The sequence below is a fragment of the Pungitius pungitius genome, chromosome 11 (genome assembly GCF_949316345.1).
Source record: "Pungitius pungitius chromosome 11, fPunPun2.1, whole genome shotgun sequence".
Classification (NCBI taxonomy): Eukaryota; Metazoa; Chordata; class Actinopteri; order Perciformes; family Gasterosteidae; genus Pungitius; species Pungitius pungitius.
In genome coordinates this window covers 3,016,291-3,077,238 of record NC_084910.1, presented here as the reverse complement: position 1 = coordinate 3,077,238, position 60,948 = coordinate 3,016,291, and the positions used below count along the sequence as shown (strand labels likewise).

Sequence of the window (60,948 nt, the reverse complement as noted above, 5' to 3'; positions counted from 1 at the left end):
TTATCCAAGAATGAATAATAAAACAAGAATCAGGGACTTGGGTCCAATGGTATATCATTTTTAAATAGTCTTTGGGGCGTATCGTCTTTGTTGAAAAGACAGGGAGTGTGTGTTTTTCTGCTTTAACCCACAAAGCAATCTATTACAGGCTTTATTTCAGTGACACTTTCCTGGATGCCATAGTCAAACCCAACACTGGCTGCCTGAGCGCTGCAAGGAGGTCCATGAGGAAGGATGGCTCTCCAGATTCACAAAGCCATCTATGATTCGATCCCTTTTGTTTGCGTTGACGTCATCCAAAGTTGTCAAACTAGCGTGGAAAAAAAAGTCATCACGGTCGACATTCTCCCACCTCTTCACACACACTTTTTTTTGGAAGTCCCTAACAGCATCAACAACTTTTCGCTGATGAGACAATAGCAGATAGTTCCATTTAATGCGGGAGAAACCATTCATTCGCGGAAAGGGGGCGTCAGGAAGGTAACCAAACACGAACTGAAGCACCCAAACTGGATTTGTATAACGCCGATTGCGATGATAAAAAAAATCAACAACAATAGAGATCGTGACCAATCTATGCACGAAGCAGATCGGCGATGCGCGCGTTGTCTCGGTAAACAACCAATGCCCCCCCCCCGCGGGACAGAATGGACTCGACCTACTCAATCATGCACTTCAGCACACACTGCAAAGAGCATGCGTTCACCTTTAGGATTGCCTGTGCTTCTTGAAGTCACCCTGGATTACTCTTTTGGATGAAGCAGGTACGCACATCTATCGTTTCGTCCTTTTTTACTCGCATGCTCAGTGCGGCGGAGCACGTCGTGTGCTCTGAATGGGAAGTAGGTGCAAGGCGATTGTCGGATCTTGATTTATAAATAGGTTACAAGCAGGCGAAGGGTGTAGTGGTGTTGATAAAAAAAAAAAAAGAACGAAAGAAAGAAAACGTCGTTGACCTCCTGTCGGTGATCATCGCAAAGCACCAGAGCCAAAAGTGTTGAAAATATATATGTATATTTCTTCTACTTTTCCCGTATGCTACGCGGCTGGATACCATTTGCAGCAGTTTATAGTAACACTTGCAACATACGTGAGTCGTCATACTCAATGTCAGGATTTCAAAAGCTGTCGAAAGTCAGTTATTGTTTATTGGATGAATGAGGATTGTTGGGGCCGGGCTCACCGTCCTCCGTCAACATCCCTGGGCTTCAGCAAACTTTCCACCAGCTTCCCCGCACACACTCATCTCTTCCTTGAGTCAATTTTTCTTTTTTGGACAACACACACAATCACCGCAGCATCGGGAGGACAGATTATTTGTGGCAACAAAAAAAAAAAAAAAAAAAGTGCGAGCAGAATTACGGAAGAGAAAGAAGAAAAAAAAAAACACAGCTCAGCGGAGCACATCCAGAAGATGGATGGACGGTGTCTTTTCTTTTCTTTTCTTTTTTTTTAAGAGAGTTTTATTCACTCAGTGTGACTGACACACAGGGTGGAGGTGGACGTAAGGGGAGGGGGGCTCGGGGGGGTTGTATCCTTATTAGGAAGTGGTGTCCTACATAGGCTAATATGCGTGGCTCTGAGCCAGAGCTGCCGCTGAGCAAGGCACAGGTGCCGGGATCCGAAACCGCTGGAAGATCTTTGGTGTGTCGCATGTTTCAGTTATTTGTTCGAGACCTCACAACTCATCTGCATGCGGGGCGCGCGTGATTGTGTGTGTGTTTGAGGTGGGCTGAAACAAGAGGAGGAAGGGAGGGGGGGGAATGGGGGGGGTCAGGTCTTTAGTGTTTGTGGTAGAGGGGGGGGGGGGGGGGGCTGGGGGTTGTTGCATGTACCCCCCCCCCCCCCCCACAACCACCATGTGATGATGCACCTAAAGGATGTGGGCCTGCCGTTGTGGTAAAGGGACACAATGGGATTAAACCGTGGCTCCGTGGGGGGGGAGGGGGGGGGGGGGGGACGTGGTGTCAGTGCAAAACAATCCCAACTAATGACGTTTCCTCTCCAACTCCGCGGGCGGACCAGTACGTGCAGGTGACGGAACCATCGCGAGTCTTTGTGGGCATAAGAAAGCACGCGACCCGATAACAGATGGCGCTATTTATGTTTGCGCACGAATAACCGACTGAGCATGCATGTTGGTGGAGCCGCTATTGTTCAGCGTCACCATTCTCTCTATGCTCCTGTCGGGACACTTTAAAACTAAACACACACACACACACACACACACTGATAGGAAGCGCCGGAGGGACACGTGAAAAACAAAGACGCTGAGTTGTGTGACCTCTGCGGGGTGACAGTGACACAGGGGCTACAACGCGGGGACAAACTTTTTTTTCAGCTTCTCCTGTTCTTTTTGTTGTTGTTGTTGTCTCGCCCTGGTTTTGGTCCCTGGTGTTTTCACACACGGGGCTCCTTCCCCAGCCGCGGGGCGTTCACGTACTCCCGGAAGCTTCACCATTTCCAATAGTGAAGCGTACGGTTTGATCAGAAATGACTCTCATCCTGTGAGATGGGCAGGGGAAGCAAACTGTGATCCTACCTATTGCGCTTCCTCAAAGACGAGTGCATTGTGGGAAATGGAGTGCGCATGTTAAGTCGGGTTTCCCTTTAAACATTTCGTCCCGTATATCAAATATGTATCTCTATAAAGTTGATCATCAAATAAGTGTTTTTTCTAGAATTGTTTTATTCGTCGATTAGTCTCTCAAATGGCAGAAACGACAGCGTGACGAAATAATTATTTAATTATTCATTTTCGTCTGATCACCAAGTTAATTAACCACATACTGTTCTATTGTTTACAACTCTGTTATCAGCATCGTTAGGCCTACCGCGTATGACACATTCATATCAGATATGACTATTTGAAAAAAACGGTGTGTTTACGCACCGGAGACTCGAACCGATGAGCTAACTCACCACAAAAGTCCCATTCTGAATTCCTACGTTTGCCAGTAGGCAGATTTCTGAGTCACGACGTTTCCGACAACACCTGAAGGCAACCGCGGTGAAACGACAAGCAAGAGAGACATAGAAAAACAGCGAGGGGAGAGAGAGAGAGAGAGGGAGAGAGAGAGAGGAACCTGCGTCGCTCTCTGAACACAAGGAGCTAGGAATGTGCAGAGATAATAATAATTACACCCGATCTTTGCAGAGGTGAACCTCGGGTCGCCGTTGTCAGTTGCTGCTCTGGATGATCTCCTCTTATCTCTTCCGGATCTGGACTCTTTTTATTTGCTTTTTTTTTTGGAGAGCTTCACCCCCCCCCCCCCTCCCTCCCTGTTTTTGGAGTTGTAAGTGTTTGAGCACAGCGGTGTTTTAACTGGTAAGGAAGTGGCTGCATATGATAATCCTTGTTTGATATGTTGCTGGTGCTTTCGTCGCGCGCGTCTCCGTGGTCCCCCTAACCCCGCTCACCCCCCCCGGAGTGGACAGAGGACTGATTAAGAACCGAGCCGAAGACATGTGCTGAAGCGGAGATAAGGGTCTTTTTGAGGAATGTCTGACTGATAACAGAGTTGGAACCTTGAAAAATAAAGGGTCACAGTAATCATAGGATCCACTTAGAGGTGTGCGTGTGTGTGTGTGTGTGTGTGTGGGGGGGGTGGGGCACCATTAACATGCAGCCGTGCGGAAAGGGATCGTATGAGGATAATATAGGTGGAATAACACTGTTATAAAGTAGCACAAGAGCGCTATAAACTTAGCACAGCGGCCACCCATTTAATATCAGGAGCCCCAAAACCCATTAATGTCATAATAGCAACACTACATGATTGTCATACTGACCCTTCCTGCTCCGTGTGTGTGAGGGGGGGGGGGGGGGGGGGGGGGGGCATCCTGGAGTGTTAGAGGAGATAAAAGCAAACTTTGCATGGCAGCAAGAAGGGGGTGGGGGGCTGTGACAAGATTTTTGTTAGCACTTCCTCTAAAGTTTTACAGGAATATCATCTTTGACAAACTCGCAGTGTGTGTGTGCGGGATCATCAGACTGGGAGCTTTCTGTTCACTACAGGCCCCCCCCCTCACACTCCCCTCCCCCCATCGAGATTGTCTTTCTGTTGTGTGCTGTTGGTTTTTCTCTCCAGTTGTGCAAAGTTTTTTTTTTTTTTCTTCCCCCTCTGTGTAAGGTCCCATACAGAAAGAGAGATAGAAAGAGAGAGGGGGGGGGGGGGAGAAAGAGGGGGGAGAAAGAGACGTTGTTTGGCAGACCAGGATAACATTGTCTCCTCCATGTCAGGTTTCGGACGTTACATTAGACGTGTCTGCTGCGGCATGAGGCCCAACGGTACAGCACGACACTCGCACTTCCTCAAATCGACTGTCGGCTATAGTCGACCCTTGAGAGTGCCACCTGTCTCCCGTTGGAAGGGGGGGGGGGGGGGGACACATTCAAGCTGTGGCGCTTTGACAGAAAAAAGCTGAATGAAATGAGGGTTTTGTTTTTTTTCCCGGGGGGCTACATTTTCGGGTGGGTGGAGGCAGAGCCGGCACACTGTCGGGTCTGAGATCACTTGTTGAGCGGTGCCAGGCGGGGTGGGGGGGGCGGGCAAAAGGGGAACATGGCCTATGTTTAAAACGTGTCGCGTTGTGGAAGCCTCTGTTGACTCATTCCGATGCGATCCGCCTTCGACGTTGGGTTTGATCTTATTCCCGCAGCTGCAAAAATGGGATTTACAGAAAGTGTAACATTTGATTTTCGCAGATGTCCCATATTCCCAAACGGATCCCCCCCCCCACCCCCCCCCCCCCCCCCCCGAGAGATCACGCATGACTCTGGTGAAGCTTTTCTGTCTTTCTGCTCTCCCTCCACCCTTCTGTCTCTTTTCATACGTTGAATAAGTGCTGTATACATGTGGCTTTTGTCAATAGGGCTGTTTGTCTTCTGTAAGCAGCTCGTGGGCTCACTTCTCCATCGCAGGGCTTATCGTGATCAAACTTTCAACTCTACCAGGACTGTTTATCTCCTCTGGAGACCTTGCTTTTTCTTCTTCTTCTTCTTTTTTTTTTTGTGTGTTTGTTGCAGAGTTCACCCACCCCCTGCCCTCCCCCCTCCCCCCTCTCCCCTCGCTGTATCTGTTGGAGTGAAATCAGCAATTTGTTTTTAGATTTTTTTTTATCCTCTTTTTTTAAATTTTTTTGAATGTAGAAAGTGTTTTATTGGTGTGGTGAGAAACAATGAGCACAAGGCAGGGCTTTGTGGTGGCACAAATGCATTTTTAACCCATGCGAATGAATGGCGCCTCACATTCCACAGCAGCAGGCCCTTTGCTGAATGGCGGCACTAGCTCGGCTGTTTTCATTACTCATTACTGCCTTTTGCCTTTTCGCCACGGAAAGAGTCATTTACCTTCACCAACGGAGAGGAAGGGGGGGGGGGGGGGGTCAACCCTAAATGCATTTTAGGGGGTATCAGTGAGCTTTTTTTGCTTATTGATACGTTTAAGTAAATCCATAAAATTACAGGTTTTTTCCCCACTGTTTTTCACTCTCATTGTGTTGTTATTTTCAGCCAAACCTAAAAAAAAACCCGAAAGAAACTATCAAGTAAAGAGTATTATTTAACGTAATAAAATACTGTGTTTGCATGAATTAAGTTAAATATTTAACACAATAAATTAAGTAAATAACCAGATATTTCCCTCATGACGGGCTGTGGACCACAACAAAGCTATAAGGGAGAGTAAATATTGTAAAGGAGCACTGTGATGAGCACATTTGTCAAATCAACTCCACTAATTGATGTTTCTGCTGCCCCTAAGTGGCCAAAAGATCACTTGATGTATCCTCTGGCCAAATGGTCTTTGAACTGGCCTTAATTGATGCAGCATGTTTTTGAAACCTGGTTTGCATTAGTTCTTCCTATCAGGTGCATCTCCTGCTTAGCGTCTCAGAACTGTCCCCGGGGGGAAATGTCAGCGCCTTATTTGCGTCAAAATCCTGTGTTTTATGTATGCTTAGCGTGGACCAAGGTCTCTGTGGGTGGCTTCCTGCACCTTGTGGAAAGTTCCAGAGCGAGCTGGTGGGTTTGTGAATACTTTAATACTTTTGTCATAGATTTAATCCATTCGGTCCTTTTCAGGGCTTAATCGCCGCCCTGCTTTGGCTTGACTACTTCAGCTCTGTTGAAACCGCTTGTGTTCATTTCTCGTAGCTTTGACCTAGAATGAATAAGAAAAAGGGAAAAAAAACAGAAAACTGAGGTCTCATGCGTCCTGTTCTCTCTGTTTGTTCTCTTCCAGTCTTCCACATTATTAGATCCCGTCTACATGAAAGCGAAGCTGCATCTTCCCTCGCTGCCTTAAATAACTTTCTGTGGCACATTGAGGCTGGAATATATACGGAGAGAGAGGCAGCAAACAACGGCGTCTTGAAGCGGGCCGTTTGTTTTGTCGAGGTAGATGTGAAACAAGACAACGACAAAAAAAACAAAAAAAATACCGCGAGGTCTGGTGTCTGCTCTGCGGTGACGGCATTGATTCCCCCGCTGCATGCTGGGGGGGTTTCCACTCCGAAAGGGCAATCTCTCTGTGTTAGCCTAGAAACACCAAGCTCCTAAGTTAAATTATAAATGAGCCCTCCATGGGAAACATATTGCTTACTGCTTTGTATAATCAGAAGGGATTTACATTTCCTCCTCGTGGCTGCCGTCCCTTCGGTATGCGCAGGCGTCCAATCGGAACCACTCAAACGTTCCTGGTTGCCAATTTCTTTGAAATTCTGCTCACAGACGGGCAAGTAATCCCCTTGTTTTTTTTTCTTCGTCACGCCCCCACCTGCCGCCTCCCCCCCCCCCCAGAAAGGATCAATCGTGTCGCCTTGTCCAGGTAGTGGACTAAAGTAGACCTAACGAAAATGATGTAGTAATCAGAGGATTTACGACAAGGAGAGAGGGGTCAGCTGGTGCGGGTTGGAAAAGGGGGGGGGAGGGGGGGCAGGGATTAAGGCCCAGGGCCCCTTTAGACCTCACCCAGCGCAGGGCTTCAACTGTTGCGAATAGTGATGATTTCCCCCCAAGCTGCAGAGAGTTGATATTCATCATCTGACTGTTTCATTATAAGAAACATAACGGCAATCGTGCAAATTGAGGCAAATTTGCTAAAATTCCAAAGTCAACTGTTATAGGGTGACTAATGAAATGATGTCAATGTCTTCTTTAACACAGGCTCTTTCATTAACGTGACACCAGTTAGAACGCCAATCAGGTGCGGCCATTTTGTTCAACGTGCGTTGCACAAGGCTCATTGATGTAAATATCACGGCCCCATTTGCACTCGTGGTCACCGTTGTTAAACACCGACAGCTCAGAGCAGAGCGGCACAGCGTCGTTTAAATGGGCCCTGAATAGAGACTAAGAGAGAGGAAAAAAAAGTGTGCACCTGTTCTTTCTTTAATTGCGATGATTGGCATGAAAGAGTTCGTTTCGAAATCTTTGATGTCGGTCAGTGCCCCGAAATCGCGGCCCGTCGCAAGCGCCGCGCCTGAATGTTTCAGTAATGAAAGACGATGATCACGTTGGCTGCGAATGGACCTGAGAGCTGCAACAAACACTTCCTCCTCTGATTTAACTGTTGTGTTGTAGCCCCCCCGTCTGAAGTTGTTTCCGAACGGTTTGATCATGGCGCACTCGGTGTACTTTGCGCGGTGAAGCCGCATGGGCGGCAAGTTTCAGTGAATCCTAATTTCATCACACGCGCAAACGCTGGAACGACCAATGGAATCAGAGGTGAACCGCGCGGATGATCGCAGTCGGATGCATCGACCACGTTCGTCAGTTGAACTGCGTTCTGCATCAACAGGCGGCCCTGCAGGCCTGCAGCAGCTTCAGAGCCCCGTGTCACTGCAAATGGATCCCATCAGTTCAATCGATGTTTTTCCCTTGTTTTTTTTTTCTTCTTTTGAACAAAAAGCAAGAATCTCACGGCAGCTTCGGACGCGAGCACTGGCTCCAGCACTGGCACTCGTGTTGATTTTTCCATCTCACACATTATTGATGATCCAATGAAATAACAATCACAAGCACACGGCGCTGAGCTGAACGCGGGCGGATTCATTAGCGGCGCTTATCGGGCCGGGTTTTGAGGCTGACGCGCCTTCACCTTTTTTTCTTTCCTCGCATTCTTTCTACCTCATGTGTGTAATCTATTTATCCTTCTGTGAGGCCGCGGCCTTCTTAATGGCCCTCTTCACATGGGATGGGCCACTCAATGACACAAAAAAAAGCTATGTATGTGTGTTTTGTTGGTGTGGCGGAGGGAGGGAGGGAGGGAGGGGGGGGGGGCATGGCACCCAAACTTAATCCAAACTCACAGCAGCCCAGAGGGCATTAAGGGTTGGTGGGGGTTGGGTGAACTGTTTCCCAAATAGAAAGGCTCCTTTTCTAGCATTGAAACCTTGCAGTTCCAGTTATTAAACACACTCTAAATGGGAATGAAAAAGTCTACACCAAATTGAAGGGGTCCCAAATGATTTCGAACGTTCTTTTTTTTTCCCCTGAAAAGAAAAGGATGCAGATGGAGTCATGCTACGTTCAAGCGGTTGGATGCTCAGGGAGTCTGTAGACACAGTAAGGCGTGTCACTTCAGGAACAGGATAATGCCGCGTTTCATTGAAACACGATTTCTGGCGAGTAGGAAGCAGGAATAGAGCAGCATTGAGCATTAGCAACTTCAGTTGGAAACTAAACAAAGAAAAAACAGGCACACACACACACACACACACACACACATGCAATGAGATGTCCAACCGCCCTCATGAAAGCGCCGTTGTTACTTCATGAAACTACTTTTAAAAACAACACGCATTGCATTACTTTGTCTCTCTCAATTGGTCCCACATCCCCATCCATCGTCGGCATCATTAGTCTGCAGCAGCTCGTGGAGTCAGACCAAGCGGTGGAGAGTGGATGTAGTCCGTGCATATTGAAGGCCGGTGATGTTGCATGTCTGACCAACTTAGGGAAACAAGCTGGAAAAGTCTCCGGGCTACTGCAGCTAATCATTGGGCCCAAAGAGGAAGTGATCGTTAGGCGCTGATGTCAGCCTAACCTTGCCGCGGTGCGCTTTAGTGAGCGTGTGTGTGTGTGTGTGCGTGTGTGTGGGCTATGTATAGGAGCACAGGGCAAGTGCGCATTAAAGTTTGGCCTTTTACTTTCCTCATCATTACAGAGAAAGAGAGAAAGTATTTCTACAAATTTGTATGCCCAAAGAACAATGAATAGAGGCGAGGACTTTTATAAAGGAGCAGGAGAGCCGTACAAAGCTGTCACTGACGTGCCTGCATGCCACCATTGTTATGTGGGGGGGGAAGAGAGGGAGGGCGGACCCGCTTGTATGGAAATATACTTTGACTACTGCCAGCAACGGTTGGTCGTCTCAAAAATAAGCCGTGAGAGTCAATAATGGCAACAAGTGACTTTGTCTGTGCAATGCAAAAGAGATGATCGGCGTAAATATGCGATAGTAAATACTTTTTATACTTAATTTGCTAATACCAGAGTGATGAAAACAAGCGTTAGGAAACAGGGTATAGGGAGGGACAGTTGAGCGCCAGTAGGGGTCAAGGAGGCTTAAGGGTCACCAAGGAGAGAGGTAAGGAGGAGGAGGCAGGTCGCCCAGGGGCTAATGAGCTCACCCCAAATCCACGTATGGATCAGACACTCGGTTCCACTCCACGCACGCAGGCGAGATGAGGTTTGCATCTATCATCTATTCGGAGGGTTTCTATTCAGAGAGGAGATGAAGTACAAGGCTACGCTCCTTTTTATTCCTCTTTCGTATTTATGCATTTAGCTTCTTTTTTTTTTTTTCTTCACAAAAAAACGCCTGTTTACAGACTTAAATGGCACAGGCACCGCCCTCTCAATCGCTTACTTAAGTGTAGTTATGACTACTAATATACATTACATTACACTCAAGGCGGTGGTTGTAGCCCGAGATTTGTTAATGTTGGAAAAACAGATTGTACAGTTCATTTGGGCTTTTTACCAGATGGAGGGATGTATCAAAAACATTGAAGTTGAGAGTACTAGTGCCTGGATATTTCTTTTAAACAACGACTGAAAAAAAAAGAAGCTTTTTTTTCTGCCCTGAGTCTACTTCTTAGTCATAACAAAGGGGTTTTGTGTCCGATGGCATTGTAGTTTCAGTCAGTGACATCAGACCGGTAAATCTCTGTCGCTACTGGCAGATAGCAGAGCTTTAGGAAGCCCGTTGTCTCATCGTACATCGTACATTTCATTCGTTTTTGCATTATTTAGGCCAACCATATGTTTTGGGCTGTTTATCTGGGCCTGGCTCCATTTATTTGATTTGGGATTTTTTCGTTTAGTGTTGTAAAAAAAGGTGATTTTATGCCAGATGATTACAGGCCTTGTCGTTCCTTGTACCTCGTCGAGATTCATGCTCCCGCATTGTGTGTTTCTGTTCGTTACCCTTCCTCAGCTCCCAGCTGCCTCTCTATCCATCCTATTGCTTGGGGCCTTGCAGTCAACTACACAGGGAAGAAGAGACCAAAGACAGGGAGCTTTTTAGTAACCCCCCCTCCCCCTCCTCCCCACCACCACAACACACATAGCCCCCATGCCTCATGTCCACCAGCACCAGCAGCACCTTTTTCCATTGGCTCTTGATGTTTTGTAAAGAATCCCACAGCGCACTCGCACCCACCCTTCAGCCCCCCCCCCCCCCCCCCCTGGCTTCAGTGCCCTGCTCCCACATTGTATCCAGATGTGAGGAGGGTAGTTGAGGGGAGGAAGGTAGGGGCCCATGGTGCACCCCCCCCCCCCCCCTCCCTCACCCCCCCCACACACCTCCCTTACACACCTCCACCTCCAGAAACCATCCAAGCTAAACACTGAGCAAAATTGATTTTGTTGATGTTTTTTTTTTTTTTAAATCCACGTGGTTTGCAGCACTGTGGCCCACCGCGTCGCCCTAATTCTATATTTTAGGGGTGAACAAAAAAAAACTGGTGCCGTTGAGGACAACGGGCTGCGATCATCTAATCCCTGGCCGTATAACTCTATTTAAAGAGCACAGCCGCTAATCCCATCAGATTATAGTTGACCAACTCCACAAAATCGCCCCAATTAACAATGGTCACAAATGGTCACAAAAGCCTGCCTTCTCTGAAAGACAAACCCCAACCCATTTATGGAGTCTTCATTTAATAGTGGCTCTCAAACAAGGAGGCGGCTGGGGCTTGCAGCCCAAACATGGCGGTGACTCCTCATGAAGTGAAAGAGCTGACAACAGGAACAACAAATCTGCATTTCTATGCCAGGAAACATTTGCACTAACTCATACTGAGACCGTCTCAATCTGAAATGCATGTTACCACCCAACTTTAAATGCTTTGTGGTCATTTCAGGTCGTAGCTGGCTGCAGGATATATTCTCACACCACTTCATTTTGAATTCTTATTGATTTTCAGGACTAGGTTTGAGCCTGGAGTCCCACAAGCAGCTGCTATGCTTAGGGTTAAAAACCTGGACAGCAGGCTCCACAGGCACCATTGTCCCAGATAGATCTGAGGCACAGGTTTGTGTGATATACTTGTATGTATTAGAATTTTTGAACGGCTGGTTCCGGCTGCAGAGAATGTTCCAAATTTCTAAAAACCTTTTGAGGAATAGCAAATAATCATTACGCAAATCCCCTGAAACAGCGTTTTTGTTTTTTAACACACAATCAAATTTAAACTTATATAATAGTGATTAATACCAATTACGTCATTAGATCCCTTTAACAATGCTGGTGTGGATTACATCTCCAATAATTGTGTAATCAATCAATCTTCATTATGCCGAACATGTCAGACACACAACTGTCCATGTGATCAATTCTCATCTTGTGTTAACCATTACAGTGACATCTTGCGTATACTCTATGACACAAGCTGAGCTCACGATTGCTGTATTTACAGTGAGACTCATTCTGATGCTTTCATGTGATAATCTCTACTTAAAAAAACATGTTGGATGTAATTGATTACAGTCTGGGTTTCTCTGTTCTTTCTCTGTCAGCTAGACGCTACTATTTCATTTGCTCATCTTGGATTCATTCAAATACCTGCAGGTTAATCAGATGACTCTCTCACTCTCTCTTTGTGTCTTTGTGTGTGTGTGTGTGTGTGTGTGCGTGTGCGCTTAGGAGTGAGTTGTCTCCATTTTTAGTAACCGTCGCTGCGGGGCCCGGGCACGTCGTGTTGTGTAAAGCCGCTCCACTGGTGCGATGTGGAGAGAGTGACGCTGTGCGTAATGCTCCGTCGCTTACTTGTTGTGAAACAGGACGTTTAAAAAAAAAAACACACACACACACCTGCAGGCTGGTTGTTCGGTGGGTCGGTGGGTCGGTCAGTCGTTTTTTTGGAGCTGGTTGACTCAATGGCTGTTTTTGCGCTGCCTGGCTGATGCAGGTAACTCCCGCTGGAAGCGCCTGATCTCTCCGGAGGGGGGTGGGGGGGGAAGCTGTTGATGCAACATTTGCTTTCTTCTGTATTACCCTCCGTTGCTCCGCTGAATTAATAGCTCCTCATTAACTGGAAATCCTGATATTCTGTGGTGCTTTGCACAATTTTCAAAATGGAAAGATGTTCCCGCCACAGATATCAGGCCTTTTGGTTATAGCATCACTGCCAATACGACACCATCGCTGCTACTACTTCTAGTAGCCTATATTTCCAAAGTGAGCCCGATTTATTAATGCATAGACACAAATAGTCCACTCATTGGAGTGTACAATCTGTATTCAAATGCAGTCAGCTGGTGCCTCCGCGCTGACGAGTGTGACGAGGCTCACAGCTGCCAACCTGCACACGTCAGTTATCCCTGGGAGACCATTAGAAACGGATTACTGTGATCTGATAGTAAACTACAACAGAGCAACAATGCATCGACTATACTGTAGTGTCTTTGGGAACTAAAATACCCCATTGGCGTAATGTAGCCCATTAGCAGACAGGTTGTCAGCCTGACATTCATGTCGATGTAGCAGCTGCATGCTTCCAGATGTCGACCTGGTAAATCCACTACCTTCTGAACACGGTAACTGGTGCAGACTGGGTTTTGCTGGCGTGTTTATTGCAAACAGGCGGCTTGAGGAATGCTGCCTGAGTACCGACGCGACGCTGTGATCTGCTTTCCTTAGGCCCACCTGCAGTCACAAGTGATTTCCTCCTTATTCTGCTACAACAATACAGATATATCACATGATTATGTAATCATGTGATATATCTGTATTGTTGTTGTTCTTGAAGTATGTCATTCATGTTGGTGTGTTTGCTGTTTGTCAGCACGGCTGCCGAGGTCAGTTTTGGCAGCTGCTTTCATGAAGATGCCATTTTTGGTAAAGCCTCAAAAGATATATGGGGGGGATTTCTTTTTTTTTACTACTACTTTAGTTTTACAGCAATATATTTCTTACTGAAACATCTGTAAAAACAGTCAGTAAAATATTCTTAAGAACTCATCGTTTCCCACACACATCCCACCTCAACACAAACAGGCAGACACACTGCTGCACAGCCCAGTGTGAGTTGATTTGGGGGTTGAGGGGGTTTTAGTGTAACTAAACCAGCAGATAGTCTCTGCAGAACTGGATTGGATGAATGTTAAGAGAGTGGATCCCGGCCAATTTCCTGTGCTGTGGTCTGCGCTGCAAAGAATATCTGTCATAACAGGGCGTGTAGTCTGCTGCTGAGTGATTCAATCACGCTTCCTTGGAAAAAGTGAGAAAACACCAGATGAAGCAAGTGACCAGAAATACACATTTGTTTTCTGTTCTCATCAGACGGTGGTGATTAATCGCCCCCCCCCCCCCCCCCCTTCCTTCAAATGAAGTTCTGTATGATGGGCGTCTACTACAGTGTGCGGCCCCTCTCTCTCTCTCTCTCTCTCTCCTCCTGTCCGTCTCCCGCCGTCTCTCAGTCAGCCCGTGTTATCCCAATCTATCTCCCGCCGGGACTTTACATCCCTGTTTACCACTTATCTCCCCCCCCCCCCCCCCCGTGCTGCCCTCCCTCTCATTATTTCCTCTGTCTCTCCTCCTCTCCATTGACATGCTCTCTCTCGTCAGACGCTCCCTTGTTTTCCCTCAGTATTACTTTAGAGCTTTGTTGTCCACCGGGCGGGTTAACAAGACGGCACAATTTCATCAATGTGAATCAGGCCCGATAAGACGTGACCCAGATGGGATCCGTGGCTCTTTTTTGTACAGCCATCCATCACGGCGACGTAGCCGCATGGGCTCTCTATCACCGTAATGGCTGTCAGCCTGCGTATGAAAGAAATGTGTCATGTAGCTCCGGCGCGCTCCCTGGAAAAACTCGGTGTCCCGTGTAAAAGACTAACGACGTTTGTTAGTCTCATCTTAGAAGCCCCAGTTCCTGTGTGGCGCTTTCGTTCTTTTTTCATTATTATTATTTTTGGCACTGAAAATCCCGGGCAGATTTTTCAGCACACACACAAAGGCATACACACACACACACACACACACACACAAAAGACAGTCCACTACGAGCTAAATATTCCCTCGCAGACTTATGAATGGCCAATAATGAGTTTGGGTGACCTTTTTGAACTTTTTTCAATGAGGTCACCTATTGAAATTTGATTTATTTCCAATTCTCTGGCTTTGGTTTGCCTAAAATTCCCATGGGCACTCAAAGCATGTCCATAGGGCACAATAGTGGATTTAAAGGCACCACTATGACAGTGCATAACTATAGGTCATCGTTTATCTCTCTATTTTAGTGGACGAGAAAGATACCACTTTCATGTCTAAAGATTAAATGTCAAGGCATCCAAGCTACCCAGCAACCTGTTAGCTTAGTTTACCATAAAAACCTAAATGTTGGGGGGGGGGGGGGCGAGGGGGCAGCAAGCTTAGCTCCATCCGAAGGTAACAAGATCCACTTGATTAACTAGTTGTGTTTGGCTCCGTCTGACTGGTCTGCGAGCTCCAGTTCTACCCGTGACCTTCCTCTGGTCTCTCTGTAGGTGAGGGAATTATTTTCAGCTACAAAGAGTTGCAGCAATGTGCTGGTAATTGAAGTTCTTGTTATAGATGCACGTTTTGGAAAGCCTTTCAACCTTCTCATTGAATGAGGAATTCACAAAGTTGCATAACATGGCAAAGCGATATTATCACAAATAAATAATGGCATTATCTATTGCTTTACAAATAACAACCGTTTCCCTGTGTTTCTAAAAAAGCTATAAATGCTCTTTTATTTTCCGTGCTATCACCCACATTCACACATATCTACACGCGCAGAGGCTTCAATACAATGTACTCTGCACAATAACACGTTTTCCAGGGGATTCAATTGGATTTTACCCACATGTTTGTTTGGAGTTGGGTTGAGCTTCTCCATAGTATGTATGTCTTTTCTGTTGTTGCTGTGTGTGTGTGTGTGTGTTAGTGTGTGTGTATCTGTACTCAAGAGCAGTGTGCGAACCACCTTGCAACAACAACTGCTTGTTGGAGCCCACACATTCTCTCTGTTGTAGAGCCATCAGGAGATTTCTGTGGAAACCCTCCCATCCTGCCTGCCAGTGGGTCTGTGTGTGTGTGTGTGTGTGTGTGTGTGTGTACGTGCGTAGGTGTGTATGTTTGTGTGTGCCAGATCTGTTGCCCTGTTATGTTCTCCCATCTCAACTCTTAAGGGATGCGATCTTCAGATTTTGCCTCACGGTAAAGACAGACTTTTTTGAAAGCAAAACCACAAAAACAAGTAACCATGTAAATGAGAAGTGAAAGAGAAGGAGTTCATGCAGGAATAACACAGCCATCGTGGAAGAACACCTCAGCGCGGACCTTTTCCTTTAGAATCGTGCATGAATGCTCGATATAAGCATCAAGGAACCTGATTACAGACACCAGAATCCTTTTATTTTGACCTGACAGCTAACATGTTAAATACTATGCTGTAGAGGCAAACTGTGAAAGAAAGTGTTCATATCGGAGAGTGTGACCGTCAGGAAGGCTACACCCCTGGCCATCTTTTAGGTCAGCTAATTACACTTCAGAGAGCCATTCAGGTTCGGGTTGCAGAGGAAGAGGAGGTGTACGGCAGGGAGAGGTTGGAGAAGAGTGGACAGTCGGGGCGTGGAGTGAAAAGAAGCGGAGGGCTTTCAATTTGGATTTCAATCGAATACTATTACCACAAGTGCCTCTTTGGCAGCCATCACACCAACAAGTTGCAGCAGCGCTTGTATCGCCTCTGTGTGCCATCTTTCTCTGGACCTGTACTATTCATTCGACGCCATTTCCCTGTATTTGATGTCAATGTATGAGAAGTGAAGCCCAAAAGCGGAGGTGCGACGGCTGAGCAGGGGGCGACGCTTGGGTTGGCCAAAATGAATCAGATTAGTGTAGGATAGATGAATCCTACTTCCTACTTTATTCATTATGTGAGTAGAGGTCGTGAACGTGAATTCTTGGTGTTGATCGCTGGATTCTACTCAGCATGATGGGATTTATTTAGTCCAAAAAAAACAACGAGTAGGCTTTAGGGCGGGACTACCACCCGCTTTGTTTGGCCTGGGGTCAGTCTTATTTATGAGTATTTTCAGTTGATTGAAGTATATTTTTAACATTTAACACTTATTCCGTGTTGAGATATAATTAGCTCCTTCCGATTGTGTAACTTCTGGTTGCAAAAAACGGGGCCAAAATGCTCCCATAAGCCATTGGGCAACATCGTGGTGACTACATCCTCTTCTTCTTCTACTATCTGCGGTCTCAAAACAGAAACCTGTGAAACGTCTTATCCTTAAACAAGCACACTTTTTTAACCTTTTTAAATGATTTCTTTCAAAATGAATGTTTGTGTGCTAAATGACGAGCGCTGACAGAAAACATCCACTCACGTACTTTCAGATTACCATTATGCGTCATATAATGATAGTTGAGTCTGCAATTGCACAGTGACAGCCGATCTCAATGTGTGTGTGTGTGTGTGTGTGTGTGTGAGGAATGCTGCTGTGGTGCAGTAGGAGAAATGGGTTGGGGGGGGGGGGCTCTATAGACAGGAGCACTCAGGGGTTAACGAGCGGTGTGAGAAAAACAGGCAGAGTTTGAGAAGAAGAGGGGGAGGGAAGCATACATACGCACACACACACACGCGCGCGCACACACACACACACACACACACATAGTCCCAGAGGAGGCTGAAGATGGTCGTGGCCCTCGAGAGCAGGCAGCTCTTGTCAGCCTTAAACAGAGCTGAATGAGAGCCAGCAAGTATCACTCAGTTTCGGTGCTACTTTAACATTTTAGGCAAGAAAATACACAATAGTATTAATCCCACGGCGCAAAAGTAGGAGACAGAGACACTTTGCTCCCTGCATACCGAGACAGGTGCAAACCAATCCTATTGGACACAAACCAGTGTAAACAGGCTGCTATTTCTGCCAAATGTCCATCCTTCACGGCAGAGTGTTTTACTAGAGTGTAATATACTCGGTGGTGTACTCTGCACGGCTGGGAACCGGCCCCTTCATTCATCTCTCTGGCATGGACCGGTCACCAAAATGTAACATGACAGTATGGACCCAAACACCTGCCACTTCCTACACACACCCACACACACACACACACACACACACACACACACTTACACATGCATACACTGGGACCCAGTGGACTCCTTTCTGTCCAAAAGGCCCTTCTCACGCAAATAGAGTAGACAGGCAGGATCCCTTGTCAGCCTATTTATCAGACGGGGTGGGGTGGGGGGGGGGTTGAGAAAGGACAGACAGCGTGGACCCCGTCTATTGTTCTGACTGGGTTTAAGGGAATGGATGTGTGTGTGTGTGGGGGGGGGGGGGGGGGGGGGTGGAACCAGGGATAGGATGGGAACTGGAGAGCCCAACAATGCAACCCAAACCCCCCACTGCTCTTCCTGCTTATGATCGTGACCCGCTCTGACAGACCAGGGACGGACGCAGACTAGAGGGAAAACTAGACCAAAACTAGAACATAAGTCGGTCCAGACGGCGCGCAAAAAGGTTGCAGAGCAAAACCGACAATCATATTAGACCGCAATCCGTAATCCGGCTCAATAATGAGTCAATTTAGGCGGACAGAGATGACTCGAAAGAGGACCAAGGAGCCCGGCTAGCCCGAAATCAGTCAAAACGAGAGTGAAAGCTGCAGTCAGAGAAGAGAGAGAAAAGGGACGGATTCGTGTTAGTTGATAAACTGCCAGTCCAGTCCAAATAGACCCAAGTCTGGCAGCATCGAGTACTAAAATGTATTAGAGAGATAGAATAGAAAGTTTTAGATAAACGGGACGTAACTGAATCCACAATCCACAGCAGAATCAGAACGTTGTCAACCACTGAGTTTCCAAAAAAGCAACTTTTGTGCTCCACAGCTGACGCCTGGTCATCCTAATAATATCCTAAAGCCACTGCGCGTGTTTTACACACAGCCTGTAGGTGTGTGTGTGTGTGTGTGTGTGTGTGTGTGTGGGCAATGCTTTACCCCTCTCTCACTTCATGGTAGAGCTCTTTGTCTGCCGATTTAGAGAAGGGTGTGAGGTGGAGAGGACTCTGTTCATAATGGATTATAGATTGGTCTGAGAATACACTGGCTCTGCACTGTGTGTGTGTGTGTGTGTTAAAGACTCCATACCATCCCCTCTGTCCCACTCTGAGCACTGAATGTCTCAACTTTATGAGCACACCCAACTGAGGATAGCAAGGTTTTTTTGTAAAGTGCTCCCTACATGTTATGCTCGGTGAGCAGTGTGTGTGTGTGTGTGTGTGTGTGTGTGTGTGTGCAGCCGTTCAGCTCTCAAAGGTGCCTGTATGAAGCAGTGTTAAAAGCCCACAGTGTGCACATATAGACTTTCAAACCATGTGTGTGGACAACATTAAAAGCCCCCTCTGTTGAGCTTCTTGAATCTTCAGTTCCCCTGCATCTATTTGTGTGTGTGTGTGCGCGCGCTTGTGTGTTTGTGCCTTTAAACAAGAGGTCCACTCTTTATCCCCCCCCCCCCCCCCCTCGTGTATTTTTACTCAATCTAATGCTCTTCTCTGTGCCGCTGTGTGGGAGGGAAGCGGAGCCCATCACAGCAGAAGGATGTCAACCACACGAGGACAACGCTCATCGTCACCGAGGCGGTGACAGGGAGTCAGTGTGTCATCAGAGCCCATCTCCACACCCTTGGGTGCAGGAGATTTGGGCCGTGGCCGCCTCTGAGATGATTGCTATGGTGAAGGTGCTTCCTGGCCTGGATGACAGTGTGGGTTCTGTAATTGAGGAGCAAAACAATGAAGGCATGGCACCCTCTGATAGGGCCGTGTATGTATTTCGCTTCAAATAGTAGACTTCTCTAGTGTGGTTTTGTTACCAAATGTTAACAACACCTTTTTTTCTTATTAGTGCACCAAATGTCCTCTGCAAGCCAGATGTGTGGCCTCCAGAGGGAGCAGAGGAGCAGATTTCAATAAAGAATGTCGCTGAAAAAGACAACACACCACTTGTTTTAGAACTATTTAGGACTATTTTACTCCTAAACTTGTTGAAAGGTATCAAGTTGTTTCCTGGAGAGCGTCGTAAAAGACCAACTTAATCTTCTGCGTGTGTGTGTGTGTGTGTGTGTGTGTGTGTGAGATAGAAGTATTGACAGTAGTTTTGAAGGAGATAATCTTGCCGCTTTGACACGCTCATTGTGTGAAAAGAGCTGTAAGCAAGTTCTCTTCCTGGCCAGCATGCACAGTTTGACAGTTTGTTTAAAGACTCCACTCCAGATGTGAACCTCAAGAACCGAAATAGCCAGGCTGCTGTGAAAAGGATGTGTGCGAGTGGGAAAATAACAGCGGATTTCGTCCTCTTGATGGACCTCGGCGGTTCAGCGTTCAGAAAGTTGAACAGCAGAGGTTGAGCGTGCAAGGGAGGAGGGGAAAAAAAAAAAGAACAGTTTGTTTTTTGTTCGCCCCGGGCAGTCATTATCAGCTGAGTGTGGGCCTCCACTCACTCCCTGGGACTCCTGGTGGGGCCGCCATTAATGGCACCATCTGATACCGGAGCAAAAAACGTTCCCATTGAGGCCTTGGACTGCTCTGAGGTGTTTGACGGTGATCATTTCCCTGCATGTTTTCATCAGAATGCAGCACTTAACCTAAGGAAATAAACACTGCAGCCACACCCCTCTCTCGTCTTACTAATCTGTTTGTGTGTGTGTGTGTGTGTGTGAGAGGTTAATTAGCTAAAAGATGTCAATGGCACTCCCGATTCACAAAGTGGACTCTCCTTGCGAGATTCAGGGAGACACTTTAATCACTTACTGTACCGTATTGGCCTGTAAGAAAGCTTCGATGCCTCTCTTCTGTTTTCTGATGACTCCGATGATTGCCAATATGTCCGTCTCTCTCCTGGACAGTTTCTCCCTCCATAAGCCAATTTGTCATTTCTTTCTCCCTTTTGTCCTGTATCACGAGGAGCCTGCATTGTTTCCCTTCTGGGGGCTAATCCCATTACGTTTCAATTTGCACATGCAACTGTCTGGTGGATGACAGGCTTACTGTTGAATACTCTCAATCCTCCCGCGGCCCTGCTGACCCCCAATCAGCTAGGCCATTTAAAAGGAAATAAGATTATTATCCTCTGTCTTTAGCAGAGCAGGGCAGCAAGAAAGCATGAATGAGCAACATTGGGATGTGGAGACAGAGGGAGGGAACAGATGGAGGGAAACACCAGTGGATTGATGGGGTGGGACAGCTGTGTTACGTATATTGCTGATTTATGGCCGTCATCATCCGATTGTCCATCATGCCGCGTGTTGGATGTAATTCCCTTGAGCTCTGTTGTTCCTCTTTTAATCGCCACGTCAAGTTCATCCTTTATCTTTAATCTCTCAAATGACGGCTAAGCTCAGACATTTGCTTGTTCAGATTTGACGTTTTTTTCTGCTTCATTAACAGCTTGCGACAAAGGCACCCGAACCATCCCTAGCAAATCCCTACACTTGTGCATTTCTAATGAATGTGAACTGTATAGTACACTAGCAATCAAGACTGCACACTGTTGTGCTATTTCACGTGATTGCACAAGGGACGCAGATCACAATGACAGCCATGTTACATATCCTGGTTGCAATACAAATTTTAATACTTGTAAAAGAAGAATAAAATAATTCTGCTACATGCCAGCTGCTCTGTGAGGCTGGAGCAGTGCTTTGAGCTCAATATTAAAGCCAGCATGTCAACATGCTCACGATTAAAATTTCTAGCATTGCTCACCACTCTCACCATTTTTGTTTACCATGCTAACCTTTTTCTACACAATGCAGCTGAGGTTAATGTATTATTCCCATCGAAAAAACAGGATTGGACAAATTGAGACTTTCAATGCATCTTAATGAGTAGTCAGAAGATCACCAAGGTGATTATAGTCAAATACTCATAACAAACGGGAAATTATTGAGACATTTCACACAGATGTAAACAAGGTAGTGCTGCTGGAGGAGGAGTCCATTATTCATCCTGAGACCTATAAATGTCCTGCCAAAATGTTATGGCGATCCATCAAGTAGATGTAGAGTACAAACTTTGGACCGGTGGTGACACGATAGGAAAAGTCAGGGGATCCCCAAAGTCATCTGGATTCATCCCCATGAGGGCATGAATGCATGAATGTATGTAGAAGAGTTTATGGCAAATCCATCAAGTGGTTTAGTCCTGTCCAAAGGGGTCCGACGCACTGCCACGCTGACGGCTTTCCTAGATGCAAGGTTACGGCAGCCGGAGCTGTGCTTCTGGCGGAAACACTACTGTACTCGCCAGCGCTGCAGGAGAAAGCACGCTGAACCATCGGGGGGGGGGGGGGGGGGGTGCAGTGATTTCAATAGCTTAAACCCGTCTAGATACACCGGTGGCTCATTGTGAGAGTTTAAAGACATATGATTGTTCCCGTGGTAACTTCTCTATTCCACCACCTTATCCTCTTATGATTATGATCAATTATCCACTTCTAATTAGAGCCTGGCAGTAACTCAGCTTATGGGTCCTGGCACTTTATATAAAAGCATGTAATAATGGCTTCAGTCACGTTTCATATGGTCCACCATTCAGGCTCTGGTGTCTGCTGAAATGAATACTCCAGGAAGAAATGAATACAACATTGTAGTCAATAATACTTAAACAGAAAATGTGGTGTTATGAGCTGTAGAAGAGAAATACATCTGATTACCCATGGGTGCTTCTTGGGAATCTGCAGCAAGAAATATTACTATCGATGCAAATTATTCCACCCACCGAAGGAAATTAGTTTAAAGTTGTCAACGGCGTTGACTTTCTTCTCTCACGGACTTCTGTCTTTCTGTTTGGCTCTCTACCTGACCCTGTTCAACTCTCGGTTGAGAAATAGAGCAAAGCAAACTGTCTGAAGAGCCACTTCCTGTTGTGTACTTAAGATCCCTGTCATGTGATAATGTCAGTTGAGGCGTGTGTGCGAGACCAGCATGCGGAGGGAATATGGTGCCACTGCTGATCTTGCTGACGTGAACACAGCACAACACCCGCCCCCCCCCACCCACTCCTCCACCCCCACCCACGCACGCTGAATGTGTAAAGTGTCGACTCAGCCAGTGTGGCGTCGGAGCCCCCCCGAGCCCTGCACGACACGTGCACAACCCAGGACACACACATATGCACGTGCGTGGTGGTGGTGCACAGTGTCAGCCATACATACATACCCCCAGTGTACACATGTACATGTTCATTTAATTTTAAAAGGTTTTAATTGAAACCCCGTTACAATAGATGAGTTGATTATCAAATACAACTTTGTGTATGAGGTGTATCTGAAAACATTTGTAAATATTTAGCTGCTTTTGTTAATCCAAATGAAAAGAGAACATACTTTTGAATTGTTGCTTTACTCACATGTTCATCGTCTCCTTTCTTCCCCCCCCTCCCCCCTCCCCACTCTTTCTTTCTTGTCTCTTTCTCAGGTGAAGGACATGGAGTATGTGCAGTCAGCGTTATAAAAAGCCCACCGTCACATCACCTGGACGGTGCTAGTGTGCTTCAAACTGAAGAGAGACAGAAATAATATGAAGAACAGAAGTTTGGTGGAAAAAGTAACCCTGATGAAAAACACCCTGTGAAACTCAACTAACTAACTGATGACAAACGGGAATTGAGTGAAAACCCTCATTTTGGACAAAAACTTGACTCATTTAGCAAAAAACAGATTTGACTTATTTGACCTCTTATGACTAAATACGTTACACAGCGCCATATATTCCCTTCCTTGGTGCCAATGATTTATTGACAGTGCCAGATGAAGATGGATACCCAGTAACTGGAGAGTGCTTAATGAGCTGCTGTGTAAGCAGCTTGATCGCTGGGTGATTGAAGGTAGAAATAATAATAATAATTTAACTGACCAACAAAAGACAAGCCAGAAATCCCTAGATGTGCAGCCGCAGATAGCAGCAGTTTGGGCTTTTATTGAGGTTGTGAAAGGCCAGGTAGAAGGGGTAGTGAGGTCTGTGCGATGAATCGCAGAGACGTTGTGGAGGTGATGGCGACCCAGGCCGTGGGGAAGGAGAAGCTGGCTGGAGAACAGCTCAGGAACGAGGTCGACGGCGACGACGACAAGATCCCCGGGGCCTACGACTGCAACGTCTGCGGACGCAGCTTCCCATTCCTCAGCTCCCTGTCGCAGCACATGAGACGCCACACTGGCGCGCGGCCTTACAAGTGCCCCTACTGTGACCACAGGGCCTCGCAGAAGGGCAACCTCAAAGTTCACATCCGCAGCCACAAACTGGGCACGCTCTCCAGCCACCACTCCAACGACGACGAAGAGGGTGCTGCCGAGGAGGAGGAGATGAGCGTCTCCGAGGGCCTGGACGGAGGGACGAGTCCAACCAAGAGCAGCTCGGCCTGTAACCGGATGATCCACGGGGACGGCGGCGAGGAGGGTCGGAGGAAAGTGCCCGGGAGGAGCCTGAAAAGGGAGAAGCCGGTGACCGACCAGAGGCCTTTCTGTTGCCGCCTGTGCGGCTACGAGGCCCATCGAGAGGACCAGCTCCTCAGCCACATTGAAAAGGTCCACATAACAGCAGACACGGAGGAGGAGGCCACCGTCAAGGAAGAGGCTCCGCCCGAACCCGACGTCGCCCCGCCCCAGAGCGACGGGACCTTCCCATGTGAGACCTGTGGCCAGGTCTTTACCCAGGCCTGGTTCCTCAAGTCACACATGAAGAAACATGCCGGGATCCTGGACCACTGTTGTCGCATCTGCGGCAGGCGGTTCCGCGAAGCTTGGTTCCTCAAATCGCACATGAAAACCCACAACACCAAGTCCAGGTCACGGTCAAAAGCAGAGCCCGCTGAGCCGCCCGCCACCATCAACGACGTAGCCCAGGATCCTGAAATGGCCACAGGCTCCATTACATCCATCTACCAAATGTGTTCCAAATGTGGGAACCTGTTCCACAACCGAGAGAGTCTGAGGGCCCACGAGAAAATCCACAGTCTCGGCTGCGGAAAGAAATCCCAGAGCCAGTGCAGCCTCAGTGACGATGAGGAGGCACCTGCAGCTAAGAGAAGTTTCCTTGACTACTTAAACCTCAAGCCTGTTGAGGAAAAGGCCCTGGGTGAAGACGCGGAGAATGAGAAGATGATGCTGGGTCAAAGAATCCCAGAGCTGGATCCCGTTTGCAGCTACCAGGCCTGGCAATTAGCTACTAAAGGAAGGGTTGTTGAGCCAGTGGAGCCCAGTTACAAAGCCTCCTACGGGGGAGGAGGTATGGGGGAGGAGGCCCTCGCCGGTGCTGCTGTGGTCTTTGAAAAGGAGAGCAGCCGCTACGTCCTGCAAAGTCAAGGTAAACGCAGCTCGGGCCGCCGCAGCAGCTCCGGTTTGGGAAGCCACGCCTCTTCCGGGGACCGGACACCAGAGAGCCTCAGCGACTCCGAGTACCGGCCCTCGTCGCGCCAGGACCGCCGGCGACCGTCGTCGTCCAAGTCCAACGAGTGCTTCGAGTGCGGGAAGGTGTTCCGCAGTCGCCACCAGATGGTCGTCCACCAGCGGGTCCACAGGAAGGACGGAGGTCGGGCATCTGTGGGGGGGGACAAGGACAGAACTACAAGAGACGACCGATGGGGCTCCACCAGTGATCCGGAGTCGGGCTCCCCAAGCCGGCCCAGCACCCCGGGGTACGGGGACTCTCCACCTGCCTCCACCCTCGGAAACCAGGCCTCAGAGATGGGCACCGCGAACTCGGGAGAGATTGCAGGTCGGTCAAATACTTCACTTTCTTTGGGACATTTAGATAATTATTTATGATAAAACAGACACTGAAGATTTTCATGTGGGTATGCATTACCCACGGTTACAGGAAAATGTTCCAGCCAAGCATGCAGATAAACGGCGTGCACACAAGTTCACTAACAGAAGCACGTTGGGCAGCCTTTGTCCCAGCAGTAATGGCTGCAGTCCTTCTCAAGCCTCCCACTCGTGTCGCGTGTCGTAAACATCTGTCGATGAAATGTGCTCTGTGTAGGTGCAGGTCCTTGGCTCGTCACGCTCCAAGTTGGAGCTGGAGCCACCGTGTGGAAAAATGTCAGAACAACATCTGACTTGAGCTTTTTTTATAGAGCGCTATGCACAAACACCATCAAATATGGTCAATAAACTTTAACGGCCGCTGAAAAATTCAAGTCAACTACAGCGCAATAGGTTTGTGCCACAGAGCAATAAAGCTCACAGTCAAGTGAAAGTGTGTGCCTTTCAGTGGCATGTCAGCAGAGAAGAGGGCATTTTTGGAATGCCTATCATTTTTTTCACCTTCACAACCAATAAACACTGCAGAGCAGAAAAAGAAAGCCTACCCATGCAAGGGCAAAACACCCACAATTCACAGCTGAAATACCTTAAAGCGCTCTGGCTTTTGTCTTTTAACTTTCACATTTCACTGAAAACACATTTTGGACACGGTTTGGATAGGGGATGGCTAAGAATTGTGGTGATTGCCTCAATTCCTCCCTCCTAGTACAGGCATTCAAAAATAGCAGCCAGATTTCTTCAGGCCTGATCGAGCTGTGCGCTATTTCAGGTCTTCCTGTCTCAGGAAACTCCCCTCACCCCCTTATCTGTGCGTGAATATGTCTTTTGCTCTCCTCTTTATGTCATGGCCATGAAAGTCTTGTCTGCATGTTTCCTTTGTGCTCTTTTCGGTTCTCTTTGCTTTGTTTACCATATAACAGCTAGTAGTGTTTTATTCATTTATTATTTGTCATGCAGCATTATGATCGTGCTGTACTGCAGAGGTCCACGGTGTGATTAACTCCTAATAACACATATACTGTACATTATTCACTCTCTCCCAACCCACATGCACCCTGGTGTCTGGTTTCAGAAATTACATTTGGGACACAGGGTCTTTTTAGCTCACCTCATACACTATGTACAAATGTACAGAAAGGCATTGTAAAATGTGATATGACCCGTTGATTATTAGTTATTTTAGTGAAATGTATTTATAATTTGTGACAGAGCCGGTGTGAGAGCTTTAAAGAATTCAGCAAGACGGCTCACCCTTTTTCCCTCCCTGTCCCCCTCCTGAGTTTTTTGTAATCTCTAAGGCTACCTCCTGTGACACTTCCACTGCCACTCAACCACTCTTCTTACCAGTGAGCCGGCCGGGCTGCCCGATGTCTGAGGGACTGGTTATTTATAGCGTCACCTCCCGATGGTAAAGGGAGGCAGGCAATTGGGAAAAGAGACACTCAGAGGACGCTCTGTAGTTGCGAATCCTCTAATGTGTCGAGCTACTAATGAGCAGGTCGTTCCATTCTTTGACTTGAACTCGTGGACATTAAAATAATAAGAATCTGACATCGGCCTGATCAACAGGGCTAACCTTAACTAGCCTCCGCACTACAACTGCACGGCACCGGGGCTTCACCTTGGCAGCGTTTGAGCTGTGTGTGTTGGCCAGTGCTGCCAACAGGAAGCCGAATGTAAAACAGATGGCATGTTACGGGTGTTATTGTGAACAGGAGGAGGGGTAGTGGCGAGTATCATAATGTGATACTTCAGATAGGATCGGTTTGACATGTATGTGTGTGTTAGATGAAATTATGACCCAGATCAAGGCTAATTTGAGGGTTTATGTCAAAAAAAAAAAACTGTTGGCATAGGGTTAGGGTTCATTTTTTTATCTTACCTGTCACAATCACTTTGAATACCACGACTTCAAATTAGCCCAACGTCTATTTCTATTTAGTCTTTTAATTCCTGAAACCATACACTTTGGGAGATTTGAAGTTTCCCAGTCACCACAGTTCCCCTAAAGAAAGAGTGGTCGCAAACGCCATCTTGTGGGGAATTCACAGAGCTTCACTTCTGGAATCAGGAACCAATATGAGCAAACAATGAAACAATGACTTCTGCACAATGATTAGATCAACAAAATAACAAATTGCTCTATAACATCTCATCTGTTGACTTTTTCAACATGTGTTCGTTTTACTCAACTGTGCTGTTTAATTTGAGGGTGTAATTGTCTCACACCATATGGACCATAATACATTACCAACAATTACCATAGTGATCAATCAACAACTCTGAGACAGATTTAACACCTGAACATAATAACCTGCACAGCTGCACAACTATTCCAACGTCATTATAAACCAACGACATCAAATGATGATTGTATATAATTATTCATTGTTTATGGTTCTGAAGGTATGTCTACTGTGCTTGCAATAGTCTGAGTTTCATTTCGGCATTCGTCGACATGTAAAATAAAAGGAGGAGACGTGGAAATGATGAACAATGCTGCGGCCTGGTGGCTGCTAAGCAAACCTACACCTGGATGGAACAATATGAATCTGTCTGGCAGTACAGAAGAGTATAATGTAGATCAGTCCCTTTGAAGTCGTTGACCTTTCTTTTCTGTCCCCCTTTCCTCACAGATGAGAAGCCTTACATCTGCAGCCCTTGTGACTTTGTCACCTCGGAGCTGCAGGCCTATTTGACCCACGTTCGTGTTGTTCACCCGGCTGCCCCCAGAGACAGACCCAGCCCCATTCCCAGCCCCGGCTCGGACAGAGGCACGCCGAGTGGCTATCCTAGGCTGAAGAGAGCTCTTCTGCACGGGCTGAGCAACTCTGCGCCCCCACCTACTTACCTCTCATCCCGATCCTCTCCGCCCAACCCCAGCCTGACGCCTGTGGATCTGTGTGTGAGGGCCGAGGGCTGCAGGGGTATAGCCTCCCTGACCCAGGACAGTAAGAGCCTCCCAAGCCACAAGTGCTCCTTCTGCTCCCACTCCACCCGCTACCCAGAGGTGCTCTGGATGCACCAGACGGTGGCTCACCGCATCAACAGCAGCAGCTCCAACCTCGCTCCAAAATGGGCCCTGAAAAACAGCTCTAAAGGCTCCAGGGACAACTTGCCGGCCTCAAAGAGACGCACCGGTCCCCCGCCGGTCCTGGAGGGGAAGGAATGCCCACCGCTGGCTCCACTGGTGCGTGCCCAACGCACCCAGCCCCCAACCAACTCCAGCGAAGTCCCGAAGAAGAGCAGGCCAGCCAGTCAGGCTGCCATGCCATCATCGTCCTCCTCCTCCACCCCACCCTCCTCGTTGTCCAGGGGATCCCCATCCACCTCGGGCACCCAAGCTGGGAGAGTCCCAGTCCGGCCAGCCAGCAGCAGCAGCAGCAGCAAAGTCCGACACAAGGGGGACCAGAGTCATCCGTCCCGCTTCAAACCCAAAACGGATATGTACCCTCGGGGAGGCTCATCGTCCTCCTCCGGCTCCCGGGAGAAGAGCGCCGGCGGCCCCTCGCGTCCCTCGGCCCCGGGCGCCAGCTCCGCCGCGGCGCCGCGGATCGCTGACCACTACCTGATGCCTCAAGAGGGCCTCGGCTTCATGCTGTCCAGCAAACACGGCCTGGCAGAGTACAGCAGAGCGAGGGGCTCCCCTCATCAGCCGCTCATCAACTCCCACGGCCAGAGCAGGGCCAACGCGGCGAGGCCCAGCGCCATCACCCATAGCTCCACAGCCGGACACAACCCCCAGGCACACGGAGGCAGCCTGCTGACTTCTTCCTCCTCCTCCTCCTCCTCTTCAACCTCCTCCTCGTCCTCCTCCTCGTCCTCCTCTACGTCTTTGCCTACAGATGTGAAGCAGGAGCCGATGGCGGAGACACCAGAGATGCCAACTGACATCATCGGCTTCTTCAAAAACTACAACCCCCATGAGCTGGCTGCCCTGTACCACCGCTGGGGTGCAGCCAATGCACTGATGGACCCCACTGGTAGGAGGCCAATCAGATGTTTCTTTATTTGTCCTCCTAGAAATGTGTATACAAGAGAAATTGTGTGTGTGTGTTTTTTCCAATGGCGTCGCTCGAAATAGGCCCTCTTTGTGAAAGTGGAATCGCTCGTCATCAGCTCACGTACAAAATGCCCCCCCCCCCCCCCCGTGATCTTTGCTTTGGAGAAAATGCCAAATGTCAGCCGTGGAGGAGAAACGTTTCCAAGTGACTTAGCTTTTGCTTTGAGCTGTCATGAGTAGAAAGGATAAACCAGGATGAAGAAACAGTAGAATGTAGATACAAAACCAAACGTGTGATGTGCAACGTAGATTCAATTAGGTGTGTCCTTTTATCCTCCCGACCACATGCTGACTCTCTCACAACAACTCGCCATCTGGCACGAAAGTGATTGACTGACACACGCGCCGCTCAATTCTGACAAGCTTTTGAATAATGAAGAGGAGATCCATTAAATGGGCGCACACCCGTGTGCATGACTGTGGGGCAGCGTTTGTGCTCGGCTTTTGAGATGCAAAATGAGTGTTTGTGTGTGTGTGTGTGTGTGTGTGTGTGTGTTTTTTTTTTATTTTTTATTTCATGTGAGAGACGTGAGAGAACCTTTGCCGCTCTGAGGCCTGCGAGGCATGCCTAGTCTCCACCTCCACTCTCCCAGAACGCTGTCACAAACGGTTTGGGTCACGGCTCTGCCTGACGAGAGACTCGCACAGATGCGAGCGGATGGAGGCGAAGCGGAGCGAGAGAGAGAGAGAGAGGGAGAGAAGGGGGGGAAGAAGAAGAGGCCAAAAGAGAGAGAGAGAGATGAGACGGAATAATTACCCCACCAGCTGCTTTGGAAATGGTCATTACCGAACACGCGTATTATTTGCCCATTTTCAGTTGTGTCTCTAAGGTCAAGTGGGGCTGTGTGGAGCCAGAGGTCAAAGACAACAGCCCCAGAGCAGACGCATGACATCGCTGTCACCCGTCCAGGCGCATATCGTCACCAGCCGCCTTAGCCTTTTGAGTCACATGCTATAAAGTGACCTTTTTTTGAGCAACTGAGTCTTTCTCCCGTTTCTCCCTGTAATATGCGAGTCTGTGTGTGTGTGTGTGTGTGTGTGTGTGTGTGTGTGTGTGCGTGTGCGTTTCGCGTCCAGCTCTGTCTTGTCTTTCATTAGTGCATCAGTGAGAAGGGCTGGCGGCCCACGGTAGAAGTAGAGTATCCAGAGGCCGGCAGTCGGGCTGCCAGAGACACTCTCCGTCACCTCCTCCGCCTCCCTGTCCTCCCTGTCCTCCCTGTCCTCCCTGTCCTGCTGTGTCCCTCCAGTCCCCAACACTTTCCACACACACACAGGAACAGTTTTAATGCTGAGGGCGTTTGTGCAGTAGGAAAGCACCAGCAAACCCCCTGGTCACAGGTGTGCCTCCGCACGTGTGGCACAGTCGGGGCTTCATGTCCTTCTAAACATCCCCCTTCATAGTGGGATTTTTCTCCTGGTGCCTCATCAAAGTTTCAGAACTTGAACGGACCGTGTTGAGCCTTTTTTTATTGTTTTTTTTATTTAAAGGTCCGCATGAATATTGGCAGGGCTCAAAAGCAAAGCAACTTGTCAACAACGACGTAATCCTTTTGCCCGTCTCCACTGGCAGACCGGCTGAGCCAAACCATTCCTGATTTCTCATTTACACGTGTCAGGATTCACGACATGTGAAGTCATTCAAATTCAACAAGTTTCTTTTGCCATTTAAAGCCATTAACATGTAAATCTGACTCGGGCATGTAATGGGAGTGTCATTGTGTCATTGTGAGTGTGTGGGTATGTGTGTGTAGCCAGCCCAGGCCACACAATCCTCCCCTCGGACCAAACACACACACACATATACAACTTAAAACACACACACACACACATGCAGACACACACCTGACATGTGACACACGGGCAGCGGAGCGGGCACATCACAGCCGGGGCGTTTTAATTGCCTGTAATTTATGCGGTGTGTGTGTGTGGTGTGTGTGTGTGTGTGTGTGTCTGGCTGTCAGCCTCTGAGATGATGCTGTGTGACAGCTGCAGTCCAGCCCCTGGAGCCAGCCGCTCATAATGACACATTAGACATACTAATGATGCCTGCGTGCACGAGTCCACTACTGACGCTACCCACCTCCACCGCTGCAGCCAGGCTCTGAGCTCACACACACACACACACACACACACACACACACACACACACACAGACACACACACAGACATTGCCTTTCTGCCCATTTACTGACCTTTACGGCGTCATTCCATCTGAAAATGTCCGCTGCCTCGGAATGAACTGTTGCTGATGTCCAACTTTAACGCCACTCCTCGAAAAATGTGGATTTTGATGAAAAGCAATGCCATAAATCAAGCAATATGAAGCCCAAGACCAAAATTGGCAAAATATGATCTGTTAAAATAAAAATAAGTATAGTGGAAACAAAACACTGATGTGGAATAATAATAAAAGAATTGGTTTACTCAACGGTGATCTAAGAATAGACACGCAGTGCTTCACTCTACAGTGTGAATCGTGGGCATGACAGCAAGAAGTAACACATTTATTTAGTTCCATTGTGGGAACGACATGAAAAAAAAGGGATCCTCTTTTCAGAATTACAAAACTCTAATGAAACAGTTAGTGAAAGTGGACCTAAATGGAATCATTTCCAGAACTCTCCTAATGCCGATACATCTATGGCACACCTGTTTGTACCACTGTCATATTTAACCTGTGATTGCACTGCACTGAGATTTGCTCTGTGGTACTATGTTTAATCATATGTTTCTCTTTGTGTGTGTGTGTGTGTGATCAGGAATGCTGAGGTCTCTGATGCGACAGGGACAGTATTTCTGCCATGAGTGCGGGAAGAGTTTCAGTCAGCCCAGCCATCTGCGTACGCATATGAGATCCCATACAGGTAAACACAGACACACAAACACGAAGGAAAGCAGATTTTTTTATTTGCACACAGCACCCGGGTGCTTTGAGACCAGTGGTAACACGCAAACACAGCGTGCCCATATGATTAATGTTGCAAAGCAAAAACAAATATGAGCACGAATCATGTCAAGGATGCCTATGTTCGTCACGTGCTATCAATAAAATGCAAACGGAACCATCCACTCACACTAAGAAAGACCATCAGTACCAAGTACAAAGTATGACGGACTTGAATAAAGATCATGAACATTTATTGCACCGTACGTGAGGACTGACCTCCACTTTTATCCAAGAACTACTAGACGTTCCCACTATTTTGGCCACTTGAACCCTTCAGTCCTTCCCGTGTCACCTGTGCACACACATCCTCCCCCCCCCCCCCCCCCCCCTGGGCCCGCTTGTTATTCACCCAGAAACACTCACAGGAGAGATAGAGAATACATGCACAGGGATTCACACCCTCAATATTTTATCATCTGACTCCTCATACGTCCGCCGCGTCCCTGCATTCACCAGAATAAATCCAAACAGATCTTTCTGTCCCGTTGCGTGCGACAGCCAGTCTGTGAGTCCCTCCCCGCCTTGGGCTGGGCAGCTGTGTCTGTTTTTTAAAACTGAAACGTGACTTGCTCCGGATACGGACCTGTGACCAATCGTAAACGTTATTAATCACGTGTCAATTAGAGAGACGGAATGGTGCATTCTAACGAAGCAGAACAGTCGGCGTTGAGATCTATTTGCACGCGTCCCGACGCCATTCGGCCGACGGCCCGGTTCAGACGTCCCCCCCGTTTTTGACTCCCACTTTCTCCATTCCTTGAACCTGAACTTTCTCCCCCCCTCCTTGTTACTTCCTAGTTATTCCCCCTCGCTCTTTCTCCTTCCATCTCTCGTTTCCTCTCACCTCACGGTGTCTCCTGTCCTCTGGTTTTCTTCTCTCCCTTCCTCTCCTGTTTACCCATCATGCATGCTGATCACCTGTTGCTTCTCACCTGCTCCATACGGCCCACTTCTCCCGCGGTTTCTCTCAAATCTTGCCTCTCATCTCACCTTTTCTCCTAACCCATGCCTCTCGCCTGTCCCTTCTCGCTTTTGTCCATCTTCCTCCCCTCTACAATTCTGCCCTCCTCCTCCTCCTCCTCCTCCTCCTCCTTTCTCACTCGCGCTGTCATGTCCATCACCCGGGCCCGGCAGTGATCAGAGTAGACAGTGAGATAAGTAGCTTCTTTATAGAGAGTGTGAATGATATGTGGCACAGCCAGTGATTCTAAGTGACAGAGGCCAAATGGTAAGTGATGCAGCACTCAGCTTCCCCCCGAGCCCTGCTCTAAACACACACACACACACACACGCATGCATGCATGCATAGGGTCTGTAAACACTTGCAGAAGCTGTAATTAATGTTGTCACCGGCGGTCGTCTTCAGCATGGCCGTCCACACGCAGAAAAGGCCAGCCACCCCGAAGGCCTCGATTAACATGCGTCACATTAAATCACTGACTTGCCTCCACCAGGTCCCATCACCATCATCGCCGCCATCATCATCATCACCTCCTCCACCACCATCATCACTGCCAGCTCCCCTCTATTAGCAAGGGTGCTGGTGGCAAATGATGGTGTGTGTGCGCGTGTGTGGCGGAGGGGTGGCGTGGCGAGGAGGGGAAAAAAGAAAATATATGCTTGTGTGGATCTGGTAGAGCTTTTAACCAAATGCCCTCCTCCCCTCCCACCCCCCCCCCCCCCCCCCCATCCTCCTTCTCCCCCCAACAGTTGGGTTTGATTTTAACGGACTCCACAGAGGTACTGACGCTCACACCACCGCTTCTGAGGCTCCCAAACAAGTATGTGGCACGATGGCTAACCACTGGGCGGCACCCCCCCCCCCCCCCCCCCCCCCGCGCATCACTTCTGCATGTTTCGTTTTCTTAATGTCTCACCTCTGCATGTGTGTATGTGTCAATCCAACACCCCCCCCCCCCCCTTCTCCCCCCATCCCTTAGTGAGCTTTCTTCGATGTGTTTTCTTCTTCACGTGTAACGGTCACATGAGGCGCACTCTGCACCTGGCATTAACACCTGGCCTTGTCACATGCTGTTGGATCACAGCTGACATCATTGTGTGTATCCCGTATACACACCACGGCTTCTCCAACAAAACTTCTTTTTGTGTTCTTAATTACACTTGAAGGGTTATCCGTTATTTTAGTGGGTGCTTTTAAAGGTGCTTCTAAAAGTCACTTAAAGCTAGTTGGACCCTGTAAGGGGCAGGAAACGTGTAAATGGGCATAAACATGGTTCCTTTAATGTCTTTAAAGAGTTGTTAGAGTCAGTCACCGAGGAGGAGGAGGAGCAGAAGAGTAAATCTGTTCTGCTTTGACATTCGGAGAGAGCTGGTTTCTACACCCTGCACCTCCATCTTAATTAATCACACACATTTCACACACACACACACACGCACACAGGACTTACCTACACTAGGATTTACCGTGTGCAGTGAATGATGGGAGCAGGCGCGGCGGAGGGGTCCAATTAGATGTAGTGTTGACGCTGCTTTACGATAACCTTTATCATAATGCAGTGCGATGTTTCCTCCCAGGACCACGTCGTGGCGGTTCCACGCTTTCTTCTCACGTCGTGCCCTCGCCGGCCCTCCAGCTGTTTGCTTCTTTCTTTTCTTTTTTAAAAACATTTTGCGTGATTAATTGTACTTTTTTTTTTGGTTTTTATCACTCTCATCCTCTACCCTCCTACGCCGCCAACCCCCTTTGTCTTCTTTCTCTCCGTTGTGTTTCTGATGATGTATGATAACAGCTATATTTCCCTGTTTCTTCTTCAGGGAGAAGGGTACAGGGAGTCATTTGTTTTCCCGCTTTGATACTCTTCCATTTATCAAAATGATAATTAGGTGCAATTAAATGGCAATCTCATTTGTTTTGTTCTGGTGACTGTGGCTGAGTTTTTTTTTTTTTATTATTTCTTTTGTAGAGGTGTCGGTGCCGTTGTAGGTCAGTCTAATTAGAAGAGAGACTAGCGCATGTGTGCAGAGTGGGCTTGGAACATAGCACGTTGCGACATAGGGTGGCACGGGTGATTGAGAAAAAAATACATGGAGATGAAACTGGGACTGTTCAGACAGGGGATGTGCGGGGATGCACTTCTCCAGATGGCGGGAACCAGAAAGGAAAAGTTTGTCCATCTGGGTCAGCACAGAGAAGCAAAGTTAACTTTTTCTGTGAGAATTAGTGTGTGAGCGCTGCTCTTGACCTGCATCATATTCCTCCTTTTTTTTCTCGTTGAATGCCTCCATGTGTCTTGGTTTGTGTTTGTTTTTGTGTGTTGGCTTGTTTCTCCATCAATTTCTTTCTGTTTCCACTGCAGAGAGTCTCATCGTCATTGTGTCTCGCCTAATCCCCTGTATATTCCAAACGCCAACGCATGGCGTCCTCTGTGGCTTCCTCCTGACCTTTTTGGACTTACTCTGTGTCGTGTGTTTGTTCCTCAGGGGAGAGGCCATTCTGCTGCCAGCTCTGCCCATACCGAGCATCTCAGAAAGGGAACCTAAAGACGCACGTGCAGAGTGTCCACCATATGCCTTTTGACAACAGCCAGTAGCCAGACACGAGGAGCTTGTGTTACTGAGCCGGGAGGAGCCAGAACCCGCCAATGCCACAACACCCGTAGAGACCATTTGATAGACCTCTGATCCGGCCTTGGGAGCAGACTGGTCAGGGAATTGCACATCCTGAAAACATCATCGGCCATTCCGAAAGGACACCAGACTCATGATAGACTTTTTGAGCCACTCCTCTTTACGCGTCATCCTTTAATGCCCTTAGAAGAATTTTCTACAATGAAGGCTCTTGTAGTTTTATGATTTTCTAGATAAAGCAGTGCTAGGCCATTTTTAAAATCACAATTCCTCGGCTGCATCAGAGAAGAGCGTCTTTTTAACTAACAGGATGAGTTTCTGGTGAAATTCTGAATGTGGAAATGTAGGTGTCGGGTGAAGAGTGAAATATGAAGTGTCTCAGCACGACAGCTGATTTAAATTTTGCTTGTTTAGTTTGAAGGTTGGACAAAATAAGTTTGTGTGTAGTTTACATCCCCTTAAAGGATTTCTGAATACAGAAGCCCGCAAGATTCAAAGTTACCTCTTGCTGCCATTTCGGAGGTACCAACGCGTGACGTTGCCTCGTGCAGCTTCACGAGAAAAGCAAAGAGAAGCCGAATGCAACTGCTAGCGTTTTGATCAAGGAGTGTTTTGTTGCCTCCCTCTCTCCCTTCATCTTCTTTTCTTAAGCTTTATCGCATTAGAGTCGCGTGTATTGCTCAGGACACCCAAATCGTCAGAGACGAGAGAGACAAGATGCTCTGCAATTCTTCTCCAGACAATTGATGCGTTGCATTGTTTTATTTTTCCTTTTTCCGGGGTCGATGAAGCTGAAAACCTGCATTGGTCTGCGCGCGTGTGTGTCTGCGTGCACGCGTGCGTGTTAAACTCACATCCCTCCACCACAGACTGAAATGTTAGGAGTGCAAACACCACTCTGAGGCTGTGTGGTTGATGATTAGAGGGACAGAGACAGAGTTAGATGGAGGTTGGATTAAAGAGAGAGAGAGAGGGGGGGGGAACGCTAATGGGGGTGTCTGCTTTAGTGCTCATTAAAAAGAGCGTGCGTTTTTAATAGCCTATATAAATGAGCGCACCATTTTTATGGTCATTCAATTATTGTCAATTTAAGAGGAAGGGACTGAGTGGAGGCAGTTTTCCTCTATAACTCCATCGCATTAAGGGCGGTTTCCGACGGGAGTCGCTAGCTCAGCTGTGGATTGCACAGATTTAACTCCCAGTTCGTGCCATCGCAGAAGAGAATATGGCACTGCAAACGTTAACCAGCAAAGATGCATCTTGGTTTTTTCTCGCTAAAGGGCAACATGTTCTATGTGTTCTTGTGTGATGAACGCTTAGACACCACAGCCGACCCAATCTCCGGGGTAGAAGGTTTGTCAGCAGCAAATTTTACCTTCTTTGACACAAATCTAGGTTGATTATCTGTATCCTTTCAAGTCTTGTAATATAGTTAAAAGCTCAAATTTGCTTAGGCCTCTCAAAATGACCCCTAATCAAACATTTTAGAGTGGAATTTCACAACCCGCCTCCTAACCACTGTTCTTTGTGCTAAGCTAACCTGAACTAACAGGCGGCTCGCTGTGTATTTAGTGAAGCCACGTAAGAGATGGGTATCAATCGTCTCGTTTAAATCTCAGTAAGAAAAACAGTCGTCTTACGTTCAAAACTCTTCCTTTACATCTGGAAGTTTTTTTTTTTGTTGAACAGAGCTGATTTTGGTACCAAAGCATTGAAGCACACTAATGAGCCAGACTCCCACACCGTGTGAAGATTTGCATTCTGGGAGGAAAGAGTGAGGAGGTCAGCGAGACAGAGAGCAGTCGGGAGGTCAGGAGGTCAGGAGGTCAGGTTTCCAGAGAGAGTTCAGGTATGATGAGACCAGGTGGAGACGTTTTGAAGCCTCCCTCTAACCTCCTTTGCAATGAAAGCTGGTTTTTTAAGTCCACGGGCTGGTGTTCTTTGCTAGGAGGGGATGCTGTTTTAATGTCCTCGCCTCTCCTCAGAGGTCTCGGCACGTTGGGGGAAAAAAGGAAAAGCTGCGAGGCAGTGGAAAGCAGCTCAGACCTACAAAAAAAAAGATTTATACGCATGAAATCCAAATTTCAAAGAGTTTAAGATTATTTTGAGACCTCAGCAGTTTTTGCCCGATGATGAGGATGATGATGAGGATGATGAAATTGTTGCTATACCAGTAGTTTGTTGAGTTATGCATACAACGCTGTATGCTTGAATATCCCTAATGGTACACAAATGTGTATATTGAAGGTGTGGATAGTGAAATTACTTGAAACGGATACTCTAGCCTTCGAGGTAGTGTAGTACTAATACCAATGTTGTACAGAATTCCCTTTAAGATTAACTCCTCAGTTATGAATTTGTACTCCGAAGTGTGACTTAGAAAAACTATGAAGCAGGAGCAAGTGTATATATATAAACGGTATATCTGTAATTCACTCTTACCAAACTCTTATATACAGCAGTAGAAACCAAATGGCATTACTAGTGCACTTAGATTAGGTGACTGCTTTAACCGTTCTCAATTTTGTTCAATGCTAGCTAAGGTTTCTTTGAGTGTCTTTTTAATGGTGCCAGCTAACGCGCTTCACGTCATTTCTGTTTTTTGAGGCTTTTTCTTTGGATGATTCCATAGAAATGAATGACAGCTGATTCGACGGCAGCGCGGCACAGCTTTTTAGGCTTTGTTTGCTCATTGAAGGTTTGATAATGCTAGGTGCAGCACTGCAAGAGTGTGTGTTTTTAGTCTCTCTCCTTGCTAAACTGTAGGATTGTTCTGTAGCTAGTCATTGCTGCCCTCCCAGAGGGGCTTGCAGCTGTTGTTCTTTTCTTTTGGTTGGGTTTTCTTCATGCCTTTTAAGTTGTATTATTTGTGTCTGTTTTGCTTTTTTTAATGGTTGTGAACTTCATGATTAATTTACCTTAAACAACATTATTATTCCAAATGTATTTGGTTGGTATCTGTATTTATTATCACTTCAAAAAAGGATTAGAGGACAGAGGCAGACGGGTGCTTTTGTTTAATTTGATTTTCCTGGGTTGTTTTTTTTGTTTTTATACTGTGTAGTTTTCATGCCAGCAACCGATGTGAAAGCTCTACCTCGTCTGAGCCATTCTCAGTTTCTGTTACACTTCTGTACATCATTTCAAAAAGGTGTAATGTCATGTCCACAATAAAGACACACAAAATGGCACCTGTTGGCTTCGAACACATTTGCTGTGTACAAAAGGATCTCATTTTAGTTGGATAACTACAGTAAAAGGCCCTCGGTGGTGTCAGTGGTTTGTCCGCTGTGGGCTCCTGTAGAAACATGGCGGCGTATCTGTGCGCTCAGACGGACCATATACATGCAGGTTAAATTTACTCACTTTTTATTGTCCTGTTACCTGATGTCTTTTACTCTGATGTAACAAACAGCCCTATCTTTCAGTTGTTTTTCCTACATTGGGTACTTTTCCTGTGTTTAAACCAGCTACATTCCTGTGTGCTCGAGAAGTAGAACAAACCACATCCACCCATCTGCTAATCTAATCGAGTTATACGACTTACTAGCACTGCATTGGTTTACTTACCTGCTCTAATGAGATCCATGGATTCTCGTTTTTAACTTAAACACATAGCGGGATGTTAGCATTAACCTGAAGTCATACCTTTGCTCCCCTGGACAATAATAATATTGATAAAATCGACAAAAAATAATACCTTCGTTTTCCCTCTACCGCCTACTCAGAGACAGACTCTTAAGCTGCTAAACACTGCGTCTCTCTGCTGTTTAGTACAATATGATTTTATTACCTAAATTGCCACTCTATTGCCACTATAAGTGACACGTTTCTGATCTCCTCTATCAATTTATGAAAATGAAAAGGACACAACCTCACGGTGGCTGACCACTCTGTCAGCTTTTTATTGTCTCATTATGGGGAAACCTTACCTATAGAAGTATTTCCACACTCACAACAAACTTGCCATCCATTAAAAAAAAATAATAATAATAGCGCCCTTACGCTGCAAATGGTGCGAAATCTGCCACTTCATCCCATCAACTAGATGAATGTGGTCATGATCCACGGAGACGGGGGGGTGGGGGGGGGGGGGGGAACAGAACCTCACTGCAAGCTGTTCCCTTTCATAGCATGTGACACGTTTGATGGATGGCGACTTTGATCCTCGGCCCGGGGCCGCCCGTCGGCACCTCGACGTCCACGTGGTGGTCCCGAGCGTCTGGAGTCGAGCCGCCAAGCAACGGTGATGAGAAAACCCTCACCCTTCAACTACCAGGGACCACCTGGGGATTTTGCCAGTCTCTTTCATGTTTGTCGGCGTCTACGTGCACCATCTGTCTGTCGGTCTGAGCGACGGGTGAATGACAGGTTCCCTCTGAGAACACGGCGCATGACGCTAATGCCGTGCAGGCCCGCGGAGCCCGAGGAAAAGACTGCGGCCGCCCGTCACTCTTCACAACCTCATCAGTCACTGCGGAGGCAGACGCTGCGGCCCTGAGCTCCCTGGAAAACCTGTTGGCTGACACCTCTTCTCCCTGTCACACGGCGCCGAGAAGCTGAGCGACGGGCCGGATGACTGACTGAGACGCAAGGCACGCCGAACGCCGGGCTGGCTCAGGTTCGATGGAGGAGGAGTGTGGAGTATCGCGAGCTCGTCTCTTTATGTCGCAGCAGAAAGCCGCTGTTGTCTTTGGACGACTTTGCTTCACCAGCTGATGGCTTTTATGTTTGAGCAGAAAAGGTTCTGTTTAAATGTCTGTTGTAACTATGTCTGGGTTCAATTTGGGTTCAAACACGTCTTTGAAACGGGCCTTTTGGATCCCATTCTGACAAAGATTTTGTAAAAGATTTTGTGTTTCATTCAGAATCATATTCTGATCAAGATTAGACACCAGTGTGCTTCAAAATAAATGCTTTTTAGGTTGTTGAACAGCAGAGGAAACGTGTTCCTTCCCCACCTTCCACTGCCCATTTCACACACAGCTAACATAAGAAGGTGGGCAGGATTCTCACTCTGAGTCTCTCCTCTTACTTTCTCCAAAGAAATACTCGCATTTAAACAATATAATATAACAGCTTTTCACACTGCATTCCAATTTGGCCGTTGGTGACTCTAACAAACATTCTGCCTTTAGATGTGCATTACATTAAACCATCCGACGGATACAGAAACCCCCGCTTTGGACCCAGCTCGCTACACAGAAAACCCCAAACACGGCCAAGCTGTATCTAAGTGAAGGGGACCCAACGATAGATAGACAGAGGTCAAGGTCACAAGAACGACGCCACCCTGCAGTCCAAACTAGTCCCACGTCAGCTCACTCTACTCCGCGTCGGGCCGTAAGTACGCTCAGGTGGGCTCTCTCAGCCAATCCAATGCCAGCATGCTGGGTCGTCTGGGATACAAATTCCTACCCTTGATCCAACAGGTACACCACTAGTACGATTAAAAGTCCTTCCAATCATCAGTGATCATATCAAGAAATGTATTCAGCTGCACAACGCTGGTCTTACCAGAATTTCTTCATTTCTTCATTGCAACGGCCCACTGGTCTCTCTAGCGCTGCTCCAACATTTAGGAACGAAGCGCAGTGCGTCCGGAGCAGCTCCCTCTCCTCCTCTTTGCACGTGACCCCCCCCCTCTAGAGCTCCGCTGTGTACCGACCAAGGCAGAGGGCATGATCTACATCTGCCACCAGGGAGCACTATCCCTCTCTAATGGCTGCTAAACAGCCTTCCTCGGGAGGACAAGGGGCCACATTGCAGACCAAATGGCACTTGTACATGGAAGGCAGTGGCTGCGGCGGCGTGGGCGGCGGAGGGGGGTAAATACACTTAAAACACACTACGGCGTACATCAGCGGCGCCGCAGCCTTGACTGCAGACACTACCGGAGTCCGACTCCTCCGCATTTCCCAGGCAAAAGGCCAAACGCATTTACAACACTTCAAGTGTCTGCGACACAAGAACGCCCTCAACCACTGTGAAATATGTAAATATTGCACTAATCAAAGGGTTGTGGAATCGCAAAATGCCACGGAAAGGTTATGACCCGGAGCCTGTGCTAATAGGGGAGTGAGGGAGGGATGGAGGGAGGGCTGGGGGGGTTGAGTCGTGGTGGTGGTGGTGAGGGGAGGGGGTGGGGAGTTGAGGAGTGACAGCTACCACAGGCGTTTCTCCTGCCTGAGGAGGACCTTCACATGCTGACCTCCGCCTCCTGCACTCCGACGCTCTGACAGTAATGAATAGGAAGGGGCTGTTTATGCATATCAAATGTTATTTACTCTGCCACAGTCAACCGTAGCCACAGAGGAAAGAACGAGAGAGCAGAGAGGATGAAAAAAAACAACAACAAAAAACACAAAAAAAAAAAAAATGGATACTCCCAAAGACTGTGGGGCTGCCATTAGAACAATGAGGACAAGGATGTGGAGGCCCCTGCGGAGCGCTGAGGTTAATCTATCCATCGCAATGAATTACATGACATGGTTTTTGTGGGGCTCTGGCTTTTAAAAATGCTGCATTGTTCACTGCCTTGATTTCTTTCCAGGATTAGAGCGCTCGACAGATACGGAGTACCTACACGAAAACAAGCCCCAGTGAGTGCATAAGTGAACCTGACAATGAACTCCTCTTGATATCTAGCCCACATGATTATTTACTCCAACTATCTCCCACTCCACCAAACTAAAGTCTATATCCAGAGACAGAATCGGGGGGGGGGGGGGGCTGTTAACATATATTCTAGTCATGTAAGATATTTTTAAGTAGGATTAATTCTTTTCTACATTGACATGATCGGTCTTAAATAGCGCAAACCTTAAGGCCAGAGGGAGGAAAAGCCTGAGCGGAATTATTCAAGGGAATGACGTCCGACGACAAGCTCGTGAAAATAACCTTGGGAGGACGAACAATGAAGAATCCGCCCCGCCAGAAAACGTTTGTGTTCTTTCCCCGGCGTGCGTTTTCATCGTCGCGGGGTTTTTAACGACGCCGCTTCCTTTTCCATCACCCCGTGTGAGAATTAAGTTGGATCTTAAAGCGTGTAAATGAGAACCTATTCGGGTGGCCCCCGCCCTCTCTGATGTGAATCCCAGGACAGACCATGACATTTAACATTGCCTTCGCTAATTTGTGCTTAATAGCCAAAAAGTGATTAGAATTAACATTAATGACATTTCATATGTCTCCCCTTCTACATTCATTACCCCTCCTGCGCCGCTGATACTTAAAGCAGCTAATGCCGCTGGCTCCTCCTCGCAGCCCGAAATTTCACGTTACACTTTTGGCAGAGATCTTTCAGGCGTCCTCTTTTACACTTTACTTTTTTCTCCCCGCTCCTACGCAGGAAGACAACAGGGAGGGAGAATTAAAGAAGGGGAGGGAGGGAGGGAGCCGGATAAAGCCTTTGAGTTGGGAATCTGTTCTATCGGTCACACCCCCTCTACCAATTGACACGAGAATCACAGCAGATTAAGAAATAGGAGGGGGGGGTATGGGGGGGGGTCGTTTCTTTTCCGGCTCAACGCCTGTTCTATCACCCTCAGCCCTTCTTATATGAAACAAATGCTCTCCGATACCCTTCATCTCTTCTTCCCCCTTCAGCGGGTCAAACTCACTCCGCTGTAGTTTCCCCCCCCCCCCCCCCCCCCCCCGGCAAAGCCGAATCACAGAGGATAACAGGGCCTTAGGAGAGGCTGGCGTTTTATTATCGTTCCTTCACTTAGATCTGCACACGGAGGAGATTATTGCGTGAGAAACGAGCGTTGTGTTGCTATCAAACGACAGTCTCCTACAGCCCTGCGCCCTCTCCTCTGTTAATTAGTGATGGTCTCCGACCTTGTTCAAGGGCAGAGGGCTTTTCCCGTGTGTTTCTGCAGGGAGGTCATACGATCCCATGGCAGGGTGTGTGACCGAGGTGGTGCAGCATCATCCTCTCTCTCTGATGGGGGGGGCTGTAAACCATCACACACCCATGTCACATTTTATTTTATAAACTTACATCAAATGTAATTCATTGAATAGAATTTTCGTATTACGGAGACTATTCGTTTGATGACACATTTTCCAGACATTTTTTAAACGTAAACTTGATTTTGAATTGATTTAACTGTATTTCTTTTTACATCATGTAGCCAATGCAAAAACAAGTTTGCATTAAAAACATATCTGACGTAATTTAAATAAATAGGATTTTAAACAAAAACTAATAATATTAGTTGAATTAATATTTTAATCATTTTTCAATAATATATATATATATATATTGTGCAATTAAATTAAAATGAATGGCTGACATTGACACATTTCTAATCAAAATGGAACTGCAACATAACTGACAGTGCTCCAGAGTAATTTCAATGCATCATATTATCAACCAAATTGTGTTAGAGCAATACGAGGGCAAAAGGCCCATTAATTGGAGCTTTTTTGCTGGTTTATCTGATTTTTATTACACCGGTTGTTTTTCTCTCATTAAGATCATTGACTGGAGGGCAGAGTTTAAACACCTTTTTTTTTGTTTACCACTACACCGCTGCTCATACAAGGATGGAGGACGGAGGCGGCCTGCAGGGGAGGAAAACACACGGAGGGATGTTGCGGACAAAGGGAAGAGAGACGCAGGCTTTGGGAGGTTAAAAGGGTAAGAAGGGCTGGGGGGGTGATCACGGGTAATGGCAGGGACCTGGCCGCTGACGGACAGGCCAATCTCCCGCCTGGACAGACTCAAGAGAAATGTGTCAGTCTCCGCCGGCACCCCCAGGCCCGGCCACACCACCAGCCCGCTAAACGTGTATTGGCAAAGTGTCGGTGCCAATGCCATTAGCCGGCGTGCTGAAATTCCACAGTAATTTTCCAAGGGGCTGCTTGTTATTGGCACGTCTGATGGGTCGTGTATTTGAATCCTGGTTCAGTTTTAACGGACGACCCGGTGGTGGTGGTGAGCGGCCGAGCAATTTCTTATCACTCTTACGAGACAAGTCCACACACACACACACACACACACACACACACACACACACACACACACACACTCGTGTTTCTGTCCTTCTAGAGATAACACCAAAAAGAGATTTTTCTTTTAAACCTATACAACACAAAAGATCGTTATATTAACTGAGAAGGCCCAAAGACGTAAAACTACCCAAGCTTTTTGTTTTTGGTCTTCCCTTGCCATTAATCATCTCACAACCCATCGCATTTATCTAGTGACCCTTAAAACACTGGACTAAACCACAAAGTTTTAAGCTTTAAGATGATACTTACACATTGATGCATAACCACTAATTGTCTTATGCTGGTTTTTGTAGTGTTTCTTTTTATCTTATTTTACGTTTGGTAGTTTTTGTGATTTTGCTGATAATCCCTTTGAATGAGGTTGGTCTACATTAAGATATCTTTACAGTGATGTGTTTGCTACGTGAATTGAAAAATTAGATACATTAGAGTAAGCCACCACTGAAATGTCCAGAATTGCAGGTCTATTGCAGTAGTTCTTACAAATATAGCAATATAGCACCAGTGCAGGATAGACACCGTATATAGTACTTTGGAGACTGACTTCCAGGGCTGATCTGAGACCAGCCTTTGCCAATCAAGCCTCACTCGTCAAGGAAAAACTCACATGTGATTAGCATTTAATCTTGATTCTAATCTTTCACTTTAATTCTCCATCGCATATAATGCAGTGAGTGCAAAGCAGAGAGTTATTTTTACTCCCTCTTGCCATCTGTGACCCAAAAACACTTTAAAACCTCCAGAATTTTCATGAGCAAACGATTGTGAAGACGTCTCGGACTCTTGTGGGATTTGCAGCTTTTGAACATCTCATTCGCAATTTTTACAAATCTGCTCTGTACCTTCCAGCGACAATGCCCGCAATGCATCGAGGGAATACAGCCTTCATCGGTCCAAGACAAACACACGCTCAAAAACACACACGAGCCACCACAAGAGTTAAATACGGGAGCAATTTAGCTCCGTCGTAATTTGTATACAGTGTTTGACAACCTTGCTGGAGAAGTTTTCACCCCAGAAATGCTAAGTAGTCCCAGCAGGAGTCAGTCAGGAAGAGGAGAGGGGCTCTTTGCTGTTTAATGTATTCTTCGGCAGCCCAGAGGCCTCCAAAACGCTGCATGTCTTTACAATCCAGTGTACGCACACACACACACACACACACACACACACACACTCACACGCTCACATATCTGTCGGCAGTCAGGCTCTGAAGGAACACTGCTAATGGGGCTGTTTTTAATGAGCCAGGAAGAGGAGAGTGACCCTTCGAAGGTGAATATCTCTATCTCTCTCTCTGTATTTTGCTGTGTGGAAGTGTATGCATGCATGCCATTCACACACACACACACACACACACACACACACACAGACACGCATTCACATGTATAAAAGCACAAGTCGATTTCATACAAAGTTGTAATATTTATGTCTAATTGTTTTTAACGTGCCATAATTACTTTCAGCTCTCGGCTCATTCATTCATCCAATCCTCTCATCAGAAGCGAGTGTGTGAGACATCAGAAGGCAGAAATGAGTGTTTTTACGGCTGGAGAAGCCTGCATAAATTGTAAGGGTTTGAAAAAAATAAAAAAGAGCCTGGCAGCGATAGTCCTCCGCAAAGCTACAGGAGATCCGTCGATTTCCTCAAGTTCCACTTCACGATCCAAGGGACATATCCATCCCCAGACAACCATTCCACTTTATTTCACTGATTTTATGATCTTTTTCTCAAAAGAGAAAAAAAAAGGAAAGAAGAAGAAGAAAAAGAAGGAGGAAGCAGTTCCGCGAGCGGCCAAAAGATGGCACACTATGTATGTATGGCGTGACGAAGGGGGGCCGTGGCGGGCCTCGTGGTGTCCGTGTCCCAACCCAGAACCTGGAGAGCGGCTGTGCTTCTTCCTCTGCCTCTTCTTCTTCTTCCTCTGCCTCTGAGATTCACAGAGGGAGGAGGGTGAAGAAGGAGGAAGGGTAGGTGAGCGGTTGTCATGCCCGTGCTGCCCAACGAGCCGTACTGTGGCTGCTTTAACACTAAAACCAGCCTGAGGGTGCATGTCTGGGACATTTCATGTGAGAGCAGCCCCCCCCCCCCCCCCCCCGGTTCATTTTGTCTGTGGAACATGTGGAGTTACAGAGCACAGAGGAAATAATGGTGTTTCTGTTTTTTAATGTCTCAGTCTCAGAAAATGAATGCCCCAACTAACCGGGTGGGACACATTGTGCAGGTTAATATGTTTGGTTTTGGAAAAAAATGAGAGGGGAATGAAAAAGATCCTTTCATACATCATTCTTTAAACACATTTGTCATGAAGCGCGCTCATTAATCCTACAAAAATTGTATTTTTATGGGTGTCGCTGATTTCTTTTAATCATTCTTTCCTCACGCCGGTGCTGCGGAGGCCGTTTTAAATCCGCGCTAAACAATTTCTCTTTCCCAAGCGTGAATGATTGGAATGTTCCCGTTTTGGGGTGAACTGGGAAACGTTACCATAAAAGGTTATCCGAAAAATTGGGTGAAATGTGAACGTGAATGATTTTCCAAAAAAAAGGCTTGTTTTTCAAAAATTAAAATACATTCACCCTTTTCATTTTTGCATCAATACCACTCCTTCAATGTGCATTCTACTTGTAAGTGAATGTAACACTGTGTTCTAACAGTGTGATTACATTTTCTCTGTTACCACTGCTTTGAACATGGACACACTCTACACACTCTATAAACACACACACACACACACACACAGACACACGCCCATGCTACTAGACCAATGAAAATCAATGTGACAGGTTTCAGTCGTCCCTCAGTGTACACATCCCCTCTCAGACTCTCTCCTGACATCTGCTCGATTACCTCCTACAGCCACACACACACACACGCACACACACACACACACACACACACACACACACACACACAGGCGGAGAGGCGCCCTCCCCGTGGCCGCTCTAAGCCCCTCTGAGCCACATGAAATGTAGTCGGTGCAGGAGAAACCAGATACTGCCGGCTGTGTCACATTGCGTTTGCCGCCACCCGTCAGGAGAGCGGGTCTGTTTGACTGCCAGGCGGCGTGACAGCGTCACTCATCCTCCCGCCCAGCAGCGGGCCGTGGGACACGGAGGAGGAGGAGGAGGAGGGTGAGGGTGAGGGGGTGGGGGGGTGGGGGGGGGACCTCCGTCACTGGCTGACTGGGAGGTGTAGAGGAGGGGAGAGTCCAGCGTTTACAGGAAACAAATGAAATCGTCCCTGGATTTGTTTTGATGTTTTTAAACACTCAGACTCGGGAGACGGAGACGGTGACGGAGCTCAGATTTAACGGTGATGCAGTGCTTCAAATACGGACGAGCTTGGGTGGAGGGGGATGTCTACATTTTAAGCTGGTCCTAGAATTTGATACAACGTTCCAGTGGCTCTCTAACCTCTTATTATGCTAGTGTAAGTGTGTGTGTGTGTGTGTGTGTATTTGTGCCCTGCTTTGGGGATTTGACATCCGGCAAGTTGATGATTGAGCTGCTTATCCCGTCATCTCATACTGCTTTATATACATTTTTGGTCGGCCTAAGCTGCGTGAGGCATGTCGCCCCAAGAAGGATAAAAGCTCGCCGCAAGGGCACGCCAACACCAACAAACCTGCCCCCCCCCGCAGGCACACGTGCGGAGGACAGCGACGGCGGCCCAGGTTTTGTCAGATGGCCCGACGGCGCATCGACAGCCCCGCGAGCTCCCATGCGGCCGGGAGAGTTTCCGGACAGCAGGACAGGAGGCCCGGACAGCAGCGCCTCGTGCCCCCCCCCCGCTGCCTCACCCCCCCCCTCCCCCCGCCTCACCCACCGCCTATCAGCGCAGGTGCAGGACAGCAACCCTCCGAAGAGCCCCGGGCAGGATGAGAGGCGATGGCGGCTCGCTGTCACCCGAGGCGACAGAGTGAAGGCGGTGACCCTCAGAACGCTTGTGTTTTTGGCCTCCGCGCGCCGCTGTGATGTCTTTGCTTGGAGGTTTTCGTGTGTCAATGTGGGGTCTCTTTCCCCTCTAAGTCTCTATAGGTGGTGATCTTTTCTTTGTCTGCTCAGCCACAGTGGTTATTGGTGCTCGTACTTAATCCAAAATGTCAAATGCATCACCTCCTGTGTGCGCCACGCTTGGTTTTTTACAACAGCAAATGTCAAAGCCTTCATAATAGCTGCGATTTGATTCACTACTGTGTTTCATTAGTGATTGACAGTTGTGAAACAAACACGTCAAGGTGTGCAAGAATTTCTCTTAACCATTTGCTGCAGTACATACAACAGTTTGAAAATACTCCATTACAAGAAAAAGTTCTTTATTCAAAGGCATGCTTTAGTAAAAGTATAGTTGTGTTATAGATAAATACATGCATTAGATTGGATCTAATTGTGCAATAAGCATTTAATAAATTACTCCTATTACATTACATGTCATTTAGCAGATGCTTTTATCCAAAGAGACTTACAATGCATGTTTAACCCATAGTTTACATTTGTACGGGGAGCAATTAGGGGTTGGGTGTCTTGCTCAGGGACACTTGGACATTGGACATGGAGAAGCCAGGGTTTGAACCTCCAACCTGTGGTTCCCAGCACACCCTCTCTACTCCATTAGCCACGGTCACCCCTCTTATAGTGGGTTCACTTGTTATAGGTAACTATTTGGTCCAGCTTTAGAGGTCGGGCCCCTCCAAAGGGTCACAAGGTATGGGATGGAAAAAAGGAAAAAATACAAAGTCACATCCTTTAATTGGGATATTTCTTGAATCTTATTTTTTTAAATATTGTGTGATTTTTATTTGTTGGGCCTCAAAAAGATATTTAGAAAATAACCAGAAATTTACAGCTGACACCAGAGGTGTAAGATTGGGCAGTAATGACACTTTTTCAGTATATGGGTGCAAAATATGCCATTGTCCTTTAGAGCAGATACTGCATATGCGTACATGAAACTGCTGAATACTTCAGATGCAGACGGCGTGCACCGGCAGGCAGACGCTCGCATTCTGCACGGACCTCCCTGTCAGTCTCCCTCATAGCCATCCTATGTATCACTACCTCAGAAATGGAGGCCCTCCCCTATGAATGATTAATAAACAAAGCTATTAACAATGCTGCAGACATTTCACCAAAAGGTTCATTTTCAGGAATACAATCTCCCTTTTGTTAATAATGTCCATTAATCATGTGAGGATGTCACTTAACGCAAGGTTAATGAAACACTGCTAATGCCTGGCTAATCTATCCCCAGTCAGAAAGCTGCTGTAACTGTAATTCTGAACCCCCAAAACTATTTTCCCGGGCTTGATTGATGGATGCGGGACACGGGATGTCCATTATTTTTAAGTGGAACACAGAGGCAGAATATGGGGTCAACTGGGGGGGGGGCGAACTCGGAAAGCTTTACCTGTCCGACTGGCTAATGAACCACTGACAAGATGCATGGGGACACTTTGTGGGGGAATTTAAGTATGACATAACAACTTGATAATGGATTTATTGTGGCGCTCGGGAACCTCTCATTCAAAAATCGAAGCATGACGTCCACGCCTCCTTCCTCCACCATCTAAAAAGCGCCGTCTTCAACCAGCGCCGATCTTTGCAACTTGGGGCTCCGACTTCCATTTCCCCCAGCTGTCAGGCCAACCTATTAAACAGAGTAGTCTTTCTTTTATTCCTGTGTGTGTGTGTGTGTGTGTGTGTGTGTGTGTGTGTGTGTGTGTGTGTGCGCATTGTGTCTGTGTAAGCATGGGGTGGTGTAAGCACAACATTAGGAGAGATGTTTATTGTAATGTGAGTGTCTGGTGCCAGCTGAGCTGAGCTGCAAGCTGTTTGGAGAAGCGGATGACTGCTTGATTGTTTGATGACAATGTGGGCCTCGCATCTCGCTCGCTTTCCGTCTTTCCTCTGAAGAACGCTGACATTAAGTGTTTGATGTTGGGCGTGCACAACTGATACAAATAAAAACCTCACCGGTGAGACATGCCGGGTGTTTTATTTTTTTATCCTCTTCTTGCATTTTGACAATACATGTGTTGTTTCTGTTGTTTTTTTTTTTTACAACTGATTCAAGTTTACCTTTCCCCCCCCCCTTTTTTTAAAAGTTTGGAATGTTTTATCTCTTTATTTTCTCTCCCCTTGAACCAGAAGCATTCAAGACCCAAGAAAATCCACCCAGTTTTCCGCGTGACTTAAATGATGTTTTTTTTTTTTCTTCCATTGGGGGTGCATGCGGCATGACGCTATGAGAGTAGAGGTGGTGCCGGTAGAGGAGAGGCAGGTCAATATGAGTCCTAATAAAGCCTGAGTTCATTTCCCCGCTGCGCTCCCCCCTGGCCACCAACCGCTCCATATACAAGTCAAATCGGCTTTTTGCCTCCCAAAGCTCTGTGATTTATGACCCGGCTCCATTGAGCGGACCGGCTAGTTTTCATTTTTGTTAAATCACGCGGCCCCTTAAATGAAAGTATTGATTTAGAGTCAGCTTACTGAGGATTTAATTTGTATTTGGAAAATTAAAGCAGGTAACGCTTTATAATTTCACACTACACTGGAGTAGAACCAGTTATCCGCGAAACCCAGGACCCACTGCGTCCCGACGCGAGCCCCCCGAGGCACCCCCCACCACCACCCCGGTTTCTCCCTCCGTCTGGTTTCACCGGCCACTTTGTGTGGCCATTAATGCATTTTTGGACAGGGAGAGGAGGGATTTATAGTCCTGGGACTCCAGCCTGGACCGTCCCGTACTTAGTGGCCCCTTTGCTCAGGGGCTGCTGCCACAGCACATGGGCACTTAACTGCTGTCTCCCCCCCCCCCCCACTGTCCTGTGACCTTGACTTGTCCTGGTGTTGTCTCTACTTGACTTTCCATCGGTCAGCAGCCCCCCCCCCCCGGTGGCTGTCAGGACGCTACCCGTTGCAGACATTTCGTCAACGAAGGGACGAGAAACTCAGGTGAAAATCCTTCTTTTATCAGCACATCAAAGAAAAAAGGCTTTGTGTCAGTTTGTTTGTTTGTTTGTTTGTTTGCCGGTTTGTCACCGCCGTTCCACTTTTCAAGAAACTTGGGGAAATGATGTATCGGTTCGTGACAAATCACAGGCGAGGAAGCAGTAAAAATATCTTGCGACGACATCTGGTATTTTCAAAATGGCACGGCAGGTGGAGGCTTGTTACTCTCTCCATCACACGTGATTCCTCAGAACAACCTCAGCTTCCCATCCTGACACAACTGGGAGAAGTGACGCATTTCACCTTCTCAAAAATGACACTCCCCGGCCACAATTACTAGCTCAAAACAAGCTGACACGTTTGTTCCCTGATTGTCCCTCGTTTGTCGACGAGGAGACAGGCTCACTGTCGCCTCGTCGACAGCCTCGTCCCCCCCCCCCGGGTTCCGTTTCCACCGCCGACGCCACGGCAGCCTGGCATCGCTCCCCGGGCACCCCTCCCACCCCCCCCCACTTCCTCACCCCTCACCCTGCCATAAGCTCCTTCACCAAGCCCCTCATTAACCCCTCCCTTTCCCCCTGGCATTGAAAAGGCGCTGTCTTTAAACCTGTCTCCCCGCATCTTCAACAGGGTTCTCCATCGCTCGTGTGTGTGTGTGTGAGTGTGTGTGTGTGTGGGGGCGGATGGGTGGATCCCTTTCCCCCGCGCCCCCGCACTGACTGTTTTATATTATATTTAGTAATAATAATCACAGTTATCGGGCCTCCTCCTCGTCCTCCCTCCTTTTTGTTCGAGGCTCCCGCGATCGGGGCAGTGGGACGGCCGTGGCTGTCTCCGTGGCCTCCTCACCTCCGAGAGGGCTGTGTGTGTCGCTCAGCCTCCATAAAGGAGGAGGAGGAGCGGCGGGCCGGGGGTGGTAAGCTCTAGGGTGTCATTAACTCCTTTCTTCTCCCCAGGAGGAAACAGCGGTTTGACGACCATGATCCTGACCCCCCCCCCCCCCCCCCCCCCATCCAGCACCCCTTGCCCTCCCCAACCCCTTTCACCCTCCTTGCTTCCTTCCATCCTCACGGCTACCAAGCGCCCCCCCCCCCTGGCTCTCCATAACTGTTTATTAACACGTCTTTGACTTCACCAGACTCTTTAAACCGAGCTCCCCCCTCCACCCACCGCCTTCACTCAGACGTCACTGGAAGCCTGCGCTTTCCCCTTCATTATCAGGGACCTGGTACCGCGCCGGAATTTGCGACCTTTTAGCCGGGTTCATGCAGGGGGGGGGCTTCCCTCCACTTGTTCCCTTCGTCCTTATTCATCGAAAATAATGTAAATGTAAAGCCTTAAAATGGTTCCAAAATCTACATTGAAAATAGAAGATGTTTTTTCCATCATTGTGCTGCATTTCTTTCAAATTCATTCATCAAAATTATATATTACCGATTTAGTAGTATATAAGTTTTATAAAAAAAAAAATATTTTAAAAGACTAATGCATCATTTAAATCAAAGGTATGATAAGGGGCAATGGTAGACTGAAGCAAAACAATTTAGTACAATGCACATGTATTCTCCCCAAAAATACTGTAATTAAAAAGTAATTTATTAAAAAGCATGAAAATATAGTTCTGAAACTGTGTACAAAACCCTTTACACTGTGAAACCAGTCCGGTCAGTCAGAGTAAAACAGAAGTTTGGATGTTTTGCAGCATAGTAACCACATTTCGGTTAAAGAAAAAAAAAATAAGAAAAATAAAAACTACGCAACAGAGAGTGTGTGGGGCTCTCTGGAGCACCATGGACGAGATGGTCGGTCAGGCCTGCTTCTGATCTGAAGTTTGTCTGCGTTTGGGAAGATCCAGGACGGTAGCAGCTGACTGACTGCATGAGTGTCCCACAGGGACGTTGCGCAAGGGTCTTTGGGCCGGGCTGCCAAGCGCACATCGCTCTCCTCCCATAAACATCGCACAGCGCTGATGTCTTTAAAAGGCCCCGAATGACATCTGGGAGTGGAGGAACACCGAGATTAATCGCCGCGTTGATTCTCATGGAAATCACCCCGGGTCGATGCAGAACGGAGGAGGAGCTGAACACCGTGTGAAAACCCACTCTGGCCGGACACACTAAGATGACTGCTCACAGTGGGAGGAATGGGAGGATTTTCAAAAAGGCCTTCCTCTCGTGCAAACGTGTTAGTCCACATGTCAAAAGTTTACTTTAAATATTTGCACTAGGAGGTAGAAATCATTTTGTGACCGTCTGCCGTTCATTGAGTCTGTTCATGGCATTACTGAGAGGAGGGAGAGAAGCAGAAGTACATGGATTTCTTTTTGTGTGTTTAAAAGTCACATGGAGGGATCAGCTCAGGTGAAAAATCATGATTGAATGAGCAACATCAATTAATGACAAGTGTTCAGCGCTAAATGTGGGATTGCATTTGATTTAATGGCAATGTTGGCTACTGTGTCTCAGGGACTCTGATTTCCCACAGGGAGAAAAAAAGAACCCTCCATCTCTTGTAAATGCTGTGCATGTACCCGGCTCAGGTAATTCATTCAGGGGATCATTCAAATAAACGGATCTCAATGATAAATGCGGGCTGTGGAAAGACCTTGACAGATGTGCTTTCTTTTTTCTTTTCGCCAAAAAAAAAACTGAGAAACTGGAATTCACAACTCTACTTCTTCATAACAAAGCCTTGGGAAGTTGGGGCTGACACCACCAAAAAATGAATGAAACTTCAATGGCGTTCCGAATGTTTGTCAGGAGGTGTAGTTTATACTGTTTGCTAAAACTGCCTTTCCCCGAGCCATAAGTCCATGACAGCGTTAAAAACAAATAGCCGGACTCCAAAAAAAAAACAAGAAGAAAAACAGGGAAGGAGGAAATTTGCCCGAGTGAAGAATTGATTTTGTCTGGCCCAAGAGAGTACTTTGTTCTCGGTCACGGCAGCGGGGGGGGGGGGGGGGGGGCCTCCCAGACCAGTTTTACTAACAGGAGAGCAAAGGCACCCATGCAAAACTATTCTATATCAGCGGCCTGGAAGAATCACCCACTCCCGTGCACCAATTTTTTTAAATTTATTTCTTCTTCACGTATGACACGATACTTTCCAGTCACTCGACGCGGCCACTTTTCACGTCTTAAAGCTGCGCCGGTGGAAGCTGATATTCGCGCGCTGTGTTGAGATCTACAGTAAAAGTGAGCTAATCACTCCAACAGAAACAGAAAGGGATTTCCCACCGGAGGCGTAAATGTCACACTGAACTCACTCCCCCCCCCCCCCCCTCGTGGAACTCCACATGGTCTGCACTTAATATTTTGTTGTTGTTAGACATTATTTGCAACCGGATATTGATTTTGATTCCGAGCGATTACGGCGAAATGATAATACAATCCTCCCCACGTAATTGAATATCTCTCCCCATACACAACCAAAACACAGGATGCTGAGACGGTGTACGCCGGCGCCTGTCACCGTTTCCGTCCACCTCAGCAGAAGCGGCTGGTTTTATAGGGGCTGGTAAGGAGCTGAAAATGTGAATAAGCGAATTTGGAAAGCCTGACTCTCCTCTGCAGCACCGTGCAATTTGCACTTTAGTGCGAGAGCTAAGTGGCTCATTTTTATGTGAACACCATTGTGTTCCTAACTGTGCAGCAAACAATCGCCGTTCCAAGGCAAAGAAGGACACAATGTGAACAATGGAACAATGAAGGGCTTTTTTCTCTCTGTTGCTGCTGTAACCCCCTGGTCGCAAGGCTGGGGGAGCTTCAGTCAACATCGGTCACAAGGCAGAGTAGGGTGGCGACAAAACATAACTTTTATTTGTCATACAAGGGGGGGGGGAGGGGAGTGGGAGAAACTACAACTTAGGTTCGCCTTCTTCGGTCCTTCCCGGCTTCCTCATGCGTGTGTCTGCAGGGGCGGAAGAGACATGTGGTTAGTAAAGCTGTCCGTAGCTTACTCACGTCCTCCCGAGCGGGGCCCCTGCTCCCTCTCTCCTTCTCTCTTTTATGCCGCTCTTGATTGCCCAACCGTCTGCAGCTGAGGCTCCCTGCCGGAGGTGGGGGGAATTGCCTACACCTGTTGTGTGACGCCATGTTTCCTTCGGGCTGCCACATACCCCCTTTCCCAGCTTCAAGTCCCCGCTTGGAGCGCACGTCCCAGGGTAGTAAGGCCTTCTGGACATGGCATCCGCATTCGCATGAGAGTTCCCAGCCCGATGTTCCACTGTAAACTGGAAGTCCTGCAACTGAAGAAACCAGCGAGTGATTCGTGCATTCTTCCCTTTGTTTTGAGACATCCATTTAAGTGGGGCATGATCAGTTACTAGGATAAATTTTCGGCCCAACAGGTAATATCTCAATTTTTCAATAGCCCATTTGACAGCCAGACATTCTTTTTCTATTGTGGCGTAATTCTTCTCAGCGGGCAGTAGCTTACGGCTAATAAACATCACTGGGTGTTCCATACCATCCTGCAGCTGGGACAGCACGGCTCCAATCCCTACTTCCGAGGCATCTGTTTGCAAAACAAAGGGTTTGTTAAAATTTGGGGCCTGCAGGATGGGTTCGCAACAGAGGGATTGCTTCAGCTCAACAAAGGCCTGTTCCGCTTCTTCCGTCCACTTTACCTGGTTTGGGAGGTATTTCCGCGTTAACTCGGTTAGGGGGTTTGCTTTTGTAGCAAAGCTAGGTATGAATGTCCTGTAGTAACCAACTAGCCCGAGGAAAGTTCTTAGCTGTTTCTTGGTTTGCGGCCGGGGCCAGGTGAGTATGGAGTCAATTTTCTTAGGTTGGGGCTTTACATTTCCCTTCCCAACGGTGTACCCCAGATAGTTGGCCTCCTCCTGGGCAAGTGAACATTTGTCGGGGTTTGCTGTAAGGGCCGCTGACCTTAACGCTTGTAGGACAGCCTCCAGATGGTGAAGGTGTTCCTCCCACGTCTTGTCGTGGACGACGATGTCGTCCAGGTAGGCGGCAGCATACTGCTGGTGGGGACGGAGGACTCTATCCATGAGTCTCTGAAACGTGGCTGGTGCCCCATGGACCCCGAACGGAAGAACCCGGTATTGAAAGGCCCCTTCAGGCGTGGAGAAGGCGGTTTTTGGTTTTGCTTGGGGGGTTAGAGGTACTTGCCAGTACCCTTTGGTCAAGTCGAGGGTTGTGATGAACCGTGCGGGGCCTAACCGCTCAATCAACTCGTCTATTCTTGGCATCGGGTAAGTGTCAAACTGTGAAATCTCGTTCAGTTTCCTGTAATCATTGCAGAATCGAGTGCTTCCGTCTGGTTTTGGAACTAGAACAATGGGACTTGACCAAGCACTTTGAGACTCTTCTATGACTCCTAACTCAAGCATTTTCTTTACCTCCTTCTGGATGGCTTCCCTTCTGGCTTCTGGAATCCTGTATGGTCGAAGCCTAACAACTTTCCCGGGTTCTGTTACTATCTCATGGGATATCAGAGAGGTCTGTCCCGGGAGGTCAGAGAAGACCTCCCGGTTCCGCCACAAAAGCTCTTGTAAGTCCCGCTTTTGTCTAGGGGAGAGCTGGCTACCCATCTTCACGTCCGGAGTTACCGGGGGGTGGACACTGGCGGTAAGGACATCGCTTGGCGGTGTAGGAGGTTCACGCCATGGTTTTAAGAGGTTCACGTGATAGATTTGCTGGCCCTTTCTTCGGCCGAGTTGGCGTACTCTGTAGTTGACTGGGCCTGTCTTCTCTATGACCTCATAGGGCCCCAACCACCTGGCCAAGAATTTACACTCGTTGGATGGGATTAGAACCAGTACCTTTTCGCCGGGGTGAAATTCTCTGACCTGTGCCCCTCGGTTGTATACCCTGGCCTGCTGTTGTTGTGCCTGCTGCATGTGCTCCCTTACGATGGGCCAGACCGTAGTCATTCGTTCGTGCATCTGTTCTACCTGCTCAATGACGGTGCGATAGGGTGACGGCTGCTGTTCCCAACTCTCTTTGGCAATATCCAGCATCCCTCGCGGTCGTCGTCCGTAGAGGAGCTCAAAGGGTGAGAAACCAGTGGAACTCTGTGGGACTTCTCTAACAGAGAACAAGACATATGGTAAGAGCTGATCCCAATTTTTCCCATCGGCATCGATCACTTTCTTTAACATTTGTTTAAGAGTTTTGTTAAACCTTTCTACCAGCCCATCCGTTTGGGGGTGGAATATGGAGGTTCTGAGTTGCTTCACCTTCAATTGTCGGCAGGTCTCTTTCATCACGGTGGACATGAAGCACGAGCCTTGGTCCGTAAGGATTTCGTCTGCTATTCCCACCCAGCTGAAGAGTTGGACCAGTTCTTTGGCCACAGCCTTCGAGGTGGCTGATCGGAGAGGTATCGCCTCTGGGAATCGGGTAGCATAGTCAAGAATAACTAGGATATATCGGTGTCCCCGGTTAGATTTTGGTAGGGGTCCCACAATGTCCAGCGCAATCCTGCTGAACGGGGTCTCAATGATTGGCAAAGGAATGAGTGGATTTCGGTACGTTACCTTGGGGCTGTGGAGCTGACATTCAGCACAGTGGCGACAATAGTCTTCGACCGCCTTCTTGACCCCGGGCCAATAGAAGCGGGTAAGGATCCGTTCGTAGGTCTTTTCTGCCCCCAAATGGCCCCCCAGCAGGTGAGTGTGGGCTAAGTACAACACTTTCGAGGCATATGGTTTGGGGACCAACAACTGCTCTACAATTTCATTTCTTCGCTGGTCCACTCTATACAACAATTTATTCTTGACCATGAAATGTGGATACGTGAGTCTACTCACCCCGTCTTGTAGCTGGGCCTCTACCACCTGGACATTCCCCCAGGCCTGCCTCAGCGCCGGGTCTTGCAGTTGAGCAGTGCCGAACCGTCCGAGCCTTCCCTCCTGTACGATTTCTGCTGACGGAAATTCAGAGAATACTTCATGGGTTTCTATGTCATCAAGTATCTGCACCCCTCCCGGCTCCTCAGAGGCCGTGACAGTGGGGTTCGAACAATCCTCCCTACTCTTATCATCCGGGGGGGGCTCTTCCGGGCTGGCGGCCTCTGCGTCGGTGGTCTCTGCGGTGGTTAGCGACGGGTGGGGATGGGGCAGGCGGTCTCTTCGTCTACGTCGAGTGGGTCTCTTCCCCTCTGTAGCTCGGTCTGTCCAGTAGGCCAAGAACGCCTGACAGTCTCGGCCAACTAGGACAGGGACTGGCAAGTGGTCCACAACTCCTGCTTGCAATTTGAACTGCCCTCGTGGTGTAACCATGCTTACTTCTGTCGTGGGATAGTTTCTGGAGTCCCCATGAATGCAGGAGACAGAGATCTCTCTTCCCCCAATAGGCCCTGCGAACTCAGGTCGGATCAGCGTCACCATACTCCCTGAGTCTATAAGGGCCTCTGTGTCCCTGCCTCCGATCTTAACAGGGATCCTAGGGGCGGCTGTCCCTTCATGAGCCCAGCAGGTGGTAAGGAGATGGCAGTGGGGCCTTGATGATTCGGTAGCACTGGCCGTGGGCATGAGTTCCTCTCTGCCTGGGCAATCACGGGCCAGGTGCCCCTCCCTTCCACACGCGAAACACCGAAACGGACCAGGATCTCGCGGAGGCCTCTCATCCTTCCAGTTTCCTTGGGCTTTTAGGGGTCTGGTTCGAACCGCGTCAGGGTACGTCTTCGAGGTCTCTGGCCTCGGTTTCCAAGAGAGTGTTTTGGTTGCTTCAGTCTTCAACAAGTCCACGGTCACCTGGTGGTTTTCTAGGAGAGCGATTAATGTCTCTACACTTTGTGGTCCCTGCTGGGCGACATACTTTTTGGCATCGGCCGGCAGGCTGCGTATGCAACGATCAATCACTATTCTTTCCACGGCAGGTGGCCCCTCCCCTTCCTCTAGCCAGCTCCTCACAGCGCGGCTTAGTGTGGTTACCTGGGCTCGGGCTGGGAGCGACATCTGGTATTCCCAGCTATGGACGCGTTGGGCCTTGGCAGGCATGCTGAGTCCATACTGGGCGAGGATTGCTCTCTTGACCGCTTCATAATTGGTTGCCTCCTGAACTGTGAGGTCACGGCAGGCTTTCTGCGCTTCTCCCGTTAGCAGAGGGAGTATCAGGTTAGCCCAGTCTGCCGTGGGCCATCTCTCTCTTTGGGCTGTTTTTTCAAAGAGGTCGAGGTAGGTTTCAACATCGTCTTCTCTAGTCATTTTGGTCAAATAATCTTGGGGTCTCCTACCGTGTGCCTCAGTCCTTCGGCAGAGCTCGGTGACTGCTGCGTTCAGTGTCGTTTGAGCTTGCAGAATGGCGGTCAGGGCCTCCTCCATCTTATCGTTTCACGTCTGCTCCGTCTGGATCCAACGCGGGGCTCGACTCATGCCCGCATCCTCCACCATATGTAACCCCCTGGTCGCAAGGCTGGGGGAGCTTCAGTCAACATCGGTCACAAGGCAGAGTAGGGTGGCGACAAAACATAACTTTTATTTGTCATACAAGGGGGGGGGGGAGGGGAGTGGGAGAAACTACAACTTAGGTTCGCCTTCTTCGGTCCTTCCCGGCTTCCTCATGCGTGTGTCTGCAGGGGCGGAAGAGACATGTGGTTAGTAAAGCTGTCCGTAGCTTACTCACGTCCTCCCGAGCGGGGCCCCTGCTCCCTCTCTCCTTCTCTCTTTTATGCCGCTCTTGATTGCCCAACCGTCTGCAGCTGAGGCTCCCTGCCGGAGGTGGGGGGAATTGCCTACACCTGTTGTGTGACGCCATGTTTCCTTCGGGCTGCCACACTGCCTAGAGGAAGAAAAAAAAAAAAAAAAAAAGATCCTCACACAACAAAAAAATAAATAAAAAGAAATGGGCTTGTATAATTGTTTTCTAAGGCTGCGATTCGTAGATGTAACGTTTTTTTGGGGGGTGTTTCTCAGAGGAGACGAGACGATGCTCTGCACGGAAGAATGTGAAGTGTGCAACCGGTAAACACACACACGCGCGCACACAGGGAAGCACACACTCAGGTGGGTGCAGGTATACCGCCTGGTGTCGCGTGTGTTAGTGTGTGTGTTGACAGGGATCAGCGATGGGTGTTAAAACATCTCAGGCCTCCTGTGC

The 60,948-nt window shown here is 47.9% G+C and overlaps 1 protein-coding gene across 3 annotated transcripts; it reads left to right on the top strand.

The window, feature by feature from the left end:
• Positions 1-661: 661 nt before the first annotated feature.
• Positions 662-39,437, top strand: LOC119197533 (zinc finger protein 516-like). 3 transcript variants are annotated; one of them, XM_037453923.2, is made up of 6 exons: positions 662-764; positions 22,969-25,263; positions 27,950-29,296; positions 32,136-32,240; positions 34,034-34,104; positions 35,765-39,437. In XM_037453923.2, exons 2-6 carry the CDS (start codon positions 23,517-23,519, stop codon positions 35,822-35,824), a joined length of 3,330 nt encoding a protein of 1,109 aa, XP_037309820.2. In that variant the 5' UTR covers positions 662-764; positions 22,969-23,516; the 3' UTR covers positions 35,825-39,437. The 3 variants fall into 3 exon arrangements, with proteins under 3 accessions (XP_037309820.2, XP_037309823.2, XP_037309822.2); XM_037453925.2 differs by lacking the exon at positions 662-764 and adding an exon at positions 1,971-3,328; XM_037453926.2 differs by lacking the exon at positions 34,034-34,104.
• The last annotated feature ends 21,511 nt before the right edge of the window (positions 39,438-60,948 follow it).

Bases quoted from the DNA above. Each gene is read 5' to 3' on its own strand.
- LOC119197533 (XM_037453923.2), top strand. From the start codon at position 23,517: ATGAATCGCAGAGACGTTGTGGAGGTGATGGCGACCCAGGCCGTGGGG. The intron at 32,241-34,033 runs GTAAACACAGAC...TCCCCCCAACAG, and splicing joins GCATATGAGATCCCATACAG to TTGGGTTTGATTTTAACGGA. The intron at 34,105-35,764 runs GTATGTGGCACG...TTTGTTCCTCAG, and splicing joins CTTCTGAGGCTCCCAAACAA to GGGAGAGGCCATTCTGCTGC.